Source organism: Callospermophilus lateralis, chromosome 18, assembly GCF_048772815.1.
Source record: "Callospermophilus lateralis isolate mCalLat2 chromosome 18, mCalLat2.hap1, whole genome shotgun sequence".
In the NCBI taxonomy this organism is placed as follows: Eukaryota; Metazoa; Chordata; class Mammalia; order Rodentia; family Sciuridae; genus Callospermophilus; species Callospermophilus lateralis.
Window position 1 is genome coordinate 38765697 of NC_135322.1, and position 71641 is coordinate 38837337.

Genomic DNA, 71641 nt, shown 5'->3' on the forward strand with positions numbered 1-71641 from the left:
TGTTTTGACTTAAAGCAACGCATCTTTGTATTTTAAGGTAACAGGATTTGAAAAGTGCTTCTTTTCTAACCGAAAGGCTTTTCATGAAAATTAAAAGACTGAATATAGTTTATTTTTCAAACTAAGAAACAGTCTAGCAAACATTGGCTAAACGTCTGTCTCCGTAAGAGTCCCTCATACTGGGACGTTGACATTGCATGGGGCTTTGGAAAGCTTCCCTCTTTCTGGTGGTTATCACAGCCCATGTCGTAAGTTCAGGTCAGGATCAGACTCCACAGTCACAGAGACACCCAAGGGTCACAACAGAGAGGCAGAGGGTGTATTCAGACACGAGCAGCGGGGGTGAGGAAAGAGTCATCACACGGACATCTTCATGAGTAAAGCTGGCTGGGTCAGAGCTGTCTTACAAATCCCACCTCCAGGGCCAATTCCAACCAGGTGCCTTAGAATCTTGTGCTGAGAAAGGTCCCAGGCCTCGTCGGGCTCAGCAAAGGCCCCCACGATGGAGCAGGGAGGGCAGCTGGATCATGGGAGGAGGAGGACAGTACTGTCGGGCCCAGCCACGGTTCTGGGTTTTAGCGATTGCTCATCCTTTAATTCCAGTCCAGTGGTTCAGACTGTGGTGCACGTTGGATGTTAGCAACTCTGACTTCACCTCGGAGCCAATGCTGTCGTTTAGATCTGTGCGTCTTGTGAGAAGAAGAAGCCTCATCATGACAGCCTCTGAGCTGCCAGCACACGGTAGATCCGGGGCTCAGACACTCGCCTGGGTGGTTCTGCAGCCTGTAGGTAGGTGCTCTTTAAAGCTCACCAAATGCATAATCGTGGAGTAGACCAGAATAACCCCTGGGGATGTACTGGCCCCAGAAACCCAAACTCAGTTTCCTTCTACACGGAGAATCGGGGCTCCTGCTAGAGTCCCGGCAGGTACTGATGGGACAGCCAGCTGGCCACACTGCCCTCTGCAACCCACGGCAGGAAGCCGTTCCAAATGACCAAGGAGGAGCATCCGCTTCCTAAGGGCCACGGTCGGTCGGTTCTCTGTGGAAAGGGGCTAAGGAGTCTGAGGATCTGGGGGGAAGCCCCCAGATGGGCCAAAGGGCTTCACTGCAGAAGCGGCCAGCTCAGCTGTCACCACAGCCAACCCCACGGGTTACAAGGACAGAGAAACCAGAGCTAGACTCCAACCAGCCCCAGAACCGGCTCAGAACACAGAGGGTGGAGGCCGCCAGGCAGGTCCCAGTCTGTCGTCACCAAGATCATCACCCACGAGTCCTGCTCAAGAAAGACCCGACTGGATCCCTGCAGAGCGGGCTCCTCGGTCTCCCCAACGTGGCGCCTGGAGTGTGGGGCACAGATAGCTGCGCACACAGTGAGGTCCAGGAAATAGCTGATGACAGACTACGCTGAACAATTAAAATTGGCCTACTATCCGCTTCCCCTGACGAATTATGAGCACAGCTCCATAAAGTTGGTTGGAGTAAATGGACTTGATCAGTAGCTTCTGGTACTGGGCTAAAAAAATTCTGCCAAAAATTGGCAAATTAAAAATAGATCTAACTGGGTATGGTGGTGCACACCTGTAATCCCAGCGGCTCGGGAGGCTAAGGCAGGAGAATCCCAAGTTCAAAGCCAGCCTCAGCCAAAGTGAGGTGCTAAGCAACTCAGTGAGACCCTGTCTCTAAATAAAATGAAAAATAGGGCTGAGGATGGGGCTCAGTGGGCGAGTGCCCCTGAGTTCAATCCCTGTACCAAAAAAAAAAAAAAATCTATTATATTATTCCTTTAAATTTTCATTCAACATGTAAAAGTAGAAGAAAATAGGGATTATTTAAGAAATATGTTGGTTCGTTTTTAATACAGATGACTATCTAAAAGAATTGAAAGGCCCTTTTTCAGTTCTGAACATTCTCTTAGGAAAATTTTTAATAAAGGAAGAAACTTGCAGTCCACGGCTTCCACGGTCCAGACTCCCCAGAGCCGGGCTCCCTGGCTGCCTCCTGTTCATCCCAGCCTGTCTGCGGTGTCCAGCTCTGCACAGGGAGCCTTTGTGAATGGGGTATTTCTGATGCCATTCTGCAAGCGGCGCCCTCGCAGGCCAGCCTTGCCTGCCACCAGACCTGTCACATCATGGAAGAGACTCCAGGCGATGACTTCTTCCTGCCAGACCCCAGTCGAGATGCGGCTTGGACAGACAGCAGGACCGCCCTTCCTCTGCAGCGCGCGGGCCTGCCCGACTGGACTCAGATCCCGTTATGCATTTTAAAGCGTGGCTTCAGGAGAATGCAGCCTCTTGTTTGAACATCAGGGTTTCTAGTGCTTTTCTGGAGAAACCCCTCAAGTTCCTCTGCGGATCCGAGCGCTCCTGGATGGCGCTAATCACCAGAAAGTGCAGAGATGGGGAGTAAATGCAGGCAGGGCCTCTCTTTCCCCCTGGTTTCTCTCCTCTGCAGCTCTAGGAGAGCTTTTTGAAGTCTGGAGGTGCTCCCTAGGAGGCGAGGGCTGGCCTTGGCCGACAGCAAGCAGAAATGTTCAGCTACTTAACACCCGGCCGCAGGCGGCAGCTACAACAATATCACTGGACGTGAGATGCACAGCGCCCGTGCCCTTGCCTCTGCACTCCAATCTTTTCAAACCTGGACCTAGGGGAGGGGGTGGGGTGGGCTTTCTGTGATTTGAGTTGAAAATGTCTATTATAGGGTCGTTCTTGGAACCTCCTCCTGCCGTCTTTATTCCACGCGGCTCTAGGAGTCTGCCAACCCGGGCAGTGAGTGACATATATTTTATATCAAGCCCAGGGACACGCAGGGGGTTTGGAAAGCTGACCACTGAAACAGCAGGTGCGTCCATTAACTTTCAGTCAGTTGTCTTTCTCAGGCTGACCACTGCATTTGTCTGAGTGACTCCCGAGTAGAGGAGCTTATTTTATCCTTGGGGACAAATGGCCGTGCGCATTTGCTAAAAATATTTGGAGGCCAGCTTTCGCGTTCCTCTTTGCCTGGATAAGTGCAGACTCCGGTCCTACCGTTTCACACGAAGAATCCACAGCAGCATGAGGGTATCCAGGCCGCAAAGGCTTAATGTCTGGGAAAATGCCAGGTCCTCAGTGTCAACAGGAACCGAGCCACACAGACCATCTCTGGGGGCTGGTCTTCCTCTGAGATGCCAGGTCCCTGACTCTGTGGTGCTAAAAGGTAGAGAGAGGGAGAAAAGGATGGAAACAGAGGGTCCCACAGAAGCCTCGGCTTCAGACAGGCTTGGGTCCAATCCTAGTTCTCGTCGGTGAGTCCCATAAGCTCAAGTTCCAAATCATCTTCTCTGATCCTCAGTTTCCTCCCCTGTAAAAATAGGAATAAAAGCAACAATCTACTCTCTTTTGGAAAGTTAGTAAGATACTGCGCATTACCCGTGCAGCACGGAGTCTGGCAGATAGTACATGCTCAGTAAACACGAGCGGTCAGTATCCACAGATAGCCCGGACATGGCCCCTCTCCTTGGAATTCAAGCTAGTAGTAGGTGCTGAAGTTTGAAGTTGTATCCTGATGGGAGGGAGGCAATTAAGAAATACAGTCTCATTAGTTCCTTTTACTTTACAAAACCAACCAAACAAAATACCACTGAAAGACATCATTACCAGGCGACTGCTTATCCTCCTTCCTGGGCCAGCCAGCACGGGGCTGAGTCTGTCATTTGGCCCTGTCGTATCTTCTCCACGAATGTGCATTTATTGAGTACCACTGGCTACATATCTAGCATCCTGAGAACAGTGCTTGTTAAAAGGGTAGAACCTGCTCCTGAGGCTCTTACAAACCAGCAGAAGAGACAGGACAGAGTCATTTAAGCCACTAGCAACAGCCAAGAGGCCACCTATGAGCTAGAGGTACCACGATCCCCTGAAGGTTCTAAAAAGAACTTCTCTGTCTGCAGCTGTGCCTCCCTCTCTGTGGCCTTCTGCCCTCTGTCTCCCTCTCTCTTTCCCTCCAGGATGCGGACCCTGGAGAGCCCAAGTCTAGTGGAGGGTGTTAGAGGGAAGAGTCTGCCTCGCACCTGTCCCACACCTCCCTGGAGGCCGTGCTCCCTACACACCGAGGAGACACAGGTCACAACAGCCCTGTGTGGCCTCAACACTGTCAAGCCCTCGAGAAAGAAGGCCCCTTCTCCGAGCCCCCGGCCGCTGTTGCTTCCTGAGCTCCACTGTCCCCCTGAAGGCCAAGGGTCCCCCCAAGAGTGGTCACCATGGTGCATTCCAATTGGAGGAGCGACTTTCAAACAGTCCCCTCTCCCCCCGCTCCTCATGCACCCGACACCACCTTCTCTCAGGTTGTTAGAATCTCATAGGCCTGGAGCGGATCTCCTCATTTTCTTCGTTTTCATTTTTTTTTCTAGAAACTTCCTCCATCAGCAACCCTTAGACCGACTGTGGTCTACCAAGCACTCCTGAAGCAGATTCCTTTGCCTGTTTACCTATCGGCCTTTTCTCTTCTCGCTCAGGCGCTAGTCTGCTTTACTTGCGTCCCTGAGAACCTGCCAAGTCCCCACTTCCTAGGTTGTGGGGACCTCCCTACACAGGTCCCTTCTGCTTGCTGGACTCAGCTTTTTAGCCCTAGTGCTACCGACATTCCTAAGCAATTATTTTTTAAGCCTTGTCACTTATTTTATTGATAGAAAGAAATGATTATAATCCACTTTTGCCATCTAAAGTTCATGAGTACTTTGCACAAATTAGGGAAATACCCCCTTTTCTCAAGATGCTTTGTTTCAATTTACTGAAAACCATCAAGATAAATGTACAAAATCTACCATGCTCACAATGTGAATAAGGTTCTTGTGCAGTGCACAGTCCGCAGAACTGTACCTGGTAGTACTCTCAGAGAATGAGGTTTCTTACTAAAGATAACAGGAAAGAGTCTCCTTAAGGTGTTAGGGTTAGACATCTGTTAGGTGTGAGGGTCCTATCTGTCTGATTCATCACTATTTTCCCAGGAAGACTGAACTCTAATGTGCATTATAATCATCTTAATGACCACCAATACCACATTTAAAAATGGCCTGGTTCTATTGAGAATAAGAAGTATTAAATCAGTTTACAGGGATTGGAATAGAGCTCAGTGGCAGACCACTTGGCAAGTGGATGTAAGGTCCTGAGTTTTATCCCAGCAGCACACACACACACACACACACACACACACACACACACACACACCACACTGCCATGGATATTTATACAAACTCAAAAATGTCTCTACAGATTTCTTATTCTACAAAGGGAAAACCTTACACTGAAGAAACCTGACGGACCTCACCTTAATGGAATGGTCAAAGCTTCTGAAACCACTACTGAAGCCCAGCAATGCCATGTGCCTTCTGATGTGACCGACGGAGAACTCGGCATCACTCCGGGGGTTCCCCTGGATCTCATCAGGAGGAAATATCGGGGATTTTCCCAAACGGAAAGTCATTCTGCAAGACAACGGGCCTGGTCCCAGCACGAATGTCAATGTCACAGAGGAAAAAAGTAAAAGACTGTTCCAGGTTAAAGACGAGCAAAGACACACAGCACAAATAGAGTGAGGCACTGACCCCATGAAAGCCTTCACTGTGATCATCAGTAAAATCTGAATATAAATCGGTGAGGTTTGGATCAATGTCAGATTTCTCATATTTGACGGGATTTGTGGGTAGAATGTCCTGAGATCTATGAGAGAGAGAGAGAGTGGCAGAAAGCCAATGGAGTAAAATGTGAACAACCGCGGGATCAAGGTGAAGAATATACAAGAACTCACTGCGCTGCTCTTGAAAATTTCTAAAAGCTTAGAACTTTTCAAAAAGAAATCCAAAATAATGCATCTCTTTAGGAGTTAGATGTGGATGTACCATGGCTATGAATATCAATAGGAAGTCTGTAGGTTTCACACCTCTGTAAAATATGAAGAAAAGTGCTCTTAGCACTCTGTGTACAACTGCTGTTAACGTATGAGTGCAGTCGATCTGAATGTGGAGCCAAGGCAGGCACGGGGATAGGGTCTCATCTCTTATATGAAGTTTATACAAAGTAGTGCAGGCGGCTATTGTAAGACCCAAAGGTGAAGAACAAAAAGACTGAGATGAGGAAATTCAGCCTGAGTTTGTGCTGTCGACCAGAGGACGCAGTTAGTAAAAGGATCCGTGACAATGAGGCGGCAGAGGCTTTTTGGAATGGCATGAGCTGGCGCAAGTTGAAGGAACAGTGTTGGAAGACATGGCCTGCCACGGTTTGGGTGCAACCGCACAGGCTAAGGAACCGGGTGACGGTGAGGATTTATAGGCTTTAAAATGGAGGCTAGCGCATTTGGAAGGCAGGAGCCAATACCGAAGAAATGAGGGTTAGAACTTGGGGTAAGGGTGGGAAGATTTCTCTTAAAGATCTTAAAAACAGAGAAAGGGATGAAAAAAGAGTCTCTTACACATCCTGAGCTGGGGACCAGGGTGTGCATGATGTGAGAGGCATCATAACACAGTGAGTAAGACCAGTGCACAGAGTATTTAGATTTGGATTGGACCCGTGGCTCTGCAACCTTGGACGAATTACTTGAATCAAGTCTTTTTTTTTGGGGGGGGTGGGGGTTAAGGACCTAGGATAGTGCTTGGTGGATAAGAAACAATAAACACTGGTTATTAGCCAGAAAGAAGAATTTAGTTAAAACTGGAAACTTGTCTTAATGCATTGTTCGATTCTCATTTTGAAGTTTATAAACTAGATAACAATGTGTGGAAAGCCTAATTATTTTTAGTCTGACAGTAGAAAATTGAAATCCCCAAGTGAAAAAAAGTGCTAAAAATGTTCAAGTAGTCTCAGTAAAGTGAGTTTTATCTTGTGCATATGGAACAGTCATTTAAAATCTGATTCTGTGGAACTGGTGTCCCTGTTGCAGTGAGTCCACATTCTTTGATGCTGTAGCTTACTCCAAACCCTTAGCTTGTATCTTGTATATTTAGACCAGATGGACCTGAGTTACTAACCTTTTGGAGAGTAGCCATGATTATCTCCCTGTTTCTGGGGTATGAGAGTGGAAACTTGATTTACTATGTAGATCCAAAGTGTGGGCACCACATTAAGGACCTTCAGAAGCCAATTTGTTTATATGGTGTGATTTCTTCTCTTACAAGGGCTCTCCTGTTAATTCATGTTATTTTCTCACTAGTTTTAAAATAAAGTGGTACAGCTGGTTTGCCCAATTCTATTGTCTATTGGTTCCATCATGAAATTTTTCCTTTAAAGATTTCAGTTTTTTCGGGGCTGGGGCTGGGGCTCAGGGGTGGAGCACTTGCCTAGCAAGCGTGAGACACTGGGTTGGATCCTTCGCACCACAAAAAAATAATCTAAAAATAGATATTGTGTCCATCTACAAAATATTTTTAAAAGATTTCCATTTTCTACCAAAAGTATAAAGTTCAAGAATATGCAGTGAGTTTGTTATTGGCCATAATACTAAGAATCAAGGCTTAGTCCTTGTTTTCCTTTGACTTTGCTAAGAAGGTATGGTTTTAAGCAATAACTGAGCTACTTACTCAGAAATAGAAGTGGTTACCATTACAGCGTCTCTCTCAGTGCCTTGGTGTCTAACCTAACCACCACAATTGCTTATAGGTTCTTAGAGTTGAAATTTTTCCTTTAGAACATGTGAGTTTCAGTACACGACATTGCCCATGTCTTTAAAGCCTTTTCAGTGTCTAAAACTGGAACTGTTATGCCCATGCTCATTGACTCAGGTAATGTTTCAGGGATAAGTTGTGTGTGTGTGCATGCATGTGCATGTGAGGGGCAAGCATGAGTGGGCGGGAGAAAAAGCTATTAAACTGTTGTCACGTTTAAAAAATAATAATAAATTACAATAAAGACTTTTTTAAAAAAGGCCACATATTAAGAAAAATAATAAATAATAAAATCATACTCTTAATAAATTCAGAGACATAAAAGAATATACTATATCAAAGAAACAAGAACAGGCTGTTATAGAACAGGAACAAGTCAAAGCTCTTAGAAAAGTATGCTATTTACTGTAAAGACATTTTCAGAGAAAACAATTTATTTCCATGCATTCTACCTTTATAAATCATGAAAGAATGTACTTTATGAAAGTGAAAAATAAAAAAGAGGAATACATAAAACCAAGAAAACACAAAAGATAAGTTGCATGATGACACCCAGGTGGCAAAATAAGAAAGCAATCAACCCAAACTGAAGATGAAGAAAAAAAAACATGTTCCTGTAGAGAGCTCTCTGGGAAAAAAAGAACAAAATACCCCCCCCCCAAAAAAGAATTTATAAAAGACCATATAATATATATAACTGATAAAAAAAATATTGACAGTAAATGATAGAGTACATGGAATATTCAAATATGGAAACAGGCCATTATTAGAGTTAAGAAAAATATTTTTCCCAACAGTAAATTTTATTCACAAGCTTAATAATAAATCAATAATAAAAAATTATTCACAAGCTTAACACTTGACCCTCATTTAACCAAAGTTTATATTGGAAGAATAAACTGGGAGCAATAGTGGCAGTAAAGTAATAAAGCCATTGTACTCATATGTCATGACTGGAATTCAATAAAATATAACTATAACTTCTAAATTATATTATTACTAAAGAAAATGAAGTAATAATATAATTTAGTGTTAAGGTCTGTAAACAAGTCAGATTGGCACCTGTTATTTTGCCAGGGAAATGTTAGAGTCTGTAAACAAGTCTGGATGGCGCCTGGCCAAATGCCAGAGGGAGTGGTTTGTGAGGTAACAAAAGCGAGCCATTAAGTGTGGAGATTCCTTATTGGTTGACTGCTGTATCTATTTTATGCTAATTAGATAAGCTGTGTAAAATGTATAAATATCGCTCAGATCCTACAATAAATGGCTTCCATTCCTGCTGCATCAACGTACACAAGTTATTCGTCACCCCCCCGGATATTCTGCCCAGCCAGCCGGGCTGCGGCAATGTAGAAAGATGAAAACAAATGACAGAAGAAACGGCTAAAAATTTATTGCACGTTGCCTGTAAGGAGCTGAGAAGGGATGAAGAGGAATGAGGCAAAGACCTTCTATTATTTGATAAGCCTTTTCGTGGCTTTATCATGATGGTGATGATGTTTTCTCACAGTGGGAGCTGAGCCCAGGGCCCATGCACGCGAGGCCAGCGCCCTGCCACTGGGCTGTTAGCCCCGCCCACCAATGGTATTTTTATAGTCAACTAGTTCATCACTGTTTCCTTGAGGGAAGTAAAAATGCAGGAAAATATTGATTGAAATAGCAGAGTAAACCCCAACCCAAGCAGGTGAAGGAACAGCGAGAATGGAAGTGAAGATCATCCCTCTTAATGGAGTAGAGAAAGAATGACCTTGGAAATGACCAACATGAACACAGCAGAGAGGAAGTGGGGAGGTCCAGATCCCCGAAAGACTCAGTGAACAACAGAGGGCTCTGTTAGCAAGAAAGGGACTGGGCCGGTGCACAGTCCAGGGAGACTTTGGCTCCCAAAGACCTCTGGATGTCACTAGCTTGGGAGCAAGCACTTCGCTCTTGCACCCGGTGGGGCTCCATTGGCTTGTCCTGGGGCCAGCCCGGGAGAGGCCGCCCTCCCTCCCAGGCACAGTGGGTTGCAGCTGCAGTGTCTGAGCTGAGTGTTGTTCAACAAGCAGGAGGAGAACTGAACTGGGGAGGGCTCATTGCTTGAGCACTGGAGCAGAGGGAGAAGCAAGAAAATCGCCTTGTGATCCCACACTTCAACAAATGGGAAGGAAAAGAAAATCACAAGGCGATTCTAGCTGCGAGGCTTACCCAGGAAGGAGTGCCACACTGGGGCAAAGGCTTCCTTCTGTAAGCAAAGGGAACAAAGAGGGCCATTGTACATCAGTCAAAGGAACGATTCACCAAGAAGATAAGGCAGAAGCAAACCTTTCCTTCATGAAAAAACAGATCACCATACTATATAAACAAAGGTTTGAAAATACATCAGAACTTTTGAAAACCACAGACTCTCAGAGACTGACAAGTGAAGTACACGGAAAGAAAGCAAAGGGTTTGAAAAACACAATCAACAAACTTAATGCAATTAGCAGACTGAAGATATGTTTCCTAAACAGAGAACACACATTCTTTTTAAACATGCATGGAATGTCTACAAAAGTTAACATGTTCAACTACAGAGGAAATCTCAGTGTATTATCCAAAGTGAAAATTCACAGAGGCTCTTTTCTCTAGGGATGCTGGGGGAGAGAGCTAGGAATGAAAAATAAATGACAGCATTCTACTCCCACTCTACCTTCTCCCCCCACCCCAACCCCTTCAACCACTTCAGTGCTTTTTGAAATGCTCTTTTCAAGATACCTCTTTGGATAGGAAAGCATAAAGGTGTAAAATTATGAACTATTTAGTCATGAAAGACAATGAAATTCATAACACACAAAACGGGGCACAGCCAAAACTGAACTTAGAGGATCATTTATAGCCTAAGAAAAAATATGTTTAAAAGACCAAAAGAAATGAAGAAAAAAAAAATGGCATTCAGCCAAAAGACCCAGAGAAGGAGGATGACACAAACCAAAATGGGGTGAGAAGAAGAATGAGGAGGTGGTGGGGTTCAGGCCACACTACCCTGAAATGCCACACCTTGGAAGCTGGGCACACAGCAGGAGAGGGAGGGCCTCTATCACCTCCCTCTCCATCCTGCCTGAGCAAACTATAAAATCCAGGAATGTCACTTTCTGACAGATGTCCTGTCCTATTCCCAGAGGGAGGGGTGTCCCACAGGATGCCAAGAAGAATCTGAATACATGGGCCTAAGCTTCCCCCGGCCTCTGGCCAGCTGGACCTCTGTAGCTGTGTCCACTCTTCATCAGACCTGAGCGTGAAACAGATTTCCCTGCTTTACTGAGTCTTCATTTCTGGAGTGTCTGGTTTCATGTGAAACTACAATTGAATAAATGAGTATGCTTTTCTCCTGATCTTTTTCTTGTAAAGTCTCAGTCACAGGGCTGGGTTCGTGGCTCAGCGGTAGAGCACACACCTAGCACATGTGAGGTCCTGGGTTCCATCCTCAGCACCACATAAATAAATAATAAAATAAATAGATATAAATAAAAATAAATAAAAAATAAAAACAAATAAATAATAAAAAATAGGTATTGTGTCCAACTACAATAAAAAATAGAATACTTAAAAAAAAAAAAAAAAGGCTCATCGCAGACCTTGCAATGGGTGAGGAAAAGATAGTACTTTTTTTCAAAAGGAAGATCAAAGAATTGGAAAAAGAAGATATCGATAAAATCCAAACTTTTCTTTCTTTCTTTCTTTCTTTCTTTCTTTCTTTCTTTCTTTTTTGGTAAAAAATGAAAAGACCAAGAACGTAAAACTCTGCCAAGTGTGATCCAGAAAAGAAGTGGGGAAACCAGATTAAACCCATTTGCATTAAAAACAAAAACAAATACAATTATAGAGAAGATTTTTAAATGAAAATATTATGTAGAAATTTCACAAGCATGGATTGAAAATCTAAGTGGATCATTAAAAAAATACAGAGTATTTAGATAATAATTGAGCATTTATGCTCTCGTCTCTGCAAAAACAAAAACAAAACTCATATTTACTCATTCAAGAAATATATATTAGCCATTATTATGGGGTGTCCGAAGGAGTCAGGATTAGGGAAAATATCGTCCCCCAAATTAATCTATAAATCCAATCTATTCCCCATCAAAATCCTAAAGGGATTTTAAAATAAAATTTAAAAAGCAATTCAAACATTCACCTGAAAAAAATGAACATTTTACAAGTCAACATTTCTTTTGGAAAAAAAAATAGGACTTGCCTTAATAAATAACCATAACATACTACAAAACTTTCTGTAGCCAGTAATAGTACCCGGCAAATGGTTCAGTTGTTTACCCTGAGGAATTAGCCTAAAGCCGGGCAGGAGAGGATAAAAAGGGACTAGAAAATGGGGGGGAGGAGTTTTCTGTTTTCGCCTCTGTATGAGTTTTCTCTTGCTGCTGTAACAAATCACCACAAGATTGACACTTGAAGCCCCATTTATCATCTTCCTGTTCTGGAGGTAGGTACTCTGAATTGGGTCTCTCTGGGCCAGAACCAAGGTGTCAGCAGAGCTTTGTCCTCTTCACAAGTTCCTGGAGGAGAGTCCATTTCCTTTTCCTCTCCAGGGCCATGGCTGTCCACGTTCTCGGGCTCTCAGCTCCACTGACCCCAGCAACACTCTGTTCTGTCCCTCTCACGTGGCGTCCACTCACATGGACTCTTCAGCTGCGTTCTTCCACATTGAAGGACCTTCATGATAACACTGGTCCACCTGGACAATCCAAGGTGACCTCACCTCAAGGAAGTCCGCCAATGAGTGACCTCAGTTCCATCTGTAACCTTAATTGCCATTTGCCGTGTGACATAACGTATTCACAGGTTCTAGGAATGGGATGTGGACATCTCTGGAAGATCATTATCTGGTCTACCATTATTTAAACCTGCCTAAACAATGTGCATTTGTGAATTTAGAAGTAGGTATTACTTTGGTAATTACAGGTACCTGACAAACAGCATTTTAAAAAGTTAAAAAGACTTAAACTTACCTACAACGACAAAAGAAGGTGTGACTATGCAGAATTAGACATGAATGTCGCCTAAGTAGCATATTCCAAAAGGACTGGCCACCCAGAGACATATGTAGTGGAAGATGGCCTTAGACAAAGGGCGTATTTCACACTATGGAGGAAAAAGACCTGGGCATTTGCAACAGGAAACTGCAGATGTTACTGGGAGTAAAAGATCTGGTCTTTCCTCCCACGCACAAAGAAATCCCACGTGGGCTAACAATAAAAACTCGGAAAAAAATTAAAAGCAGGAGGAAAAAGGCACGGGCAAACAATCTTGTCATATTGGCATCTTGGAAGGTTTCCTTCTACCCCAATCCATGGAGCAAAACTTCATAATATTAAAATAAAGTGGAAATACCGGTTGTCGGCTGAGAAGAACATATTTGGTGATGTACAGTGGAGGCGCACCATGATCCATAAAGATCTTTGGTGATCTGACCAGGAGACACCAGCACAGGAAGACGAAGAGCGGACAAGCCTGGCCCATCCTCTGAAGAAACATAATGACAACCAATATGCAAAGCCACCTTCAAAGCCACTGCAAAGGAAAGGTGAAGCGTAAGGAAAACTCTGCGGTGTTTCTGTCCGCACAAGATACTGGTCAGGAGCTCAGACTCTGCTGTACCGAACCTCGTGGGTTTGAAGGTTCTGCTGATTCACCATGTGGCTTTGGGGACATTGACCTCTTGGTGCCTCAGTTTCCCTTTATGAAGAATAGGGATGGTAACAATATCCCTCAGCTCTTATTTATTTTAAAGATGGAATGAGTTCTATATGTAAAGGCCTTCAAACGAAATAATCAAGTAATCAATAAATGGTACATCGGTGGTTTATTATGATAAATGCACAGAGCTATACAGCCACGGGTGCTACCAAATCGCACGTAGGTGGAGGTTCACTGCCTAACTGGTGGCTGAAGCAAAACCTGGGTGACTTGGATGATATCAACAGGCAATAGGTACATAAAATTACCTCCAGGACGTGGAATAACAGTTAGCTATTCAAAACCACGAGGATGACCTGGGGCAGCGATATGGAAAGATGTTTGTGATAAATGGGGAAATAAAAAAACAGGTTGCAGAGTTCTATGGAATTGTCTGAATTCTGTTCATTAAATACGCTAGATGTAACACACACACACACATATGAACATATACCTATATGGGCACATGTGCAATGGCCCAAAAAATGTTGTAAAAGGACTCCTTCAAGCAGTCAGCAAAAAGCCGGGCGTGGTGGCACACACCTGTAATTCCAGAGGCTTGGGAGGCTGAGGCAGGAGGATCATGAGTTCAAAACCACCCTCAGCACTTATTGAGGCACTAAGCAACTCAGTGAGGCCCTGTCTCTAAATAAAATACAAAATAGGGTTTGGGGATATGCCTCAGTGGTTGAGTGCCCCTGAGTTCAATCTCTGGTTCCCCCCCAAAAAAAATAAAAATAAAGAAAACCAGACAGCAAAGGTGAACACCAGGCAAGAAAGCAGAATTGGGGGAGAGTTTATTTTTTTAAACTAAGCATGTGGCCCAGCACGGTGGTGCATATCTGTAATCCCAGCAGCTCAGGAGCCTGAGGCAGGAGGATCATGAATTCATAGCCAGCCTCAGCAATTTAGCCAGGCCCTAAGCAACTCAGTGAGACCCTGTCTCTAAATAAAATACAAAAGAGGGTTGGAGAAGTGGCTCAGTCATTAAGTGCCCCTGGGTTTGATTCCAAGTACCAAAAAAAAAAAAAAATCAAAAAAAGTAAGCATATATTGTTTAAAAAAAATTTTTAAGAATAGATAAGAGATCATGATCAATTAAAATAAATTACCAAAAATCAGACACAGCGACAATAGACAAAGAAAATTGTGAAATTAATTTTTCTTACAACGAGTTTTTCAAGAACAGACAGAAAGATGGGCCAAGGAATTAGTTTAGCCACGCTTCACAGAATGGCAGGGTGGCCAGGAGGTTCCCAAGACTTCGAACGTAAGCTGAGAACGCCAAAGTCGTACATCTTTCAAGAACAAACATTCTGTAATAAATAGTCTCCACTCATTGTTTCCATTGTACATATTATATTGTAAGTTTTACGTCTCCGGGAAAGTAATGTTTGCAAATTCCAAGCGTGGGCCTCCCGTATTACTTAGATGACATAAACAAATTAAAAGAAGGCCAACCTAAGCCAGTTGTGTTTATCAACCTGATCCCCTCTGAAAACCAGAAACGAAGTCAAATACCCTTTAATACTATTTATTAGTGAAGTAATATAATACATTTTGACAAGTTGAACAGTTGTAACAGGCGGCTGTTTAAGTCTCTACAGGGCCTGTTTAGAATGAAAACAGCGGTGAGAGACAGCTCTATAACTGGGTTTTAAGAACAGCTCAGCCATCAACCATATCCTAACCAAGTACTTTTATCCAGTTAATTTACGGAGTGAATCCCTCAGGGTCTCCAGCCGTCTACCGTACAGCTCATTAGAGCTCCACATCCAAGTTCTCTCACTGTAGCACTGAAAACATGTATGCCCAAAATGTAATTAAACTTAAAACAAACAAGATCTTCATTCTCGGGCAGTCCCGCTATTTTTAAATTGACAAAGGCATGAACTTATATAGGATTATTCAGAAAGCGGTCTGCATTTCCAGCCCCTTACAGCAAGACATTTGCCCGGCTGTTCATCCCGGATGCAATTAGAAATCTAAATACTTGGGTAACGGGTTTCTGTTGGGAATTAAACTTGCAGGTCTCTTACAAACGGGTAATGTGGTAAGACTTGCTGTCCAATGAGGTGTCTTATTGAAATATCCCAGGCCGCTCGGCTTGTCATATCTGTCCTTTCTGCTGCTTGCACTCGCAGTGTATGGCTTTCATTACGAAAATAGAAATTTGTGTCCTAAGTGCTGTTACATTACTAATGCTAAATATCTAATTCCCTGGGGTTCCAATTATGGTCGAGCACTGGCAACACTGATTCTACTTTTTAATAACAACTGTAAAAGCAATTTGAGCATTTTTCAATTAATTAAATACATAGCGAATGAGTAACCTCTTGTCATTCTGCCCTCCAGGACCTGAGCTAATTGGTGTAGAATAAAATGTTTTGAAAATTAACTGATATTCGGGTCTGCACACTGTTCTACCATTAAATCACAGTTTGCAAAATGAAGTTCGTCTTCTGATAGTTACCCAACATAGTGTGTGGACAGGAGAAAGTACCTGCGATGAACGGACTTAAGGGTGCTCCCCATTAGAGCCAAGTTCAAAGTCTCTCCAAGCACCAGTCAGTATCAATGATACTTGGCATTGTTCACAGATAAATGCAACCAATCTCAACACAGGAAAATCGGCCAGAGTTCATGAAATGTTTTCACCATCTCCCTCCAATGTTGTACAAGTTTGCTCCAAAGAATTCCTACTATTAATTATATTCACACAGAAAAGTTGAAAAATACATTTTTTAGATTTTTTTTTTTTTTTTTTTTTAACCAGGGAAAGTTGCAAATCAAGTCTGGGAAAGTCCTTCCTTCCCTTTTAGACACTTTGTCGCAGTTTCTCCTTTCACTGTTGAATAACGTCAGAAATAAATTCCAAATTGGTGTTTCAGCAGAGGAGGTTGAATCCTAGAAGCAGGTGCCACATTTTCAAGTGAACCTTTCTCTGAACTGCAGTGAAATGCGATGAAAGAGACCATCTCCTGGTAGAAAGGCCGTCCCTGACAGGTGCTCTTCCAGCTCGGCCTCTTGATTGGCCATCCTTTAAAACCCATGCTTGGGAAGGGAACGTCCTGGCGGCAGCTGTGTGTCTAACCAAGATGATCCCGGAAACAGGTTTCCCCGAGTCAGGAGCCTCCACAGAGCCTTCTGGCTCAAGGATTGAGACACAGAAAGTGAAATTAATCACTCTGGGAGAGAGGGGAGAAATAATTGAGAAAATTTAATCATTTCCACAGCAATCTTTAGGGTTTAAATCTTTAATATTTCTAAGATTATAGTAACATCTTTGAGAAATGAATTTTAATTACAGGATTAACTTGGTAGCACCCGTCGGTTCATATAAATAGATCAGCCTAAATTTCTGATTTTTTTTTTTTTTCAAACTAAACTGGTTAATGACATTTTAGATTTCTGGGCTTTAGCTGATGTCTTGGGAAGCGATCTCCTGTCTGACCCTACAAACCCACAAAGAAATGGGAAAAAAAAAAAAAAAAAAAAAACAAGTAAATTTCTTAAAGGTTTATTTAAATGTGAATCTGTATGAAATATGACATCTGTCAGTAAACCATCAAAAACATCGGGTTAATTCATCTAATCATCAATTTTTTTTTTTTTTTTTTTTTGGTGCTAGGGATCCTCAGTAATTCTTAAACAATAAGCCATTGACTTTGTAGATGACACTGAAGATGAGCTATATTTTAAAATCCAAAAATTAAGAGGGCTTGTATTTTCCATGCAATCTGTAGAGATATTGTTTGTATTAGGAATGGATCAGCTGGGTATGGTAAGTGCAGAACTGTAATCTCAGCAATTTGGGAGGCTGAGGCAGGAGGATTGCAAGTTTTAGGCCAACCTTAGCAACTTAGCAAGGTGCTGTCTCAATATGAAAATTAAAAAGGGCTGTGGATGTAGTTCAGTGGTAGAGCACCCCTGGATTCAACCCCTAATACTGAAACAGAAGAAGGAGGAAGAAGAGGAGGAGGAGGATGAAGATGAGGAGGAAGAAGAGGAGGAGAAGAGGTAGAAGAACAAAGAGGAGGAGGAAGAGAAATGGATCAGAATTCATTCCCACTTATGTTCCTAATTTTAAAATATAGTAATTTTATTAACTAATTAACTATTAACTAATATATGGCCAAAACACAACTAAACAAAATAATACCTAGTTCTCTAAAAACACTGGACTACTATCTAGAGTAATAATTAAAGCCATTATATTCAGTACCAGATTCCCAAATTATTGCCCACAGCTGGCCAGTTGAAGCTGATTGTCAAATCCAAATAGACGGTCTCCCAAATAGAGGGTCTCCGGCCCTCTCTGGCAACAGCAGGATGACAAGAAGTCTCCCCTTCAGGATCACATGCCTGTGACCAAGCTCCTCCTCTGTGTGTGTGACCTGGCACTCCATGTGCTCAGCGGGTTGGCAGCCCTGACCTACGCAGTCAGGACGGGTGCCCCCTCTTCCTCCCCAGTGTGCACACGCAGGAATGGTGGGAAACCCGGCTGGGTCTGAGGCCAAACTTAACAATGCTAAGCCCTGGGCCAGCCACTCCAGCCCTCTGCACCTTGCCTTCCTGGGCTCTGACAGAGGAACCACATCATCCTACACTGCTCTGACGACCCAGCGAGGAAAGATAGTGCAGATCCCCAAGAAGCCGAGAAGCTGCACATGAGTGAACCTAGGGCCCTGGAGGCTCCCAGTCGGAGGGCCCCCTGCCAGCCCTTTCAACAGTTTCCATTGTCACTGTGCTCGGCACCCAACACGTGTACCTCTAATAATGTGCAAAACCAAAAGGAAACATGGGAATCCTTATGGACTCTTCAGTTTTGACTAGATAGACTTTTTTAGAATTAAGGCTTTAGGTTTAGCTTCAAATAAGTACACAAGCCAAAAGCCCATACGTTAAGTGTTTATGCAAAAGGGAAGAGAACAGAATGAAGAGGAGAAGGTCAAGCTGGGGCGGGGTGGAGAAGGCGGGGTGCTGGTGTTAGTTATATGCCTGGCCTCACTTGCCTGGGGCCCTGGGTTCAAATCCCACCTGTGGGAAAGAAAAAAAGGAAAAGAAAGAAATAAGCAGGGAGTCAGCAGATTAGCAGGGCAGTATCACAAAATACGTATTGTTTAATAAACTATGATTTAAAACGGAGCTTATTTTAAACTTGATTTTTTTGGAGGGGTACTGAGAATTGAACTCAGGGTCACTCAACCACTGAGCCACATCCCCAGCCCTATTCTGTATTTTATTTAGAGACAGGGTCTCACTGAGTTGCTAAGCACCTTGATGTTGCTGAGGCTGGCTTTAAACTCCCGATCCTCCTGCCTCAGCCTCCCAAGCCGCTGGGATTACAGGCGTGTGCTTCCTCGCCTGTTTCAACTTGATTTTGAATTGTAAGGTGTTTAACTAGCTCCCTTAGGCAGGGTGCTCCCTTGCCCTGCCTGGAATGAGCCCTGCAGAGCTCCGGGAAGAGAAGAAGGGAAGGGGCGTGTCAGGGCGGGTCTGCCCACGTCCCCACCAGGAGGCTGGAACAGAAGCTGCGTGCATGCGCTGGAAAGGGCACTCCGGGCGGGGCAGGCTTGTCAGCAACTGCAGGCAGGACTGCACAGTCCTAGGTGCCCGTGGCCTCTGGGAGACCCTTCTCACTCAGGCCGGCTGTCCTCTAACGAGGCCGGTCGCCTGGCCTCCACGTCTGCAGAAGCGTAAAAGCAACCATTTGAAGGACCAAGGAGAACTGCAGGTCAGGCAGTGGGAAGACTGCTTTGTGAAATGCCAGTGAGAACCAAAACAGCCACCGGAAATAACTAAAAGGAACAAAACAGGCCAACAGAGCGACCTCAACACAAAACAAAAACGAGTCCCTAGTCCAGTGCTCACAATGACTGTGAGTTATTATCAAAGTTAAAGGAGACTCTGTGTGTCGTTTTCAAGATGAGAGGCAAAGGTCTGATCCATTCGACAAAGATTTCCAACACAAATAGTTAATGTTAAATTCTTAGAACTTGGCTATCTTCAATAACCCACTCCCGAGGGTTCCAGATTACGGTGGTTTTACTGTAGTTAGATCGTTTTATGGTTAATGTACTGTGGTATAAATAAATACAGCTTAGCCTAAGTGTCTCCACTGAAAATATGTATGCCATAAAATGACAAATAAAATCGGTCCATAACTAAACCCGTAGTGAAAAACTCAAGCATAAAAGTACATAATATTAAAATGAACTGAGATCAACTAGTCCTCTCCAAAATCGACAATAAATCCATTCGAAATGGACTCTAGAAAGGAAAACTAAATGTCCCAAGATAAATGTAAGAAGAAGGTATGAAATTGTGAACTTACACACCCTGCGCTCATGTGAGAGGCGGATGCAGGGAAGGGGACTTGGTTTCCGGTCCCTGCGGTCGACGATCAGCTAATACTCCACACCTTGCTGATTCCATCGCATTCGTTAAGGACTCGGGTGCTCCATGAGCGGGTGATGAGCTGAAATGGAATGTACAAGTTGTTTGGATGTCAGATAAGAAATGAGGGACATCAGGACTGTCAGCTTTTGGGGAAGGGGTGTCTAGAGATCTAAAACGTAAGAGAAGATTCAGAAATTTCAAAGTCTACAGTGTACCTGGGTGACCTTGTGAGCCAAGTCTCCTTCCAGTCGGCTTTCAGAATAGGAGTCCAGAAGACTCTCTCTCTGGATAGAACCACCAAACAACAAGAGCCAAATCAGAGCCCAGCTTTGCAGCTCCCCTGGCCCCGGCCTCACTCCTGGGTGGTTCCATTCATGAAGCTGACAAAGGGCGCACTGACGGGTGGCTGTGCAGAGGGAGGGTGGCAGGGTGACCTCCATGGAGCCCCTGAGAACGGTCTCTGGTGTTGTGAGCCAGCCTCTGTCACCTCCTTCCCTGGCGTGGGCTAGGTCAGAGTTTCAAGGACACCATTGTTTTGGGTTCTAATTTGCATGGTGTTTACCCTGACTCTAGAATGTTCCCCCAAAGCCCATGTGTTAAAGGCTTTCTCCCCAGAGTGGCGGTGCTGAGTAGGGATGGAAACTTCAGAGACGGGGCCTGGTGGGAGGCTGAGGTTCCTGCGGGTGTGACCTTGAGGCAGGACCCTGTCCCTTCTTCCTTCCTTCCTCTCTTTTAAAGCCTTTTTCTGTTCTCCCCTTTCATGAAGCGACGGCTTGATTTCACCAGGTCTTCCCACCGTGACGTAATGCCCTGCTGCAGGCCCCAAAGCAACTGAGCCCACAGATCGTGGACCCAACCTCCAACACCACGAGCCAAAAGAAGTCTTTTGTTTTTATTAGTTAATTATCTTGGGTATTTGCTACAGTAATGGAATGCCAACACACACAGCTATTCAATTTGGCCATTTTATAGAGTATGTCAACCTAAGGGCTGGGATGCTTGTCTTTAATGTCTACTGGCTAAATTTATGGAATGCTCTCTGTCTGCCACTCTATAACCTCAAAGATATTAGCCATCTTTGCATTTGTCCCCGTGGGGTATGAATAATGGATATGGGGATGGGATCCCCCTGACTCCCAGCCTCACCCCAGTTTATGATCAGTCAAATTCTATTCTCAGGTCCCAAACTCACATGGCCACCATCACACAGGCAGGATCTCCTGACATTACAAAATTATACTATGGCATGGTTTTAGTCCCCAAATGTTTTCATGATAAGAATTTCCTGCATCTGCCTTTTTAAAACCTGGGTTAAAGATTTTCGAGTCACAGGATGCTTAGGGTGCGCCATTCACTTCTTACTTCACCAATGAAGGACATTTCAGACCTCTTCAACTGATTGGTGAGAAGAGGCAGATTAAGACAGAGAAGAGACCTGGGGAGCCAGGAACTCTGAATTTTCAACCCCAGGAGGCCTGGGACAGCTGGTAAGAGGGCGCTGCATAAGAGGGACGTTTTCTCTCTTCAGAATCTAGTCTGCAGCCTGTTTTTGTAAATGGAACACTGTTATAAGAAAGTGTCCCTGGAATACAGCCACACCCCCATGTCTACGGCTTCTGCAATGAGAAAGTAGTTGCAAGAGAGATTGCCTGGCCCAGAAAACCCAAAATATTCACTGTCTGGAAAAAAGTTGACCAATCCCTGCCCTGGAGTGTCTCCTCTGAGAAGTATGGGGACCCAGCAAAGCTGTCTCCATGCTGGGAAGCTGCTCCCTGCCACCCAGTGTTAATAACCTCTTCCCTGCCCGCCCCACCTCACCCCAGAGCTCAGCTACTGAGACGCTGGCTCTAGTGTTTCTTGGCGATGACTTCTGTCTAAAGGTCTAAGACACATCCCTCTTTCCAGTGTGGAGATACCAGCTGTGAAACTACCCAAGGCATGGCTCAACTGGTAAGCTCCCTCTCTGGCTCCAGGTTCGCTCAGGACTGACTGAGCCCCTGGGCCTGGTCTCTGCATTTGGCCTCAAGTGTGTGAAAGTCTCAAAAAGGCAGATGTTGGTTGGGAGAAGAACTCAGTGGCGAAGTGCATGTTTAGCACGTGCAAGGAGCTGAGTTCGATCCTCTGCACGTGCACACAAAATGATAAAAATAAATAAAGAAGACAGATGTTAAAGGAAGTGTGGACTGTTGCCTGGAAAGGCCAAGAGGAGGAAGAACCTTCTAGACCAAAGAAGGAGCTCAGGCCTGGAGGTGGCAGGGCACCCTGTCTGCTCTAGGAAAACTGAGAAGGGCGGATGGGCTGGAGGGTGGGAAGCAGCTGTTGAGTGTGTGGTGAGTCAGGTGGTGACACCTCGGGAATGACATTGAGGAGTGCTAGGCAGAAGGGCATCTCTGAAGAATTTACCTGAGGGTATGACATGATCGCATCTCATTTTAGGAAAGTTCCTCTAATAGCAAGAGGGAGGTCATGGGGAGTGGTGAGGGTCTGCTCTGTCCACCACATCCACCCCGCACACTCAAATTTATCCTTCTTAAGCAGGCCAGACTGCTTGGCCTTCCTGGGCTCTCAGGAAACTCCTAGACAACTGGAAGGACAGGATACAATCCCCAGTTGTCACCCTCTCCCTTTCTTGGTCCCGTCTTCCTGTCTGTGCAGTGAAGGACTAATTGTTGTTGCTTTCTTTTCTTTCCAGTTTCTAATCTGCCATTTGTGTTAGCCAGTTTTCTGTTGCTACAACAAAATACCCAAGATCATAAACTTATAAGGAGAAAAGGTTTATAGTTTTGGAGATTCAGGTTCATGATCAGTTGGCCCCATTGGTTTGGGCTTGTGGCGAGGCAGCACAGCATGGAGGGAGCATTTGGCAGAGTGTTAGAGTCAAGATGGCACCTGGCATTTTGCAGAGGGAGTGGTTTGTGAAGTAACGCCAGCGAGCCATTAAGTGTGGAGATTCCTTATTGGTTGACTGCTGTATCTAGTTTATGTTAATTAAGATAAGCTGTGTGGAATGTATATATACCCCTCCTGTCCTACAATAAACGGCTCCCACTTCTGCTGTATCAATGTACACAAGTTGTTCGTCACCCCCCCACCCCCCCACCCCCGGTTATTTTGCTGCAGCCGGACTGCGGCAGCAGAGCAAAACCATTGACTTCACAAGCCCAGGAGCAAAGGAAACTGGGAAAGATCAGGGTCCCACAGTCACCTTTGAAGCCACAACCCCCAATGAGTAGGCCTCACCTCCTGAAGATTCCATCGCCTCCCAATAGCACCCCCCTGAAGACCAGCCTTCAACACAACAGCCTTTTGGGGGCATTCAAGATCCAAACTATGGCCGCCGTAGAGAGATTTTATTTAGTATAAAATCACACACTTGGTTCTTGTGCAATGTCCAGTTGCTGGGAACGTCTCTCAATGCTTTCTTTCATTTTCTGTTTCTCTTTCTTTCTTTTTCTGTCATAGGCTGATAAAAACAAAAACAAAAATAAAACAACAAAGAAATGTGTTTGCAGACTTCCAGTTCCCAGTTTGGCAAGTAAAGACCTTAAAAGCCACACCCCCATTCTAAGAAGTAAAAAGTTGGACCAATTGAAAAATCATCAACTTGTCTTACATCTGCCTGAGTGAGGTCACAGGGAAGTTGCTGTCCCCAAAACTGGAGAGATGGAACGGTAGTTACAGAGACCGACATACCAGAGCAGGTAGCTCGGTGGGAACAGGAGCAGGTGGGAAACCTGATCTTTAATCGACCAGCCACCAGGGACTTAGTGTGCACAAACCTGACAGCTAGAAACTTGGATCTACATAAAAGGAAATAATAATAATAATAAAAAGATGAAGAAGAAGAAAGAAAAGGGAAAGGAAGACCACTAGAGAGGGAATAAGTGAAGGTAAAATAAAAAATTTATTTTTTTAGATTTTTCATTGACCTAACAGGTAAGTCTATTCAAAATCATAGCGGTAACAGAATAGTAGTATCTGATTATGCGCGTGCGTGCACACACACACACACACACACACACACATTTATGTTTAAGTTAAATCAATGGCAAGGAGATGAAAGGGAGAAAGTAGGAGCATTTTATTATTGTAAACTATTTGCACTGCCTGTGAAGCAGTGTACTACTACCTGAAAGAAGACCTGGAGTGGTTGTGAGGGTAGATGACAAACTACCCTCACAACTCCTTAAAGTTTCAAAACTAGTGTAATTGCTATGCGAAGAAAGGAGAGAAAATGCTAAATTAAAAACCACAATGGAGCTAGAGCTGGGTGCAGTGGCGCAGGCTGTAATCCCAGCAGCTCAGGAGGCTGAAAGTGGAGGATGGCGAGTTCAAAGCCAGCCTCAGTAACGTCGAGTCACTAAGCGACTCAGTGGGGCTGGGGAGGTGGCCCAGTGGTCAGGTGTCCCTGAGTTCAATCCCCAGAACCCAAAACAACATTAACAAAAACAAAAACCCCACCAAGGGTAGAAAATCAGTGGAAGAAAAATTTTAAAAAGGACCAAACAACAAGGGCAACAAATAGAAAACAGTAACAAATATGGTACATAATGATTCAAATATACCATTAATCACTCTTAATGTCAATGATCTAAGTGCACCAATTAAACGACAGAGCATGACAGTGAGTCAAAAAATAAGGACCAACTGGTTATTGTCTACAAGAAGCCCATTTAAAATAAAATACACATGCAGATTTAAAGTAAGTGGAGGAGAAATATAGACCATTTATATTATCAATTAAAAGAAAGTGAAAGTAACTGTAATAGTTTCAGAGTACATTTTAGAGCAAGGAAAGTTATTAAGGATAAATATGGGCATTACATCATGAAAAAGAGTCAGGAAGACATAACAATCCTTAATGTTTCCATGCCAACAACAGGTTATCAAAACTACAGGAGGCATAAATGGAAGGAGAAGCGGGTGGATCTGCTGTGAGAGTTGGAGAGACCAGCAGGCAGAAAGTCAGCTCCTCTGTCCTGTACTTTTCTACAATTGTTATTGTATTTATTATTTTTATTCATTCTTGTCTTCTTCTTGCTTGGATTTAACTTGTTCTTCATTTTCTACTTTCCTAAGGTTGATATTTTGATCCTTTATAGATCTTTTTTCTTTCCCAATAGATTTATTCAATACTATAAATTCAACTCTACATCAGCAACCAACTGGATATTAACTGACATCTATAGGCAACTTCAACCAACTAGAGCAGAACACACAGTTTTCTCAAGCTCACGCGGAACATTCATCAAGACAGAACATGTGCTGGGCACTAAAACACACATTAACAGATTTAAAAGAATAAAAATCATATAATATTTGCTCTCAGAACACAAAGGAAATAAACAAGAAACCATTAACAGAAAAATAGGTGAGAAAAAAAACCCCATAAGCTTGAATATTTAACAACATACTTGTACTAATACTTAGGCCAAAGAAGAAATATAGAAAGAAAATTTAAAACATTTAACTAAGTAAAATGAAAACATAACAAAAAAATTATGAAATTCAGAGGAAGTATTGCTTAAAGGGAAATTTGTAGCATTGAATAAATATAATAGGAAAGAAGAAAGATCTATCAAGAACCAAAATTTAAACCTTAGGAAAGTATAAAAAGAAAAGCAAGTTAAATCCAAAGTAAGAAGATAGCAATGAATAAAAATAAACAAAGTAAATAAGTAAAAATAAATAAATAACACAAAATAAGTAACAGGAAGCAAAAATCAATTGCTGTCCTATATACTAGCAATGAACAAGAACTTGAAATTAAAAACATGATATATTCTCACTAGCTACTCCCCAGAAGAAGTTCTTAGGTATAAATGTGTACATACCTTAAAAAAACTACAAAAATCTGATGAAAAAAAATTAAAACCCTAAATAAGTAGAAAGGCATTCCATGTTCATGGATAGACTCAGTGTTGTCAAGAAGTCAGCTCTTCCAACTTGATCTAGAAAGTCAATGAGATCCCAGGAAGTTATTTTGTGATATTGACAAACTGATTCTAAAGTTGATGCAGAGATGCAAGTGACTTAAAATAACTAACACAATATTAAAGTGGAAGAAAAAGTGATAGTACTGAGAGTATCGATTTCATGAGTTCCTGTAAAGATACAGTCATAAAAGCACTGCTATTGGTGAAGAATAAGTAAATAGGTCAGTGGGACAGAAAGGAACCTATAAATATATCCATAAGTAAAGTTGACTTAACTTGGACAAATAAAGAAAGGTGATACAATAAAGACAGTATTTTCAACAAATGGTACTGAAATAATCGAACAACCACATGCAAAAAATAAATAAATAAATAATAAGTATCCAGGCAGATCTTAACACCCTTCACAAAAAAAATGACCCAAATTGGATCATAAACCTAACATAGCTGGGGATACAGTTCAGTTGGTAGAGTGCTTGCTTTGCATGCACAAAGCCCTGGGCTCAATCCCCAGCACCACAAACAAACAAACAAACAACAACAACAACAACAACAAAAACCTTAAATATAAAATACAAAGCCATAAAACACTAGAAGATAATGTAAGAGAAAAATATAGATGACCCTGGGGTTGGTGTTGGATTTCTATATAAAACACTGAAGACATGTTCCATGAAGGAGAGAATTGACAAGCTGGACTTAAATAAAACTAAAAACTTATGCTCTGTGAGAGACATTGTCTAGAGAATTAAAAGACAAACTATAGACTGGGAGAAAATATCTGGGAAGGACACATCTGATAAGGAAATACCGTTAGGCTTTAAATGTGAGGTGTCCCCCAAAAGCTCACGTGTGAGACAGTGCAAGAAGGCTCAGAGGTGAGAAGAATTCTAACCTGATCAGCCCATTAATCCCCTAATAGGGAATAATTGGATGGCAACTGGGGACAGGCAGGGTGTGGCTGGAGGAGGTGAGTCACTGTGGGGTGGGGGGACGTGCCTTTTGGGTATATACTTTGTTCCTGGTGAGCAGAGCTCTCTCTGTTTCCTGGTTCCACGTCCTGAGTGGCTTTCCTCCTCCACACCTTCCCACCATGATGTTCTGCATCCTTCAGGCCCAAAGCAACAGAGTGGGCCATCTTTTCCTCCTATAATTGTTGTTTCCAGATCTTTTGATCACATCACTGAAACACCGGTATCCAAAGACCTCTTAAAACTCAGCCATTAAAAAATAAAATAAATAAAAGCAATCTGTTTTTTTAAAAACAGCAAAGACTTTGACACCTCACCCAAGAAGACAGACAGATGGAAAATCATCCCATGTATATAGGGTTGACTGATCTTCAAAAAGGATGCCAAGAACATGGAGGGGGGAAAAGACAGTCTCCTCAACAAATGGTGCTGGGAAAACTGAATAACAACCTAGGAAAGGATGAAACTGAGCTTTATCTTAGACGCAGCAAAAAATTAAGTCACATGGATTAAAGTCCTAACTATAGTACCTGAAATCGCAAAACTCCTAGATGAAATCAGAGAAGAACGTTTTTATGACATGGATCTTAGCGATGATTTCATGGCTAAGACACCAAGAGCACAGGGAATCAAGAGCATAAATAGACAATCGGGACTGCTTCAAACTAAAAAGCTTCTGCACATCAAAGGAAATCATCAAAAGAGTGAGGAGACATCCTAAGGAAGGGGAGAAAATATTTGCAAGCCATAAGCCAGATAAGAGGTTAATTTCTGAAATATACAAGTGACTCCCGCAATTCAATAGCAAAAATAACAAAACAAACAACAACAACAACAACAACAAAAACCCTGATGACCCAGTTTTTAAAAGGGCTAAAGACTTGACTAGACATTTCCCCAAAGAAGATATCAAAGCAAGCGATGTGGATATGGAAAGGTGCTCAACATCACTAATCAGCAAAGAAATGCAAATCAAAGCCACATTGAGATGTCTGTCGCCTTAAACCTGCTAGGGTGGTTATCAGAGAAAAACCCCCAAACCAAGTGTTGACAGGGACGTGGAGAGACTGGGAACCTTCTGCAATGTTTAGGAATGCAAAACTGGCAGTCTCTGTGGAAAACAGTATGGAGATTCCTCAAAACATGAAAAATAGAATTACTAAATGATATAGCCATCCTGATTCTGGGTATATATCTAAAATAAAAAAGTGAATTCAGGTCTTGAAGACACACTGCACACCAGTATTTACTGCAGTACTATTCACAATAGTCAATATGTGGAAATAACCTATGTTTCTATTACCAGATGAACAGATTTTTTAAATGAGGTATATACACATGATTGAATAATATTTAGCCTTAAAAAAGGAAAATCTGAGAAATGCTATAACATCCATGAACCATGAGAACATAATGCTAACTCAAATAAGCCTGTCCCAGAAGGATAAATACTGTATAATTTCATTTATATGAGTTATTTAAAATAGTCAAACTTACAGAATTAAAGACTAAAACTGTGGTTGTCAGGGATTAGGGGTTAAGAATGTGGAGAGTTGCTAATCATTAGATATACTGTCTCAATCATGCAGGATGAATAAATTCAACACTGTATAATTCACAGTACTGTATTGTGCACCTAAAATTTTGTTATGATTTCATGCTATGTGTTCTTATCACAACAAAATTAAAAAATGTAAGAGAAGAAATACAAATAGCAAACAGACCTATCTTACTAGGAAATGCAGATTAAAACAAGATACTACTACACACCTACTAAAAGAGCCCAAAGCCAGAATACAGACAACACCAAATACTGACGAGGGTGTGAAGTGACATGTGCTCTCATTCATTGCTGGTGAAAGTGCAAAATGGCACAGCCACTTTGGAAGACAGTTTATCAGTTCCTTATAAAATTACATATCCTGTTTCCATTTGAGTTAGTATTCAGGCTCTTTGGTATTTACCCAGGGAGGTTGAAACACAAAAGCACACAGATGTTTGTAGCAGCTTTATTCATAATTGCCAAAATGTGGAAGCAACCAAAATGTTGATGAATGGATAAAAAAATTTAAAAAAACCGTATAGTCATAAAAAGACATGGAGGAAATATGTGTATTCCTTTTTTTTTTTTTTTTCTTTTTGGTTCTGAAGATTGAATCCAGGAGCACTTAACACTGAGCCACATCCCCAGCCCTTTAATATTTTATTTAGAGACAGGGTCTCATTGAGTTGCGTAGGGCCTTGCTAAGAGGCTGAGGCTGGCTTTGAATTTGTGATCCTCCTGCCTCAGCCTCCTGAGCTGCTGGATGACAGGCTGCGCCGTGATGCCCACGTGAAACGTGCATTACTAAGTAAAACAAATCGGTCATAGAAGGCTCCATGATGCAGGACTCCAGCTCGGTGACATTCTGCAAAGGTGAAGTTATGGAGGCAACGAAGATATCAGAGGTAGCCAGGGGCTGGGGAGAAGGAAGGGTGGACACAAGGAATGGGATTCTCTGGACAGTGATGTGACTGCAGGAGACTGCACGCGTGGACACTCGTCATCACGCTCCTCCAAACCCGCAGAGGTGTCACGACGGCGGTGCAGAGGGGACACGTGGACCGTGGGCCTCTGTAGGTAGAGACGTGACCTCCTCCCCTGTGCGCCCGGCCCCTGGCCCAGGTTCTGTGACTCTGGAGCAGGCTGCGCTGTGGGCGGGGGAAAGCCGCAGAAGCAGAGTGGACCTGACCTGACTGAGACGGGGGTCCCCACGGGGTGTGGGGGGCAGGAGGGGTGTCAGGAGTCGGGCGAGATGTGGAAGGGGGCAGAGAAAGAGGCTGGGCGTAGGGCAGGGGGCGGAGGAGGGCGGCTGGAGAGGTCCACCAGGCGAGGCCCAGGAGAGCAGAGGTGGAGGGCAGCCTGGTGGGGGCAGCCGCCCCGGGAGGAGGAAGGCCACCTGAGGGTGTTCCTGTGACCGCCCTCCTACAGCCTCAGCAGCCAGGGGGCCGATATCCCCAGTGGATCCTGGATCCAGAGGGAATATTCCAGAATGGAACACTTGAGGAAAATAAATCCATGGACAGGGAGAATCTCAGGACAAATAAGAGAAGTAAAATATTAAAAGAAGATAGGAAAGGAGAATCCAGAGAGAAGGAGGTAAAGGTGGGCACAGGAAAGATGGAGAAATAGTACTTTGGGATTTGCTCCAGAAAAAAAAAAAAGAAAAAAATATATATATAATAAAAAATATAGAAATATATATAAAAAATTATATATGTATATATATATATAATTTTTTAGTTGTAGTTGGACACAATACCTTTATTTTTATTGGTTTATTTTTATGGGGTGCTGAGGATCAAACCCAGGGCCTCCCACCTCCTAGGTGAGTGCCCTTCCACAGAGCCACTCCCCAGCCCTTTTCCTGGGTTTAAAGTCCGCGTGGGTTTGGCTTCTTAGTGGCTCTCAAGGTTTCCAATGTGAACATTTCAAGGCTCCAGCTTTCCAGCACCGGTGTGTTTAACCTCTGTGTTCCTGTGTCTTCCCCTCTTTAAGTAAACAAGTCATAACTGCTTATCTCTCAGCCACTCAAGAATAATGAGCAGCTACTGTCCTTATCTGGTCCTGCTCCCTGCTCAGAGGAGTCATCCCCAGCCCCACGTCCAAGGGCAGCACCTGCTCCTTGCCTTGATTTCCCACCTTTGAACACGCAGTCCCTCTAGAGGTGCGCTGTTTATTGTTACAGGACGTCAGAGTCATAAATCATGCTGATGACATATGCTAATTGTGGTAAGCAGATACAGACAGAACAGCATAGAAAGCTACCTCCAGAGTTACAACACACCGGCTAGAATACAAACACACTGTCCCAGCACCCAGAACTAAGTAGGTACTGAGCTGAGTATCTGTGGCACAACTATTCGAGGCATAAGATCCAGATAACATTCTATCAAAAACATGAAGATGTACTGATCATTTAAGTATATGTCATAATCCAAACTGATCAAGTTTCTAAAAATATTCCAAAGTCCTTTTTTCTTTGAATTGTCTCACCCTTCTGTCTCTGTAAACCTCTGTGCACAACTGAAATTCCTACTTAGTTCTCTGAAATGTTTAGAGGACAACAGAGATAGAAATGCTCTGCTCTTTCCCTCTTTTGCATTTTTGTTGTTGTTGTTGTTGTTTATTTGTTTTGGGTGGTACCAGGAATTGAACTCAGAGGCACTTGACCACTGAGCCACATCCCCAGCCCTATTTGTATTTTATTTAAAGACAGGGCATCACTGAGTTACTTAGCACCTCGAAGTTGCAGAGGCTGCCTTTGAACTCGTGATCCTCCTGTCTCAGCCTCCAGAGCTGCTGGAATTACAGGCATGCGCCCCCAGCCCAGCCCTTTGCATATGTTGAACCACTTTTAAAGCAAACAACACCTGATAATATCGAACAGTTTGTCTAAAGACTTGCTTCGCACAGGATCATTACAGCTGTGTTACCAAAAATCAATAAAAATAATGAAAGAAAGCACATTTCTTAAAAATTTTGCCCTGGCCAGGTGTGGTAGTGCACACCTGTAATCCCAGTGGCTTCGGAAGCTAAGGCAGGAGGATTGCAATTTGAAGAAGCCAGCCTCAGCAACTTAGTGAGGCCCTAAGCAAACTAGCTACTTAGCAAGAACCTGTCTAAATAAAAAATAAAAAAAAAACAAGCTGGGGATGTGGCTCAGTGGTTAAGTGCCCCTGGGTTCAATCCCTGGTACAAGGGGAAAAAAATAAAGAAAAGAAATTTGCCCTTCAAGAGGAAGAAGAAGTGCCCCAATATGAAAGAATAGGTGAGTTTCAACCCTCCTGGGTACTTCACCAGCTCCTCCAAACCAAAGTCTGGGCCCACATTGGACACCTACCCTATTCCCTCTAGGTCTGTCCTTCTGGGTTCCATTTCAAAACATCTTGTGACCTTGTGCTCGGCCTTCTGCAGGGCCTTGTGGACATGCTTTTCCTCTGCCCGTGAATGCCACCAGTCCCCAGGTCCTTCCTTCCTGTCATCTCCATCCCCATCTGCTTCTCAACCCCCTCTTGCCCTGGACACACTGGTGGCTCCGACCAAGGTCTCTCTCACCTGGATGACCACTCGCACAGCAGGACTGGTTTCCCCACATCCAACCATGCTACCCCCAGTGAGCACACTCCCACGCCAACGCCAACATGGTACCTGCAAAATGCAGACCCGCTCAGGTGAATGCTCCAAGCCTTAACGGGCCTCCTGTTTCCAGGTGAAGTCCAAGCTCAGCAGCCAGACACTTAAATGCCCTTCCAGCCTGGCCCTGCCTGCTGGCCCTCCACACCCATCCCTGGTGCAACTCTCCCACCGAACTCCTGTAAGGCTCCCAAATGTACCATGCTCTTCCTGGTCCTTGCTGTCCCTCCTGTCCCTTAGGGTTCAACCCACTGAGCCCTCTCCTCCAGGAAGGCTTCCTTGACCTCTCACCCTCTTGGCCTGGCCAAAGGCTGCACCTGCCCTGTGCTTCTGGGCACCTGGCCTTGCTCTCATGTCAAGCTGAGCTGAAATGGATGTTTCCAGCTGTGTCCACGGGACACACCAAGCTCCCAGCCCACTGCTCATCTCCTGGCCTGAGCCCAATGCCCACCTTGTTGAAAGATGCCGTCTTCCTACTTGATTCCCCAGATCTAGTGCCATGTAAAAACAGTATGAACAACAGTGACTAACTAGAACATTCATTGGCTAAAATCCAGTTCTGAGATGAACACACTGACGTGTGCCACCTATACCCATATTTGGTGCCAACCCTAACCCTACCCTAACCCACTTGTAGAACTTGTATGAGGGGCAAGTAGATATTTATTTCTGACATTCACAGAGTAAAACATTACTATGGCTAGGTCTGCGGCACAAACATCTGGGAACTTCTAGATGTCAGGCCAAGCGTCTTCCATTTGGCAGCACTTGATTAGACATCAAAAGGTGAGTTTAAGTCCTCATTAACACTTCGTAGTCTGTCACTGGTCCTTCCTGGGACCCAGTTTCTCATTGAAAAACAAGTCTTCCCCAGTTGTCCGGAAGTTGAGACTGTCTGCCATTTTTCATGCACTAAATTTGGAAGAAGTTTGAATCAAAAGATTTCTGGGGGAAAAAATAGGCTCCTAGTGTGTCTCACATCTGACACTGAGTTATATTTACATGTAAAATGTAAAGATGGCAAGTGGTTTAAAATAATTTAGCCATAAGTTGTTCTAAATACATTCTGTGGAGAAAGTACATCTAAACAATTATGGACCAAATTATAAAGTGCCTGGTGTTTTAAAAGAAAACACAGATAATGCAGCGATCATTGCAGAGTCAGGAAGTCTAGTGGTAAACAACCTATGATTTACAGTATTTGTAAAATTTTTTCAAAAACTGCCTAAAATTGCACCATTTTCCTTTTCTTTCATTTTTTAACTGCTACATAAACAGTATGACAAGACGATTCCACGGTGCTTTGTCATTATACATACTCAGAATGCTTAAGCTGCTGGCTTAATGTAGCCCTTTTGCAGAACACAATTTCCTAGAACGATTTATTTTGGCCTCCCCGATGGCAATGCCATGTAGCTGAGGATACTGGAATCGATATTGCTACATTTAAATCATGAGTATCTTAATTTGAATGCGCTTTATAACCACTTTGATCAAATCTATGGTTTACATAAATTTAAAGAAACTCTGATGGAAACCTTTGTCTTCCATTTTCCAAGTTTCTAGTGTGACCAGAGTGTCCTAGTGTCTGAAAATTGGATATATATTCAGCAAAAGCTCTTAGCATTTAGTACATTGTACACTTAACACATATACATATGCATTCCACGGGTTCCCTCCATCTCAGGTCTGCCCATGTCCCTCTCCTCCCGCATTGTGGGGTTCCAATGATGCAAAATTAGTAGATTTCTAATTGCTTTTGATATTTTTCCTGTCCTCATCGCCCAATCTAGGAGCTGTGGGAACTATGCTGAGAACAGGGGCGGCTGCACCGTCTCCTTTACTGTTAGGTTTCCAGGGGCTTGAAGCACTCGTGGCTTTTCTAGCACATTCTAGTGTGTATTCTAGTATATATATTTGCACATGTATATATGTATACACACACACACACACCCACACACACACACACACACACATATACATGTAGGGCTGGGCATGTAGCTCAGTGGTAAAGCCCTTGTGTGGCACATATGAGGCTCCAGGTTTGATCCTAGCACTGAAAAATAATAAGTAAATAAATGAATGCACACTCTTACTTGAATTTTCTTAGATTGCTCCAAATAATTTCTTAGTAAAATCGTCGTCACTTCTGTGTATAATCTTATGAATATAGTCTTTATAGAACTCTTTATCTACTTGTGATCTTGCAGTTTTAATTTTGAAGCTTTTCCAAAAGAGCATTAGGTTCTTGCATTATTTTTAAACCTAACAGAGCATACAATTTTTAAAATGATTACAGTTTTATAGATTAGGCATTTAACTCACCAGAAAAATATAAAATATCTTATTCTTTCTTATCAGATCGAACCTCATAACCTAAAGGAATCTTTCAAGCCCTAGTTTTCTGAAGATAACCCATTTGCTTTTCACACTCTCGGTCTATTTATTTATTCATTTGTGGATTATTTGCAGAGCTGGGGACTGGACCCAGAGCCCTGCATGAACTCGACAGGCAGCAAGTGTCGTGCCACTGAGCTACAGCCCCAGCCCCAAACCCACATATTTAAATTACAATATTACTCTTAAACATGTCTCATTTCTGGTAAGTTCCTAAGCCATAGCAAGCTGTTAAATATACTTTGGGGCAAAAACATACTCCCAGAAATTCTAGCCTGACCAGATTCCGCCTGGTGGACAGCAGCTGCAGCCTGTCACTGACCCTTCCTTTCTGCTGTCCTCCTGGCGGGACTTCGCCCCTTCCACAGGCCAGCCTGTCCTTCCTGTGCTGCGGGTTCCCTCCGTCTCAGCTCTGCCCGTGTCCCTCTCCTCCCGCATTGTGAGCTTCCAATAATGTAAAATCATGTAGATTCTATTCCTAGTTGCTTTTGATTTTTTTCCTGTCCTCATTGCCCAATCTAGGAGCTGTGGGAACTATGCTGGAACAGGGGCGGCTGCACCGGCTCCTTTACTGTTAGGTTTCCAGGGGCTTGAAGCACTCGCGGCTCTTCTAGCACATTCTAGTGAGTTTCCACGGGATGCTCCACTCCCTGCGACATGAGTGAACGACTGCATCAGCATTGAAAGATTCCCGGTGTGTACTCGTATCTTTTATCCAGGCATTTTGAAGAGCAAGGGCTACTTTATTATCTCCTGGCCCCTGTGTCCCTATGGTCATGACCACTGTGGGCTAAAGATGAAACCATACTTAGAAGCATTGAAGATCAGGTTCTCCTGGGTCTCGTATCTCACTCTAAAAACTAAAGATAATAACATGGACAGTTGTTGGAGGGATCACTGGGGCCAGTTAATCACATCCAAAGTTTTTATTATTATTATTAAAAACAAACAAACCGAAAGTATGAAGTCACATTGTCACACCTGTAGTAAGAGTTCTGATGTCAATATACGTGATGGAAAATCAGAGTAAAAACTTTCCCTGAAAGTTCTTTCTATGCATTGCCCCCCAAATATCGCATACATGGTTTTGTACACACCTCATCATGATTTAGTAAATATAACAGCACAATTTCCACCAGGGTTTGGCAGAAACAGAGCTGTTTCTTCCCTCAGGCATTTTGTAAAGTAGTTGCACTTTTAGAGATCATGGACCAGGAAAAGCTCCTTCTTGTTTTTGAGTCCTTCCATTTTCCTAGTAAGTGCAAACAGTTCAAAATGAGCATTTTCTGGAACACTGCTGACTAGATTGTGCCGATGAGCTCCTTCGGCAGAGAAGAACCGCAGGCAAGATGATGGTGACAAAGGCCTGGCTCACCATCGGCCCTTGAATGTCAAGTCTTGATGTAATGCATTAATTTTCTAGTGTATGTGTTAGCCTTGTCCCTTACATAGGAATTGTTTTACCGAGAAGTGATTTTTTGCAGAAGTATTTCTATAAAATGAGAATGAAATCTATATTCTGGAAACATAGTTTCCTTATATCTAGCTACAAGTTATTTAAGGTAGTCTGTGTTTTAAAATCATAAAAAATTCACTTGATTTAGTGAATGTGAAAACACTACAAAAATGTAGGTGCCCTTCTTGCCACTTCTGTTCCACGAAATCAATTCTAGTCTTAAAAAGAAACAGTCTGTGCAATTAACATGTGACCCACAGTTTCACTCCTGGGCATTTGGCCCAGGAAAACGAAAACTTATATTCACACAAAAACTGCTGCATTGATGTTTATAGCAGTTTTATTTGTAACAAATACTGGAAAGTATCCTGAAGTCCCAATAGCAGGGGACTGGTTAAAGGAACTGTTACACCCGTCCTGTGGAATATTACTCAACAAAAAGGGAACAGACTATGGACACACACAAGTGGAATGTCCAGAGAACAATGCCAACTAAAAAAGCCAGTCCCAAAGGGTCACCTGCCATCATCCCGTTTATACAACATTCTTAAAAGGGCAAAATTATAGAAGTGAGGACAGTCAGGCGGTTGATAGGTTTATCAGCTTTTCATCACTGTAACCAAAACACCTGACAAGAACAACTCAAAGTAAGAAAAGTTCATTTGGGGCTCATAGTTCCAGAGGCTCAGTCCGTGGTCCACCCACTCAGCAGCTCTGGGCCTGAGTCGGGCAGAACATCACGGCGGAAGGGAGCAGCAGAGGAAGCTGCTCAGCTCAGGGGAGTCAGGAGCAGAGAGGGCGAGGAAGAAGGGGTAGGACACCATCCCCAAGGGCACACTCCCAGGGACCCCCTCCCTCCAGCCAAGCCCCACTTGCCTACAGTTACTACCCAGGAGTCCATTCACATTATTAATCCATCAAATGGATTAATCCACCCAAGTGGCTGCAGCTCTCATAATCGTTTCCCCTCTGGACACTCCTGCACTGTCTAACACAAGCTTTGCAGGGGACACCTCACATCCACACCACAACACAAGGGTTAAAGAGCAGGTGGGATGGGAGAGGAGCAGGTGTGGCCGTGGTGGAGAGAGCAGTTCCTGTCCTGCCTGTAAGGACATCAACATCAATGCTGTGATATTCCACCATATGTTGCAAGATGCTACTATGGGGGAACCTGGGTAGGGGCTCAAGGAGTCCTCTGCACTTCACTGTACAGCTGCATGCGAATCTAGAATCCTCTCAAAATATACAAATTCAATAAAAAAGAAAAAGGAAACATTCTAGCCTACTAAATGTACTTGGCCTCACTGAGATCAGGGTTAAGAATTCATTATGGCCCCTGGAGTCTGCGAAAACTGTGGAATCAGATGGTTCCAAACCCAGCAGTTTCTGTGAGGGTCCTGGGACTCTCCCAGGTTCCCTGTAGGGACTCCCTCTGGCCACAGGGCAGGAGGCCTCCTTTGGAGAGCTACCCCTCCATTTTTGCCATAGGTGCTACAGAGGTCATGACAAGGAATTCGCCAATGGCAGAGTAACCCCAAATGTGTCCACTCCAGGGAGACCCGGATGCCAATCTTTTTTACGTTTTAAATCAAACGTTCCAACACATGGCCAATGCTCCACCTCTGTGGCAATTGTTCCTTTTATCTGAATGGCACTAATAGAGATGTTCAGGAAGGAAATGCTCCATCCCACAGGGGCTAATATAGAGAATTAAAATACACATACGATACCTTTCAAGGCTTTTATGTCCAATAACTATAATAGAGTCATATTAGAAAGTGATCTTAAACCACCTCTAATGCTATCTGACAGAATTACTGAGATAAAGGGATTTTTTTGGACCCTCTTTTTCAAGTCTAAATATTCATTCAATCCAATAAAGACATTTTAGAAAAACAGTCACCATATAAAATTTATTTCATTTTTTCCTTCACTTTGTTTCAAACAGAAATTATTTCAGCAACATTTTTATATCATAAGCATTTTCAATACAATTGATGATGAAGAAGAGTTTACCCTTCCGCTACATGGACCCCAAGGAGCTCAACCGGAAAAATACTGTCGTCTATAAACAGAAACATTCAAAACATTATTTAAATCCCCTGAGCGCTTGATTTTTCCAATTCTTTTCCATCTAGACTGAAACGGATGTCAGGAAATTTCAAAGACCGATGGCTGAATCTAAAAGGAAAAAAAACAAACCATTTAGTTGCCACGATCACTGCCGGGTCAGTCCCCAGTACCTTATACTTCCTGATCACTCTGAGCTTCCCAGGCTGCTTCTGCCTGGGAGAAGACAAGTCACCAATCAATTATGCACACTAATTAAAAATGCTACCTTAGGAGGTGTTTTAATAACTTAGTAATGGGGTGAAGTGTTTCTTCTAATTGCTTACTTTAAAACAATTTTGGTAACAAAAACACTAGCCAGGCCGCACCAGACACTTACAAACATTTCATGCTACAGTCTACATGGACCATCCGGGGGCCCCCGACGGTGGTGGTACAATTCTGCAACTGGTTGAGGTCACATGGAAAATAGAATTATATGCTAATTTGTCCCTATATTAAGTTATCATAAAGGTTAGACGAAACACAGTAAAGTGAATTCTGGAAAAATAATTAACTAAATAGGTTGGTATGTACCGTATCAAAGTAAACTGTTTATCTTGATAGATACAAATACAAGAAAGATTTTTAAAGGCAGGGATATTTTGTCATTTTCAAAAACAAGTGTTTTAACTAACCCCAGGCAATGACTTGCATAATTTAAAATTTTTTATATAAATAGTTGTTCTCTAAAGAAGCACAGAGGCAGGGTGATTTTTTTCCAAGGGGGAAAAAAAAGAAAAAGAGAGAAGGGCATAGTATCCAGAAGAGAATAATTTTCCCAGAAAAAAAAAACTTCACTTTACCTACACATTTCTTAACTCACATAAACAGTTCTCTGTGTGCCATAAAATGAGCACACACGTTCAAACTAAATGGTGGGGTAAGAAAGTATTGATTTTAATGCATTTTTAATTTTACTCCAAACTGAACAACAACATAGGTGTTTTTCTTGGCATAGATCTGCCTGAAGAAAATATGCTTTATTCAAAAATCTATCGAGAAAGAAAAATCTAAATTATTTTTTCTGGAAGACATAACTGATTCTATGGATACTGCGTTGATTTAAAAAAACCATAAGACCAAATCAATCTTTGAAGAATTGGGCCTACTAGTTTCATATACGATGACGGCACATTCCTCATATTTCTGGATTTTAAAACTACTTTTGTAGAAAAAGAGAAAGAACATGGGAGGCAGGTAACGATGGACACATGAAATCTTGCAGCATGTGGAATCACAAGTGCAGGATTTCCTGAAGCACCCAGTTCATTTAAGAACACAACAAAGACAGTGGCAGAGATCATCTGTGTCATACCCTTAGGCAAATTCCTGGGGGAAAAACCACAATTATTTTATACTCTCAAGTCTATCCTTTCTGCCATCAAAAGATGTATTTATAATTTCCATATAAGAAATATGCCATGCCGTAGGAGAGCTTGCATCCATACAGCCATCTGGAGTGCCTTTAAATCATAACTCATTTTTAATTTCTGAAGGGATTTTGCCTATTGATCTTAATGATTTTATGACTACTAGTTACCATAGAATGAGTTAGGTGCTCATGAAATATCAGTTTGACATCTTGTTCAAATACTTACTTTTCTCCCTGCATTCCCAGCCCTGTCTGCCCTATTTTTCCACCTACCAAGTTAGATATGGAGATATTCGGATATAAAATCTTCAAACACCTGGACACATAAACATGCAGGTATATACCTCTTACTATTATTTTGTTGGAAGGATTTTATGTATTGAGATCTTAATACACTCCTCCCCCTCCCCCCAAAAAGAGCAGAAGTCTAACAAAAATGAAAACCTGCACTGATGCCTAAAAAAATCAGTACTTAAGTAGATTAATCGTCATTCCCAGGGAACGCAATCTGATGTCCAGAGACTGAAAGTCAGTCTACCATAAAATATGGCACATTAAATACTACAATGACCCACTTGAAATGTCTTCATGCAATTATGATGTCCTCTACAAACAACTGTGGATACAGTTAAATTTTAATATTCAGTACCAGAGGTTTCCATGCAAAATATATTGAAATTGTAAAGATACTGAAGTCGGTTTAAGATTGCATCAAACAGATCAGTAGCTATTCCATGGCAAAAATGAAGGTTGAAAATCAGACTTGAAAAGAATTATTAAAATGAGGAAGAAATATTGAGTTATCACAAGCAACACTACCATTCCTGCTTATAAGATTCAGGATTTCAACCAGCTACTGGGAAGAATGAAAAGGTTCTTCTAACCAGCTAAAAAAGAAAGTCTTTACCAAGCCCCTTGAAAAAGCTCATTTTCACATTACTCAGGCTTCATTATGCTAAATCAATATTCGTTTAGTCACTGGGGTTATTGACATATTTTAAAATAAAAGTATACCCTTCAGCTACTGCACTCATTACAGGTAATTTGTCTTGTCAGAGAGCAGGGAATATTATCCTAGTCTTTCAGGGGCTGACAGCCATGGAAATACCTCCCCATGGTTACAACTGTAAATAATTTTAAGGTAAAATATTGAAAAATCAATGACTGTTTCCTGCAATCTGTCACAAACAAATCAATCATAATCTGCACTGCCAGAGAGTATGATTTGAAGGAGATGGGAGCAGATGTAATTCTTGGCTGGAATCTCTCATTTCAAAATCACTTCACATAATGGTGTCATCATTTAAACACTTAACAGTCGGTGCGACTGCCACTGGAACATCCAGTCGGACAAAACCACGAGGAGGAGGAGGAGAACATGCCATCACTATTATGTTAACAAACATTTAATTTAAAGGGTTGCTGCATTAGTAAATTTCCGCTGAAAATGGTTTTACCTGCCTCTTTTGCAGTTTGAAATCAATCAAGGCTGCTTTTCTGTGTTCTGATGCCTAGAAAATTAGCCCAGGACTCAAAGTATACTCACAGGCCTTTAATTTTAAAAGTCCATTATAGAGAATAAAATTTGGAATGAAAAATAAGACATTTCCATTTCAGAATATCCATAATTCTATGTTCAAAACAATGATTAAAAACAGTGTCATTGATGTCAAGATGATACTCTGATGACTTAAGAGCAGCTGTAAAGGAATACAGTGAGACCTGTTCAATCCAGATACAGCCCTGTGCTCCATATACAAGCTACACCACAGAGGGATATACAAAAAACCAGTGTGATAACCCAGCATCCAAGAGCAAAAGTTGCTCAAGGTCATAATATTGAAGAGTTTTAAAAATGTAAACTGCTTTTCGAATAATTGCTTTGATATTCCCATTTTTTTCTTACACTATATTTTATGGTCTCCTCAGCTGCTTATTACCCTCTGTATAGGCGTGAATAAAAGAATCTGAAAATTGGTATATTTTGCCTTTCTGTTGGGTTAACCCCAAACACTATTTGACATGAAGATTAGTCTCTTTTCTGAAAGTTTGTGTTTTTAAATGTACGCTAGTTCCTTTAGTGGATGAAACCAATTTTAGTTATCACATTTCTTACCAATTGCCTAATTACACAATTAGACACCATGAAGTCCTTTATTGTTTTATTAATATTCCTCCCTAGATAGAGTTCAGGGGGCAGACATCTTTGATGACTAGAAAAGTAGTTTTTCTTAACAAGGAAAACAAATAGATACAAATACCATTCCACAACAGAAGCCTGTAGAAAGATCTGAGACGAAGTAATTGGTCTTTTACAAACACCAATTTCTAATTTAACCTGCATCATCAATGTGCAGATTGGCATCAGGAAGTAGAGTCTTTTCTGATAGATCCAAATCGAACCCAATTTTTGTTCTTCAAGAATCTTAGGTGTATTTCTCCAAGGCCAACTCCAGGTTTTTGAAAACAAAAAAAGCACGTGGGTAAAGCACCAAAGGCATCCCCCAGAACCAAGCAAGAGTCCTCCTTCCATGGGAATCCCCGCAACAGCTGCAGGCTCAGTAGCCAGGCAATCTCGCAAGTGGAAAAGGAAAGCTTTACCAGGGCCTAGGATTTCAGGAAGAGCGCAGAGAGACCCACAGCCCGGAACCAGGACAGGCAGCCATGTGCTGAGCTGCTGGTGCACGCACTGGAACGCCCCAGGCGGGCCCAACTCACTTCTCGCCAGGGCTCTGGAACCAGCTGCCAACCACCAAGTCCTCCCCTCTGAGCCTGGCTATGGCTGGCAGCAAATCACCCTGCAGAGAACACATCCCCCAGTGAACCAACAAAGGACCGCGAGGTAATCGGGGGACAGTGGGACAAGGCTGCAGGCGTGCGTGTCAACCACAAACTGAAATGTTAGTCACCTACTAGCACCGACCAGGACACCATCACAGAGCTCAGTCTCAGAAAGAAGCTATTTTAAGGGTGCTGAGTCTGCCAAAAGGATATTTCTCAGTGTTCCCAACGCAGCCCTGACATACCCTAAGAGAAGCAGGCTCAAAAACTTAGCAGAGGAAAATAAGTCTGCTTGCATATCCCAAATTCAAAGAAAAGGCTGTCTAGTGGACAAGATTCTTATATATATAATGATGGTTCAGGATTACAAAGAAAAGTCTTATTTTAAAAGAGAGAATATTACCTCCCTGTCTGCAGAATCTCTTCTTCCAACAGCCAGGACACTAGATCCATTAGGAGCTGTGGACTCCTGGAAAGAAGAACAGAATGGTCAGCCCCCTCTCTCCGTCCTCTTCCTTCCTTTGTGGGATCACAATTTAATTACCAATACTTCAATTGATTTTATTCCTGAATGATACATTTCTCAAAAAGCATACTCGTTAGCGATTTCCACCAGAGAACATTTAGTATGACCTTATCCATTAATCAACCCTAGCCCAAGACTGGAGGCCGCTTCCCTCTGGTTTCTACAGTGGCAGACCTTGCCCACGTCTATTTTATTATAAAAGGAATAGAGTTTAAGTACATTTGAATTACACCTTCAGTGCATGTGAAATATGAGTTTTCATAATAAATTTGGCAGATGACAGATGTGAAATTCAACAAATCTGCATATATGTTTAGATTTTTTTCCCCATATTTATCCTTAGAAGGAAAAAGAAACAACCATCTAGATCCTTTCATCTCTTAAATTCAACAACTCTGTACATGGTTTAAAACAAAACAAAAAAGAAGCTTAAAGGTAAACAAAGAGGAATCAGACTGCCCTCCCCGTCCCTGCTGAGCATTTTCTTGATATTTGTGTCATGTTTTCTCACTTGCTGGAATGCCTCAGCTCTCGGCCATACACGAAACCCCCTTCCATAAGTCCCAATCAGTTAAAGGGGGAAGGCAAGTCTATTATTTATAATCAATTATTATTTCACATTACAGTAAAAATCACTTTAATGCCTTAAAAAGTATCACAGAGAAGAATTTTTTTTTCTATCGAAATATATGCTAACTATACTGCCTTCTGTAGAACTAGATTTTTATTTTTGTCATATACTAATTTTTTTACTCAACAAAATATTCTGATACTAAGTCCTATTCCTTGCTCTGCCCACTAGACAACACAAATATTCTGCAAAATAATTCTTTCTCATGCACCTATATTCAGCAGCCAAATTTTAATGAGAAATGGCAAGTTCTGTCTACACCTGTATACTCTTCACCACTAAGAGTTTGGTACTCATGACTGGATGACAAAATTTACCATTAAAAGAACTAGGTAATTAAAATAATCCCAAAATGCGATTTGGTACAAGTAGAGTCTTTTTTAAAAATAATAATTGTATTTCTATAAAATATCTTAGTCTTCATATTTATGAAAGGTACTGAGTTACTTTATAAATTTTGCTATCCAGTAGTATCATTCAAATGAATTATTCAATGTAATTCCAGGAAACATGACAAATAAAAATAAATAAATTATCCAGTGTCATTCTACGAATCCAAAAATTTTCTATTTACAACACTCTGGGTGAATGCAATAATGGAATTTTAATATTGAAAGGCCTCAAGTGGCATTCTCTACCTTCTGTACTTAGCCTCTGTCACCAGTGTCAATTCTTTGGTAAAGCCAACCCTCATGCTATTTTGAGTCACTCCACACACAAGCATCCCCACGGTGTGTGTGTGTGTGCAGACACTCACCTGCAGATGAGCCTTGGGACATGCAAGAATAAATTTCAGCCAACATTTGGAGGAACCCCACAGATTGAAAGTGAACTTAGCTGAAAACATCCAAACGTATTATGGAAGCATCATACTTATCACCTGTATAGAAAATGGAAATGATTCTGTTTAAGGAAACACAGAAGACTAGCAATACTTCTGGGATATTAGATATGAATATCTAATCTAATTTTCTCCAAGGTATCACTCCATATTATGGTGAATAAACAAATAAAAGCTGTATCAAGGTGTGGAATATCATTAGCTTGAGAAAAGGCTAGAAAAATGGATTACATAAATCACAACTGCAGGAGAAAATTATATTCCCTTCTCCTGAACAAATGTCAAGTTCATCCTCACTAATAAAGACTTAAACTCAAACTACATTAGAATATACTGGTTTTCAATTTTGAAGCATTTAAGTTAATTTGCCAAGCTAAATTGGTGCTTAGGTATAATACAGCTATAAAAACATTGCAGATTTATGCAGAAATAAGTTATCAGTATCACACTTCAGAGTAGTGCCGAGAAAGCAATCCAAACTCATTATTGAAAAGGAAAATAGAATTTCTAGATTTTTACACATTCTTAAAGCTGTGCCAGCTGTTATCCTATTTAGAAAAATTATTCTCCACCAAACAGCTACCAAATATGCCAAAAAGATGTTAAAAATACAGACATCAACACATAACCTAGAAAATGAGAAGGAAAAAAAAAAAAAAAAAAAAAGAAAGATACTGAGATATTACCACTCAAAAACAGGCTGGGCTAGTTTAGAATAAAAACATGGTTTCAAAGTATAATATTTATAATCTATTTAAAAGAACATATTTAATCCATTCAGGATTATAGGATTTCATTTATTTCCATGATATCAACTAAAGAACATTTTTAATTTTTCCTAAGATTTCTAGAATATATAAATATATTAATAATTACTTGATGCTATCAATCAAAACTGATGATATGCAATTAGTTCATGTTCCTATTTCATCTCTTCCAACACAATAAATTTTTAAATAACACATGGATAATAGCATGAGGATGGAGATGCAGCTGCCAAAGAAAAAAAATTTTGATGGGGGGCTGAGGGATAAATAAAGCAATTATCTCTAAATTAACGCTCTTGTTTTAGTTTGAGCAAACAAATCTAAATAAGTCTCCCTTTGATTTTAGTTTACCATGTAATTCTAACCAGCTAATTATCCTTGGAGTCAAGAATGAGCTGTGACTCTACACCTGGCTTTTCCGATCATGATCATATGCCTGTGGTCTCCTCTACTTTCATTTCCTCTTTCTACAATGAGTTTTAATATTAAAGGGAAAACACACACACCTCTCTCACACACGCTGATGGACAGCCAGCTTCCAGGAAAGAGTGCGCTACAAAGAGAGGGGGAAATCTTAATGTAATCCTTATGTTAAGGGGTATTAGGTGCTGGGTAAGCCAAAGGTAATATAATCAGCAGCATCCGCCTTGCCATTGTTTTTGCAGTCAGAGATTTAGAGTGAAGGACAGTAATGTTATTTTAGTGGACACCCAGGTTATGATTCAGATCCTTAAACTAATGCATCTTCTCCACTTGCTCATCAATTCAAATTTACAGAACAATATTTTGGAAAACATAAGTTCTCCTCTATTTCTAGAACTAAAAACAAGGCATTCCACAAATGTTGTAGCTAGGCACTTGATAATATGGAAAAGAAACTGTTTCCCACCATTGAGACATCATGGGAGACTCTTTCCTCTCCAAAAAATTCCAGTGGCATACATTTCGCATGTATGCACCTTTTTGTCATATTCCTGTTTCTGAACATTAAGCATGGCTTCCTCAAAAGGTGTTTTCTAAACACCAATGTTTGCTTAATCATATACTGCAGTCTTATGTTTTTATTTTTTTTTTCAAAATTAGAAACCATTTATTCTACAAAGGTAGAGTACAAAGAAAGCAAGCTGAGAAAATGTTTTGCCAAAAAGCCACAAGTAGTATTACTACATGCCAGAACACTTAACATTAAACTACCATTTCTCTCTAAAACTTCTGTTGCCAAGCTGCTCACAAAATCTGCAAGCAGAAAGAGAGGTTTCAAGTGCAATTAAATTCTCCAAAAGCAAAACTGTACAAAAAAAAAAAAAATATGCTGCCCTTCTTATGTCTCCATTTATAGACAACATTTTCTCAGGATCTTAATTAAGATAACGATGCACACCTGTGTCAACATTCTCTGGCAAGACAGCCTTATCAATCATAATCCTTTAAGTACACTCTAAAACAGCCAAGCGATATGACAGAAGCAATCTGTTGCCTTTCCTGGAGTTGGTGTTGTGTCTCTCCCACAAGAATGATGAGATCTTTTAAAATACAGCAGCCCTACTTTTATGAGTCTTTAAAGTTTTAACAGTAAACAGCTATTACACTAAGTAAACAGGAGTAACCTCTTTTGCACTTGATTGAAACAATGACAACTATACAGTAAAAAACTCGAAGAGCAAGCTTCATGGCCATGTCCTGACAATACAATTATGGATCATGTTTGAAAGCTTTACCTTTTAAGAGTTATGCATAACTGGATCCAAGCAGACAAGACAAACCAATAAACCCTTAGTAAGTTTAAATATGAAGTTTAAGAGCCCCATGTTAAAAACAATCAGAGCAAACCTATCCCTAGTGTAAGTTAACATACTCAGAAAGATACAAATGCAGTGGTAAGTAAAAAGAAAAGCCAAGAAAAAAAATTTGTGGGTAATCTGAGATGAGAGTTGGGTTGGTTGATTTCACCTCTGCTGGTGGAGAAAAGAGATTCTGTGACAAGAGACCTGTGAAACTACTGCTAACAAGTAAACTGATTCTCAAATGGAAAAGCTGATGAATAGAAAGGGAAAGAATGGGGAACAGAGCCTCACCACCAAGATACAAAGTTAAAACTCCTTGTTCACCAGAGAAAACGTGAAAGCGATCATCTAAAAAAAGGGAGAACATCAGCCTGATGCAGTCTGAATTCCGCCTGCCTACTAATCATCAGTCCTTCCCTTTCACATATTAGCACAATTCTGTCTCAGAAGCCGGGCGGCCGTGGCCAGCCGAGCAGCAGAGCCATCAATGTGCAAATAAAGCAGAAAATAGAGACATCCTTAAGAAATGAGTCTTAAATTTGACGTAGAGCGGAGGTGACAACCACGGCAACAGAACCATAAATTCGAAATGCTTCAATATCTTGCAGGATTCTTTCCAGTCCTCCCGGACACAAAAAAGAAGAGACCAAAAGCGGGGTGGGGGGATCAGGGAGGTGGTCGGGGGGAGAGAAACAGCCGTGGGTCCAGAGTGGTAGGATTGTGTAATGAGGATGTCTGCGTGACAGACTCGGATTCTCGGTGGCACAAACCCCCACGGCTCCATTTCAGAAACCCAACGTACTGGACCAGAGCCGAGAGAGTGATGGAGGGGACACGCGTGGACGCAGGGGACACGCTCACGCGCGTCCTCCCGCGAACGGTGACACCGGGAGAGGCGCATCGGAGGTTCTCGCGGCCCACGCGCGGGGCCCCGCCGCCGCCTCCTGGTCCACCAGGGGACGTGGCTGTCCTCGGCGGCGGAAGCCGGCGGCGCGGCACTGGGACCCGGCTCGGAGGGGGCTCACCTCTGCTCCGCGGAGCGGGCTCGCGGGACGCGGACGCTCCCTCGTGGCAGGCGCGAGTCCCCGGCGGGCGGCGCACGCGGGCTGCCACCGACCGTTAGCACGAAGGGCTGCAGCGGCGGCGGCGGGCGGAGCCGGGGGCGGGCGCGGAGGAGCCGCGCGGCCGCGGGAGGCGGGAGCCCAGGCAGCGGGGCGGGGACGCTCCGGCTGCTCCCGGCCGCCACCAAGACCGCCCCGAGCCCGGGAGGGTGAGCCGAGAGGCCGCCACTGGCCTGCTCCGCGCTTCCCGAGTTCGGGCTGTGCTGGCTGCTGCGCCTCGCTCCAATGTCGGCGGGCTCGCAACCCCCTCGGCCCCGAATCCTGTCCCGGCTGCACGCTGCCGTCGGCTTCTCGTCTCCATGACAATAGTGCAAGCGAAGCCCCGCCCGGCCCCGCCCCTTCGGTGCCGGGACTCCGAGGGAAGCGAGTCTACGTCATTAGGGGCGGGGCCAATGGAAGACGGCGTCCAATCAGAGGCGAAGGCCGTGTAACGGGAGGGGCGGGGCTGACCGAGAGGCTCTCGGATACTGTAGTCCGGAGCGCTCTGTCGGCCTGGGGGGCGGAACCTCGATGGGGAGCCGACGGAGGGGAGGAGTCAGCGCGCGTGCGTGAAGGCGCGCCGCCGCGCGGGTGCCAGTGTGAGGAGTTGGGGTTAGTGTTTGCTCTGGCTGAAGCTCAGGATATAAAGTGTGTCAAAGTCATTGTAAGAAACTTTGTATATGTGGTGCTTCGGTAGCGCGTGGCTCCATTATAAAAGCTCACGAAGTCTCTGATGCACAGAACTCGCCCGCAGTGCCCGACACTGGGCAGGCCCCTGTCTGGTTCACCAGCGCCCCTGTCTGTCCCGGAGTTCGAGTGCGTCGGTGACTGGAGGCGGCGGGAGGCGGAGAGATTGGGAGAGGATCTGTTTTGTATTCTAACTGAGTGGCCGTGGTGGGCAAGGGCTCTGCCTGTGACTCAGTTGTGTTTGTCTTGCCAGCGCCTCGCTGAACAAACAGTGGTTGGGTTGGGCACTGCTCTGCCTAGTGTTTGCAGTGGAGCTTGGGCGGGTGCGAGAGTGCATGTGAAAGGCAAGGCAACTTAGTTGAACAAAAGGGAAGGGGACCCGCACCCTCGCCACTACCGACCTAGCAGGGCGAGTTGCCCACGGAAAACCGACCGAAGGACGCTGCGCCACAGCGGGGTGGAAGGAGAGGTAGAGAGGGGGCGAGGAGGTCTGGGGACCTACTCCAGTGTAGCACCTTCTCCGTTTGATAGTTCTTGTCCACTACCTCTCCTCTAGAAAAAGGCTACCTCGGCAGTCCCAGGACCCCAGTGTCGCCTCCCTCGCAGTCCCGCCGGGTGGTCAGTGGAAAGAAGGCCGAGCCGAGGCCTGGCTTTCGCCCACCTGCTGCTGCTGCCGCTGCTGCTTCTGCTGCTGCCAGCGCAGAGGGGCAGTCATCCCGGACTCCCTGTGCCCAGGGCGCCGGCATCCATTGGCTGTCTCGGGGACCTTAATCCCGGATCTCCAACTCGCTCCAGGGACCCCTGGCTTGAGGGAGAAGCCAGTGGGGAGTGGGTGGCGAACCACCTCGTAGCCCAGCCTCCCAGAGAACAAGAAATCCGCTCACAGAGAGGAGAGGGGAGCACCGAGCGTTCGCCCGAGCAGCCTGCGGCTTCGCTCCCTTTGTGCTTTCAAGCGGCCGGACCCGCTATCGGGGCCCGCCGAGCGTCGAGACTGCCGCTCCGCCCCGAGTTAGCCAGGGAGGAAAGTTGGAGGAGATCGGCGCGCTCGGGATGTGATTGTCATCCTGGGGCCGGCGCTCGAGAGTCTGGGAGAAAGAGCGAGAGGGAGAGACCGGGGAGGGGAGAAGGGGGAGGCAAGAGAAAGGGGGGAGAGGGGGTTGGCGGAGGAGAGGCGGGCGCTAGGGAGGGGCGAGGGGAACGCCAGCGAGCGGGAGAGGGAGCCGGGGAGGAAGAGGGAGAGGGCGAGGCGCGCCTGGCGGCCGGGTTGGCTGTGGCCGCCCAGAGGCTGCTGCCAGTCCTCCCACCGACTACACCCCAGGAAGGAGGAGCTTCGGGCGCGCACAAGGCGTCAGAATCCTCAATTTCCAACTTAGCATCTTGGCAGGACCTTTGCGAAGCCAAAAGCAGAGCCCCCCGGTGCAAAGAGCGAGGGGGGAAAACGAGAAAGCAGCAAGGGCGGGGAGGGGGAAAAAGCCCAGCCGGGGCGAGCGAGGCGCGCAGAGGAGCGGGCGCGGCGGTCGCAGCCGGAGGCGCGCGGGAAGCCAACCAGGAGGCGCCGCGGGCCGGAGCCCCGGAGCCCGGGCTCGAGGAGCAGCGGCCCAGGGCAGCCAGAGGCCAGGTGCCCGCCCGCTCGCCCTCGCAGGGCGCCGCCCGGCTCGTTGGCGGCCGCGGCGCGGCGCGCCCCATGCCCGTGTGTGGCCATGTCCTACCCGCAGGGCTACTTGTACCAGCCGTCCGCCTCGCTGGCGCTCTACTCGTGCCCCGCATACAGCACCAGCGTCATTTCGGGGCCCCGTACGGATGAGCTCGGCCGCTCGTCTTCGGGTTCTGCGTTCTCTCCCTACGCTGGCTCCACTGCCTTCACGGCGCCCTCGCCGGGCTACAACTCGCACCTCCAATACGGCGCCGATCCCGCGGCTGCCGCCGCCGCCGCCTTCTCCTCGTACGTGGTGAGTGAGTGGGATCCGCCGCGGGCGAGGGCAGCGGGGCCAGGCTAACGGGCGAGGGCGGCTGGGGACACGGGCCTAGGCACCGCTGCCGACCTCCCCCGCCAGGCTTCGCGGTCCCTACAAACTTGGGCGATTGTCTCGCTGGGCTTCGCCCGGGCCTTGGGCGCAGGAGTTGTTCGGAGAAAAGCCGCGTCCAGCTAGGATCCTTGAGGTGGAGGGAAGGGTTTTGAGGGGAAGGGTCGTTGCAATCAAAGCCGGATTTGGTTCAAACGGAAACTCCCGGCCGCCCTGCAAATTTTATTTTTTTGGTTTTGCCATTTTGGAAAAGTTCAAAAGAATTAGATCCGAAATCAGAACAGAAACGTGCTAAATCTATGCAAATGTGTTTGGCCTCGCCTTTAATTAATCCTCCAAAATGTTGCAAATCCGTAATCCTATCTTCACAATCCGATTTGGAGGTATTAAATTTCTGGAAAGTCGACCGAGCTGCGGTGCATCCGGGATTTTTCGGCCGGGTGCACTTTCTGGAAAAGCGCAGTGGCTTCGATTCGGGTTAGCATTTCTGGAGGGTGGGAGTGCTAGGCAAGGCTCAGCCTTTCCTTTGCGTTTCTTTGTGGATTAAAAGAGAAAGAAAGTAAGCCTTGGCTTCTCTTGTTCTACCCCCGTGCGCCCAACGTGAGGTCGCCCCAGAGCGGAGCAGGGAGTCCCGGCTCCTGCCCAGGCCTCTATCTGGATGGTGGGCCGGGCGCGGAGGCCAGGTCTGCGCACAGGGCACGGTCGTTCCCCGGCAGACCAGGGTGGCACCGAGGTCGGGACAGCTTCAGGGGTCCCCGCAGGACCAGATTCAGGAATCCGGGCCTCTGCTGTCTTCGGAGGAGGGGGGCGGTGTGCTTCTCAGTCTGAGTCAACCAGCCCTCCCCCAGGGGAAGCTGGAGTGAGGGCCTGGCTCGCCCGCAAACCCCGGGACATAGGCAAAGTGTGCTACGGTCGTTCAACTGGCAGTGGAGACCGAGGCCCACACTCACCTCCTCTCTGCCTGTCCCCCGCAGGGCTCTCCCTACGACCACACACCCGGCATGGCGGGCTCCTTGGGGTACCACCCGTACGCTGCACCCCTGGGCTCCTACCCGTACGGGGACCCTGCATACCGGAAGAACGCCACCAGGGACGCCACGGCCACTCTCAAGGCCTGGCTCAACGAGCACCGCAAGAACCCCTACCCCACCAAGGGCGAGAAGATCATGCTGGCCATCATCACCAAGATGACCCTCACCCAGGTGTCCACCTGGTTCGCCAACGCGCGCCGTCGCCTCAAGAAGGAGAACAAGATGACGTGGACTCCGCGAAACCGCAGCGAGGACGAAGAGGAGGAGGAGAACATTGACCTGGAGAAGAATGACGAGGACGAGCCCCAGAAGCCCGAGGACAAGGGCGACCCCGAAGGCCCTGAAGCAGGTTGGTGGCTGAGGGAAAGGATTTGTGGAGCTGGAGTTCAGTGAATAGGGGGCCTGGAGGGGGCGCGCACGGGGCCTGGAGGTTTGGGGCCCGGGTCTCTGCCTTTGCAGGCGGGAACCCGGGCCCGCCGCGTGGCCTCTGCGTTTCTGACAGCCTGGGTCTCGCCCACAGGAGCCGAGCAGAAGGCGACTTCGGGCTGCGAACGGCTTCAGGGGCCGCCCACCCCCGCCGGCAAGGAGACCGAAGGCAGTCTCAGCGACTCGGATTTTAAGGAGCCGCCCTCCGAGGGCCGCCACGACACGCTGCCCGGGCCCCCCCGCGCCGGCGGGCCCTCCCCAGCGGGGCCAGCGGCGGCGCGGCTAGCGGAGGACCCGGCTGCTCACTACCCCGCGGGCGCGCCGCCGCCCGGCTCGCACCCATCCGCGGGAGAGCTGCCCCCCGGTCCCGGCGGGCCCTCGGTGATCCACTCGCCACCACCGCCGCCGCCGCCAGCGGTGCTCGCCAAACCCAAATTGTGGTCTTTGGCAGAGATCGCCACATCCTCGGACAAGGTCAAGGACGGGGGCGGCGGGAGCGACGGCTCTCCGTGCCCACCGTGCCCCGGGCCTGTAGCCGGGCAAACCCTGGGAGGCAGCCGCGCGTCGCCGGCCCCGGCGCCGTCGCGCTCGCCCTCCGCGCAGTGTCCTTTTCCGGGCGGGACGGTGCTGTCCCGGCCTCTCTACTACACCGCGCCCTTCTATCCCGGCTACACGAACTATGGCTCCTTCGGACACCTTCACGGCCACCCGGGGCCCGGGCCAGGGCCCACAACCGGTCCGGGCTCTCATTTCAATGGATTAAACCAGACGGTGTTGAACCGTGCGGACGCTTTGGCTAAGGACCCGAAAATGTTGCGGAGCCAGTCTCAGCTAGACCTGTGCAAAGACTCTCCCTATGAATTGAAGAAAGGTATGTCCGACATTTAACGCGGGCTGCGTCGGTCCCGGACTTGCATAATTTATTAAAACCATGGCCTTGGCAGTTATTTTTCCATCACCAAGAGAAAGAGAGAGAGAGAGACAGAGAAATAAACTACCCTTCTATTCAAAAGTTTATAGTTTATGGAGATGGATGACATAAAGATGTAAACATCTCCACATACAAAAAAAAATGTCTTAACCAACCGAAAAGAAAGAAATTAAAAAAGGATTTGTATTAAATCTTATTCTGTATATTTAATGTAGCATTTTTGTATTTAAATTGATAATTCAATATCTTTGAAGTAAATTATGAAATCAAGACACCTGTACAGGCATTTAATGTTTTTTGTAATATAAATATATACATTTGTGTTTTCCCCAAAACTGTTTCATAGTTTAAAAATACCAAGTTTAATTTAATTTTTTACACCTATTGATTTTTCTGGGTATGAGCTAAAGTATTATTATGGAAAGGAAACAGGTTATACTCTTAGATTTAAAAAGTAAAAGAAACTGCAGCCGCCTTTGTAAAATGCAAAATATTTAATTAAAAGAGATTTTAACAGAATCAGAGCCACTCATTACTCTTTAGAAGCCTCAATAAACTGTCCATTGCCTTGGTCCAAAAGGTGCAAATGCAACTTTTTTTCCAAGTGGGAAATGAAAGGTTCCACAGCCCCTCAGAGCCCCATGGGGAAAGCCATAATTAGGCTCCCAGCCTGGGGGAACCCGGCCCTGCCCGGGCAATGCGGATTTGGATCACTGATGCGGGCTGCTCCGGGAAGATTGGACCCTGGAGGAAGGAGAAGAGACCCAAGTGTATGCCCAGAAGGGAGAAAAGATGGCAAAGCGAGCTAGAGACACGCAGCACCCCAGCGCCAGCGCTTAACCTAATTACTTCCAATCAGTGTCGTGTTTTATGCAAAGCAATCAGCTGGTGAACTTTGCTAATGAGTTCGATTTTATGCCGGATTTAGCCCTTATTACTATTTCAAAGGTGCTGCTGGCTAATGCGGGAGGGGAGCGTCAGGGGATGCCAAGGGGAGGCTTTCCCAAGTCACTGTCTCCTCTACTCCTTCAACATGGGCCATTGATCTCTTCTTTGGATTTGATTAAATTAGTGAACGTTCCATCCGCGACCATTCGGGTGGCGGGGGGGCCCTGTGGATGCCCAAGCAGCCTTGGGGCTGGGGTCTTGGGACCGGCCAGGGGACCGTTCCCCCCTTTCACAGGTAGGTGTCACACTTGTCCTGAATTTCAAGCCTGCGCTTTGCAGAGTAGGAGATCCGGTAGTGGGAGGAAGGGGGTGGGGTGGTAGGGAAGGCCACAGTCATTTGGGGGGAAGCTAGGGGAGCCCCCGAAGGAATCCAGAGATCCTCCCCCAAGGGCCTCTTTTTGGACAAGTGGCTTTAGAAGCTGGAGGTCATATGCCTAGATAAGGAGGCCATTGTGGACTCGATGAGGCTTGTCGTCGCTTTAGCACTTTTTTCCCAGTTCAGATTCAAGAGTTTTGGCCCAGTAGCTACAGAAGTATTTTTGAGGTTTTATTTTTTTTTTCGTCTTAATATCGCATATTTCATCTCAAAATGCAAACTCAGGATGCATCTCAAATCTAAATGAGGAAGAGACACCACCCAGCGTCGGAGGCCAGCCAACCCTCACTGTTCCGGCTTGGCTGGGGTGCCGAGTCTCCATTTTGCGCCTGACATGGAGCCGCCAACGTGTTTCACTTCGTGGGAAATTTTTGGTGGTGGGGGGAGACGGGGTGTGTTACAGCAAAAACATACCCCGACGAGGGGAATTAATTTGCTCTATTAAACCCAAGTCTCAGTGTAGAGAGAGAATGTGTTTGCACATAACATCGGTTTAATTAGGCTAAATCAAAATGCACATATTTGCATTTCTACTCAGGATTGCTTTAACCCTACTCGGCTTTTTAAACACATGCCAAAGTTGCATCGAAGTTGTTGCTCTTTTTTCCCCCGTTTTTTCACCTGCAACGGGGCTTCTTTAGTTTATTCGAATTTAAACAAGTTTTGAAAGTAGCGTTTGTACAGATGTTTTAGCGAAGAGTGGTCGAACTTGAAGGCTTAAATTAGTGAGAAAATTCACGCCGGGAAAATAATTTTAAAGCTGGAAGTGTGAATGATCAAATATGCATGAGACGATCGTATTTTATTTTGTCCCTTTAATTATAAATGATTTTTTAAACAATTGAATTCCAGAGACGATTAGCTCCTTCCCGACCACCGCCTCCAGCGCCTCATCCCTCCCTCCACGCCTCTCCCCCCACCCCCTCCAGCCTGGCTCACAATCAGTATTTCACCCCCTGTTGAATATGCAGCCCCAGGAGTCACCTTGTCTACTAAAAAGTGGGAAGAATGGGCCAGTCTCCTTCTCTTAAGGGGGGAGTTTAAGGACGACTTCAACTCCGCGGGGTTTTGGAAGCTACGGCCCTAAACCCTGACCAACGACTTTAAAAAGAAAATTACAGGCCTCCTTGTGCTCCTGGGTGTATGCAAATGATGCGGCCTCCAAAGTCAGACTGCGAGGGCTCAGACTGCAAGCCGAACGCCCGCCGCCGGGCTGCCTGGGAACCGGCACCGTGCCCCTGGAGGGAGCGAGCGGCCTTTCTCCCCACCGAGGGGCTGCACTTGGAGCAGTGCAGCCGGCCGGGCAGCAAAACTCCCCAGGGCTCGGCTGCTGGTACCCAAGTCGCTGTCCTCTGCCCACTTCCCTACCTCCTTTGACCTCTGCAGGGTCTATAGTTTTTCTTCGCCTGGTTGTCTGGAGTAAAAGCCCTCACTTAAGTTTTCTTTTCAGGGCAGAGTTTCGATGGCCAGAGGCTTTTCTGATGACTGTCTAGTGACTTTCCAGTTCGGAGATGGCCTGCCAGGTAGATGTAGGTTGCGGACGTTTAGAAAATCATGGCTATGTTTAATCCCAGAAGTAGTTGTCTGTCTGTAGGGTCCCAAGTCCTTCCCAGAATCTCTGTTTTGTCACCTCACCGGTCGTCTAGGGAGGCAGGGGCTGGGGATTGGGGACCTTCTTGCATGTGCGGGGATCAGTGTTTGTTGGCAGGTTTGGATTGGGATGCTCAAGCTGTGACAAGCAGTGTAGTGCCCAAGACACTTCGGTGCTGGGTTGCAGGGGCTGTAGCCACCTGCGCCTGGCTGGGCCGATTCCTGGTCCCAAGGAGAGCTTCATTCGGTAGAAGGCACTGAATCAATCCCAAGCCACAAGGGTCCTGGGATCACTGAAAGGGGTCTGTGCAGACAGTCCCCCGAGGCAGCGCCAAACCAGGAACGGGCTGGGTCCCTTCCCCTACCCCTGTGTACAGGGCCGATCATGGGATTCGGGAGTGAGGGGACAGTAACTACAACTAATTCCCGAGGGGGCATACGCGGACCTTGGGAGGTTGCGAGATGGGACCTTTCTCCTTCCTGCTCCCGAGTTTTGGGTACCTGGCCCCTAAATGTCCTTCCACTAGCTTAGGTGCGAGGCCTGCTGCGAGGCCTCCTAGTTTGTAAAGCTGTCGGGGCCAGTCATTCCCCGAGACGTGCGCAGCTCTTGGGATCTGGAAGGTTGAGGCGAGAGAGGGTCGTGAATGCGGTTCCCTCGCAAGACTTGTCTTTCAGCCCACCTGTCCGGGGCAAGTGGCTGCCAGATCCGGTGGAGGCACGCAACAGCGCATTGCAAAATGCCCAAAGTGAAAGGAATGTGATTGCACTCCTAAGGAGCCCGAAGCAGATGCAGTTTAGGAAGGGCGCCGCCTACTGGTCCCCCAGAGCCACCGGGCTCTCCGAGAGGGGGAGTTAAGAGAAACCCTGCTAAGCCCCCACCCACAGCAGGGCTTAAGCTCTGAACTCTGAGCTGGTCAAATTTAAACTGTTCACCACCCCAGGTTGCCTCGGCCCTGGACCCCAGGACCCAGTTAGCATTGGGGATTTGTGGAACAGGGCCCATGACTAAAACAGCTTTAACCCTATGGATTCTCGCCATGGCTTCGCACTGTTTCAAAAACCTGGCATCAGACAACTGAGAAATACGTGAGCTACCAGATAGCCCGCGGGTGGGGCCGCAGCTGCGCCGCCCAGGCCATGCGCGACGTTCCCGCTCTGCGCCAGGTGCGCACGCGGGCACCTCTGTAGGCCTGTCCACGCGGGCGCTCAGGACGCAGCGCAGTCGGATTCCAGCTGCAGTTTGGAAAGCTCTCGGGTGCGGGTACCGCGCAACCGTTTTGGTCTTAAGAGCTTTTGCCCCCCGTGGGGTGGACGTTATAGAAAAAGGGAAAGCAAAGAAAACAAAAGCTACCCCGCCATCGCTTAGAACCCTATTTCGAAAGCACCTTCAATGGCAAAGGTGCGACGCTTACCCCTGCGTCCGCCCACCCGGCCGGAAGTGCTAACGGGTGGTGTCCACTGGTCTCCCTCGGCTGCGGGGACGTGTGGGTAAGCAGAGCGCACCGTCGGGGTGTCGCTTCGCATCCCTTGGGGCTGCACCATCTGACAGCAATCGGGCCCAACTGAGACCTGGCCGTCTGTCTTTCCCTCAAACTAACCAAAGCTTTGGTGAGACTATCCCTGGACTCACCCTGCAGGTCTCCCTTTGTGACCAGGCCAGCCCCGGTCTCCTTTTCGTTTATGGCGATAAATGTGACTTGGGTCCCGGGTACTAGGCGGGTCCAGATGGCCTAACAGGAGAAGGCCTCGGGGAGAGGGCAGCCGCTCTTGGCTGGACCCCCTAAGCTAGCCTGCCCCTCGGGGCCCCTGGGGGTCTCCCGCCTCCTGTCGGCTGAAGCTCCCAGCCCTTCGTCCCCCAAGGCCGCCCGCAGGGCAGCGCTCGTTTCCGGCGCCCGAACGAGCCCCGCGCGCCCAGACGCCACTTCCCAGTGAAATCTGCTTTTATTTGCTCCGAGCAAACCCCAGGCTCTCAGCGCTCCCGCCTGATGGATGCAAATGTAAATGTGCACTTATTTAATTGGATCAGGCCCCAAGATAAAAGAGATAAACGGCTCCCCGTTTGCTAACTTATTTTCCGAGGCATGCAGCGCCGCGTGGAGGGGAAGCTAATGAAGGGGCCGCGCGTCGCTCAGCGCTCCGGCTCTCCGCGGCGGTGGCGGGCTGGCCGGCGGACTCCGCGTGGGCTGCGACTCCTCCTGGACATCCTTGGCTCTGGCCCTGCACGCCGGGTGGGCTTCCCGCGGGACCTTGGCGCGGCCAGGCTGGGAAAAGGAGAAGGCACAGACCCGTCCTCGCCACAGACGTCTCCACTGAGGCTCGGACCCCTGTCCTTCGTACCCAGCTCCCCAGGCTTGGGTCACACCGGAAAGCCCACCTCCCTGCCCGCAGGCGTCGTCCTTACACCCCAGGAAGCGTTTTCAGTAAGAAAGACCAGAGGGCCAGGAGGGAAACCTTGCGCACCTCTCTGGACACCATGGTCAGGTGGACCTGCCCTCCACACGGGCAGACCCCCTTCTCTCTGAACGGGTGGCCTTCTCTGGGGAGTCTGGGGTTTGTTTCCGAGTTGGCCGAACTCCATGGATTAACCCCCCTCCCCCCGATAATGTATGTACTTAACACACGACAATTTAATAATCGCCAGGGGTCTCGGAACCCGGACGGCTAGGTGCTAGGAGGAGACAGGGCTGCCCGACTTTTTTCCCCCTCGGGGACAGAGTTCCGAGCTCGCGCGTCCTCCTGCCCCTCCAGTTCATTCCCCAATTTGGGGTTTCGATTTTTCCGGGAAAAGTTAATCTGTCTTGAAGGGGCTGGAGAGGGGGTCAGGGCGCGCCAGGCGGAGGAGGTGTGCGAAAGAGGAAAGAGGCGCGCTCTGGGCGGAGACCCTCCCTGACTTGCCTCTGGAGGCTGAGCTAGGAGAGCTTCGAAACCTGACGAGGCTGGAGAGATCCGAGCGGGGAGAGGCCGGGCTGGGCAGGACGTTCCGGCCGCGCCCTGTCGGACGCGCTGATGGATTGGCTTGTCAGGAGAGCTCCGTGCGCGGAGCCCATCAGAAAGCACTTACCTCGCTAAACTGAAATTACTGTCTTTTCAGGGGCTAATTTGTGTAACTCCCATGGAGGGGCATGCAGGGGGTTTGATGAGGCATAAAATGATGATTAATGAATTTATTGGCCGATGCTCATCAAACAGCGGCTCAGAGCTCGCGTCCGCCCCGGCGGCCTGGCGGCGGCGCTCAACGCAGCTGGGGTTCAACCTTCGGGCCCCAGAGTCTGCGAGGGTTTCCGCAAGTGGCTGGCTCTGGGCGCTTTCCCTGGCTCGGACCCTGTGACTGCTTGCTGCTGGCGGGCCCAGTCCCCAGATTTAGGAGTGCGAATGGAGTCCGGAAGGGGTGGGGGCGCAGGTTCCAGCGCCGCGCCATCGCCCCCTGCGGGCAGGTTGACGGAGCCTGGAGGCAGCCTGGGGTTGCTGCAGGCCCACAGGTAAGCCAAGGCCTCTCAGATGGCCTCTCGGATGGCAGCGCGACCTTCACGTGGAGCCCCGGGGAGCATAAAGCCACGAGCGTGGGCTGTCGTGTAGAGCCGATATGGCTTCCTGGGAGGGTGCTTGGGCCTTGGTGGCTCAGCCCAGACCTTGCAACTCACTTTGCTCTGTGTCCTTGGACAGGTCCAATACCCGTCTAAGCCTCCTGTCTTCACCTGGGGCTGGACCCCCTGGGCTTAATGTGGGTTGTAGTGCACGGCTGGTGGACATTCTTCAACGCAGCTATTAAAGCCACACTATCTTAAAGACAGAAGCCCACTGGGGTCACCCATCCAGACTTGGGGAAGAGGAGGAGGTGGGAGACAGAGCCTTTGGGTTCTGATTTGAGGGGGAGAATCCTGCTCCAATAGCCTGTCCCTTAGCACTCCCACTTCCTAGCTAGCACTGCTCCCAGGGACTTAAAGGAGGGGGGGGGGGCGCCAGAGAAGGCAGAACCTGCTCAAGGCTGAACTTTGGGTGCTGACTGGAGTTCCCCTGGAGTCCCCTTAGGTAGCAGAACCCAGTTTCAGGCGAGTTGTAGGACAGGTCAGGGCTCCTCCCACCAGCCCTTTGTCTGCAGGCTCATGTTATTTAGAATGTGTACACAGGGACCTTTGGACTGGTCTCTAGGGACTCTAAAGGTGAGCTTGGGTTCTTTTCTCTGTATTCAACACCTTCCCTTCTGACCTTGCACCCTCTCAAACTGTCCCTAGATTTCTCAACGACCAACTCTACTTTTGCCTCCAGGAGGCATCCTGACTTGCTGCAACAGAAGACGGGAGAGACCTTGGCATCGGCCTCTCCAGGGGAATGCTTTCCACTGGTCTCCTTGTGAGTGCAACTCCAGTTAAATGGTTTCCTTCTTTTCCTCCAACTGATGTTAATTGAGCACCTACATTATGCCAGATGCACGGTTCCAGGTGCTGATGATGCAACATGGATAAAATCAAATCCCTGCCCTCCTGGAGCTTACACTTCTGAGGGAAAGACAGAAACTAAACAAATGAGTGTGACAATGACATCACCATGTCCTGGTGGCAAGGGTTTTTAAGAAATTTTAAGTTGGGTAAGGAGTACACTCTTTCAGTGACATTGTCTGGGAAGGCTCCCTCAGGAAGTGGTACTTAAGCAGAGATCGGAAAGAATTTAGGGATGTAGATATTTGGGGGAAGAGAGTTTTAGGCAGAAGGCATAGCAAATGCAAAGGTCCTGAGGTAGGAGCAGGTTGAGAAACAGCAAGGAGACCCTTGTAGGAGGGGAGGAGGTCAAGGCAAAGCCTGGTAGGTCCTCATGAGATGTTTGGAATTGATGGCGAGACAGCTTGCACTTCAGAGGGGACCTTTTGGCTAATTTCACTTGGAGTAGAAAGTGCAAGGTCTCGATGGGAGTGACAAGTGACATCCCTAGGTGTGAGGAGCTGAAATTCTGGAAGGGCCAGAGTGGAATCAGGGAGCAGTTGGGAGGCCGATGGAGGATCCTGTGGGGGGTGATACTGCCTTGGGCCACCAGTAGCCAGAGAGGTGGGGAAGAAGTGGCCAGGTTTGGGCCACCCTTTGGAGGATGAGAGAAGGAAGAGATTTCTGGGTACTTCCAAGGATCGGGCCCTGAGCACCCACAGGAGTAGGAGGGCCATTTGCTGAGATGTCAAACATGAAGGGAGGAGCAGGGAAATCAGATACTCTGATGGACCCCAAGCCCTTCAGCTCCTAGTCGCTGTTCTCATGGACACGTTGGGTGGACAGTGACCAGGTGCCCAACCATCCAGAATGAGATGCATGTAGGGAAAATCCCAGAGCCAACAGAATCCCTGTCCTCTGCCCCTGTGTCTCTCCCAGGGGACACACTGAGGCTCAGGAAGCAAACAGGACTGGTCCACGCAGATACAGTGAGTGCACGGGCAGAGCCAGGTCCCAAGGCCAGGTCCGAGTCCCCCGCTCCTCGTCCAAGCTAAGTTCTCCAGGATGTCTGTATTTCCACAGAGAAGTCCCCAAAACAAAATGACTTAACAGAGAGGGATGAATTTATAATGGCAGCCTCTCAGACGCGGTGACAGGCTGTCAAGGGAGATATTTTTAGGTTGGGCCGGGAAACATCTTAGGCCTCCTCGGGACTGCGTGTGAAGTACAGATGAGGCCCGACAACGAGGGACCCTTTCCCTGCCAGGAAGCGTCTTCTTCCCTACATAATTGCGCTCAGAAAGGATCTGCTCATTCCTCCACTGGAAGCCACTGGTGCCTGCCCACAATTATCTCTCAAAGTGTAAGCAAAAAATTAATGTCCTCCGCCCGTCCTTCTTCGGAGCACCTTCTATCAAACAGATCTGAGTGGGACCACGCCTCTGAGCCCTGACTCTTTCATGCATTTATTTTGCATTTTTTTTTTTTTTTTGACATTTCAGCCTGCTTCCTCTCAATCCCTGTCTTGACTTTTTGTACTGAATCGTATGTACAGTCGTCAGCTGGGGAATTTTTTTCTCTCTCTCCTGTAAACTATCAGTGACTTTGTCCCCAAGGGAACCCACAGGCCCTTAGCAGCTCGACATCTTTCAAGCCGAGTGAGACATCTGTTAGCCCCACATTCCGAATACCCTCATGGTTTCCAGAATGTTCCAGACACCTTCCCGGCTAACTCGGTCTGACATCAGACTCACTCCATAGTTGTTTCTGAGCCTTTTTTTTTTTTTTTTAAGATTCAAACCACAAGGGTTTTTGTTGTTGTTGTTGTTGTTATTGTTTGTCTTTTTTTTACCTTCTATTTGTATCCGGTACCTAAATGCAGACCCTGTGTAATCGGCGACTCTTTCTCCAAATACCCAGATGTACAAAGACGTTCCCGGTGAGCTGAGGACCAATTTTCCTGAATCACATAAAAGAGCAGATGAGTGGCAAGTTGGAGAAAAGGGCTCATTTGGAATAAACGCCACTCTCTGCTCTCACAAGGAGTGTGGCGGAGAAACACTGCCCTGGTTTGTTTGGGTTGGTGGAGTTGTTTTTCTCTGCAGATTTTTGTTTTCTTCCTTTGCATTTCCCTTTCAATCTGCTCAGGCTCCTGCCAGCCCCAGCGCATCTGGGGCGGGGGGGATGTCTGAGAAGGCCCCCAGGACTCCAGGCGGCAGGCTCCGGCCCCACCCTGCCTTTCCTTGTCAGGATCTTTGACTCTTAGAACTAATATTTTTTTTTTCCTTAAAATTTTGTCACCATTTTAGGGGTATGGATAGAGCTACTGTGACTGTAGCAGGAGACAATTAGAACAAACATTGAATTCAGTGGACGTGCTGCCCCGGGACTTGAAGGCCTTGGGTGGCTCTTCTGGCCCTTCCTCTGCCCTACCCTGTCTGCTTTGCAGGCGGCCCCCAGAACGACGTGGTGCCCCATGAGTGTCTCTTCACCCCCAGAAATCACCTCATGTGCCCCCCTCCCCCAGTCACGTTTGGGATTCAGGTTTTCTTTTTCTGCAGTGCTGAGGACCAAACGCCAGAGCCCAGGGTCTCGTGTGCGCTAGGCAAGCGGTCGACCACTGGGCTGCACCCCCAGTTTCGTTTCCTTTTGAGACAGGGTCTTGCAGGGTCTCACCCAGGCTCAGGGCATATTCCTGGTCTCTTGACTCCTCCTGCTTCAACCTCCCCAGGGGCATGAGACTCGCCCTAGACTTTGGGAAATCACGTTGGCTCCTTCTGTAGGCTTGGAAGCTAAGGACCTCAGGAGTCCAGCAACTTGTTGGTGACAGAGTCAGGGACATGCTGTCCTTCCCTAACCTGACCCCCCCACGCCCCCACCAATAAAGCCCATCTCAGGCTGAGCTTCTGGGGAGGCAGGACTCAAAAGGAGGATCCCCACAAGCCTGCCCAGCTTTGTCCCTCCTGTCCCACTGGGGCTGCCATGCCTGGCCCATGCCTTGCGGCCTGTGGTCACTCTTTGGGGATACAAGGCCAAAGCCAACAACCGACTACGCTTCTTCGCAACAGAGAGGGTCTCGATCCTGTGTCCTACTGGGGAAGAGGGGCCGAGCCCCCAGATCTGAGCAAAGCTTGGAGGTGGTGGCACTAGGGACAGCCGAAAGGGCTTTAGGGGGTGGCTGCCAGCTCCCTTTGAGAGTTCTTTCCCCCCGGGGCTCCCCCATGTGCCTCTTCTCCTGCTGCTGCTGTGGGAGCGCGCATCCTGCTGGCCTCCCCTGTTTCTGCAGACTGTTAATGAGTGGGGGCCAGGCGGATGGGTTCCCAGGTTAGGGCTGCTCAAGGTCATGCCTCGCCCCTTCTCCCTTCCCTGTGGGGATTCAGGTGGGCCCTCCCCTGCGTGCCCTGGCAGGTCGGCCACGCCCGGTGGCCTGCTGTAGCTGGGCTGGGCTCAGCATCCAGACCCTCCTCTGCCCTGGCTCCGAGCAACATGTCAGCGACCACCCAAATATATATCCCTAGCTGGAAGGACTCTGCAACCCGGATCCCAGATGCACCCAACTGAAGCCACCCTCCCCATTGCCACTCAAATCAGCCTCTCCTCCTGGCCTCCACTGGTGGAGGGACTTTGGAAACCTCCTTACGTCTTTCTCCTTTCACATTTCCCTCGCGCTCGCTCCCACGTCCCCTGGATCCTTCCGAGGGGTCTCCTTCAAGTCTTCCTCTCCACGACTCTGGCCCCCGTCTTTGTCGTCTGGGGCATGTGTGGTCCCTTGCTGGGATCTTCTCTGTAGCACCAACACAGTGCCCAAAGCCCGCTGTGTCCTGGGTATTTGATAGAAAATTTTTAAAATCCATGGATCCTAATCCAACATATTTGTTGGTATTTTCCCATGGAATTCGTGAAAAAGCTCAGGAGTCAGGCAGATATGGGTTCAAATGCTGACTGCTGCCCTCTGTTACTTGGGGTGAATTAGGGACCCAGGTTACTCCGAACACAGGGCCCAGGACCGGAGTTGGTGACCAAGGTGGGCTGCAGAGCCTGCCTGCCCGGATCCCTGCCCCGTCTGTGCTCCCAGCCAGCTCTGGAGCCCTGAGCAAGTTCCTCACCTCTCTGAACCTCAGTATCCTCCTCTGTAAGGCAGGGATGATAACAGTTATCAATCTCAGAGGGTAAATTAGAGCGTGTGCACAAAACCCTCCAAAGCACACAGCCGACTCTGAACAAAGGTACGTCCCAACCGGTATGACTTCATAAATACTGTTTCATAGGATGGAAAATGACTTCACCTGAGAATTTCTAAAATTGTGTGTAGTGTATTTTCCCAATTTGTAACGACTTCACATCTTTTTGCTGACCTGTCAATGTTTAAGATGTCTAGAGTTTAAAAAAAAAAGAAAGAAAGAAAGAAAGAAAGAAAAAAAAGCTTATTTTAGGAATCACTCCTTGGAACATTATTTCATTACTTAAACTCATTGCTGACTCATCTGTCCCTTGGTAACTGAGTCTTTCTTTACCAATAACTTTAATTACATCAATCACTCATTCCAAAAACAGCTGAATAATGAAAACTCCTGGAGGTGACACTCTAGACTTCTGTCACACAAGAAGGGACCTGTGGCAGAAGAACCGGTTTTTCTTTCCTTTTTCTTTTTAATAGCATTTAGAACCTCAAACATAAAGAATATGTTTATATTATATTATTTTTATTGTCTGTTCATCTAGCTGTGTATCTATAACCAGCAACCCTCTGTGCAGGAGGAAATGACAATTGATAACTTCTTGAATTTCTTTTTTTTTTTTTTTTTTGATATTTCTAATACATAAGGCCCAGGTTTCTTCCTCAAGGGTCAAAGAAATGATACTTGAGAATTGCAACACCAATTCCTTTGCTAAGAGTGGCTAATAATAACAGTGCAAGGGATAACCTGTTACTGAAATGATTATTTTGTCGTCGGTATTAATAGCTGCCTTATTAAGCTTTAATGCCACATTGTTTTGGGTCTTGTTTTGATTTTGTTTTTTGGTGTTTTTTTGTTTGTTTGTTTGTACCAGGAATTGAACCCAGGGGCACTTAACCACTGAGCCACCTCCCCAGACCGATTTACATTTTATTTAGAGACAGGGTCCCTCTGAGTTGCTAAGTGCCTCACTAAGTTGCTGAGGCTGGCTTTGAACTCACGATCCTCCTGCCTCAGCCTCCCCAGTCTCTGGGATCACAGGTGTGTGCCACCGTGCCCGACCGTGCCCGTTATTGCACTACAGTTTTCACACCCATCTTTTCCGGAGAGCCTCGTCAATCGCTGGGGAGCAGGCTCTGTGTTTTTAACCTTTTATCAGACGAGGAAACTAAGGCACTGAAAGATCCGCTTGGCTAAGTGGGTGTCAAAGTGAGATAAGAGCCCAGAATGTCCGACTGTCGTTTTCTGTGCTTAGACAGAACCAAGCGGGAGAGGCTGCTGCTCTCGCTGCTTTAGGCATTGGCTGGTTTTCTAGCTATTTATGGCTCCCACCGACCGTGCAGGGAGCGAGGTGGCTGCTGGTTGCTAGCCTGACCTGTCATCTGACTCTGCGGGAAGAGGCAGTCCCGGATTTGGTGAGAGGCCTAAGGGAAGGCGGGCGTCACACAAAACCTCCCTCAGAGTGACAGGGCTCCTCCTGCCCTCCAGGCTCTGCTCTGCCAGCCCTGGACTGGGACATTGGCCTCCTCATAGGTTCTGCCTCCCAGCCGTCCCCCCATCGTCCCATCTACCACTTTTACCTTGTTGGCTAAGAGGCAATGGAGCCGTGGACGGTGGCAGAGCATGAGAGTGACAAAATGAAAGCGGCACTTCAAAACCTGAAGTCCCACCGGGTGTGGTGGCGCACGCCTGGAATCCCAGCGGGCTCAGGAGGCTGAGACAGGAGGATCGGGAGTTCAAAGCCAGCCTCAGCAATGGTGAGGCATTAAGTGACCCAGTGACCCCTGTCTCTAAATAAAATACAACATGGGGCTGGGATGGGGCTCAGTGGTCGAGGTCCCCTGAGTTCAATCCCTGGTACCCCCCCCAAAAAACCCACCTGGGGTTCATCGGAATCTACCTGGGGACTCCTGAGGATCTACCTGTGGGGTAACCCCGAGGGCCCAGGTGACTGCCCTGGGTCAGGCTCTGAGGCAGGAGAGGGAGGAGCTCACGCCCTGCTCCTGGGGGGCAGCAACAGCCCCCTGGCACCTCTGGGCAGCGGTGGAGCTGCTGTGTGGTGACTTCCTGCCCCCGTCACACAACAGGGAGGTTTCCCTCCCTCCACGGGGTTCCCTTAACTACCTCTGGTCCCAGCCCTTTCCTACTGAACCACAAGCGTGGGGACCATGAACGTCTCCACGCCATCTTCCCGGCGTGGCCCGGAGTCAGCCTGGGTCCCATGACGCCCTCCCGCGTGGCCACCGACCTCAGCAGGTGGCAGCACCTCCGAGCAATGGGAGGACCCGCCAGCCTCCCCCTGTTCTCCACAGTGTCACATCCACTTCCAAATCTGCTGGTTCAACATTTTTTCTTTGAACCTCCTCTCCATCCCCAGGGCCATCTCGGCCACTGTCACCTCTTCACTGTCACCTCTCACCTCCTGGGTGGCCTCTCAGCTCTAGTCTGTTCCCAGCAGTTGATTTTCCCCCCTGAGGGTAGACTGCATACATGAGGACGCAGATTCCTGACTTAAACCATTTCATGTTGTTCTCATACCACGCCCCGAGAATCCTAAGTACCATGCTCCTTCAAAGCGGACACTCTAAAGCTGTAAAATTATTTGCTGTGTCTGCGCACATTTCACCGCTGGGCCTTTGCACATGCTGTTTCCTCTGCCTCTTACACCCTCTCACCTCCCTGGCTTCCCACCTTCCTATAGACCACAGAAAGGTCTATGCTTTAAGTCCCTGCCTCAGTACCCTGCCCCTCTCCGTGCTGAAGGTATAAACCAAGGGACGAACATGAGTTCAACTCCACTTCTACCCTTTGTTCTATTGTGGACTTGGATATTTAGTTCAGCTCTGGATTCAGTTTCTCCATCTGTAAAATGGACACAGGTATAGGTAAGAGTCCATTCTAGGGGGACACGTGAAGAGTCACGTGTGATTCACTGTCTCATAGGATTATTGTGAGGGTTGAGAAGGTTACTGTAGGCCGACTCTACGGGAGGAATCAGCAGAGGCCTATGGCCCAGTCTTAGCCTCAAGGAATTTTTTTTTGGGGGGTACTAGGGGATTGAACCCAGGGGCACTTAACCACTGAGTCACATCCCCAGCCCTTTTTAATTTATTTTATTTTATTTTTTATTTTGATACAGAGTCTTGCTAAGTTGCTGAGGCTGGCCTTGAATTTGTGACCCTCCTGACTCAGCCTCCCAAGCCGCTGGGATTACAGGCTTACACCAACGTGCCCAGCTCTCTGTGCTTTTGAGGAAGTTAATTCAATTCTGGGTCCAGGGATGGGCATGTGATTTAGGTGTGGCCGAGATTCCATCCCCTTGAATATTGGGATTGGTTCAGGAACCGGTACAAGACCTAATTGGACCCAGTGACTTGAGACCTAGGATTTTTATTAAAATTGAAGGGAAGGGGAAGCTCTCTTTTCCCATTGGACTTGAACCCTGGGACTATGAATCATGCGGGGAAACAACACAGTGAATCCCCCCCACCACATCCATAAGAACGGGAGCCTAATCAGAATAAGAGGTATCCCATGCTTGGATAGTTACATCAAAATGGATTCTGCTGTCATGTGTGACTATAGAAAACCAATAAATAATTTTAAAAAGGAAGAAACCTGGGATGAAGTTCAGCAGAGCTGGAAGATGACAAGAGACCAGACCTTAGACACTTGGAGCCCTGGCATTACACTTTGCCTGAAGACAGTTGGAACCACTGGACTTGGGTTTTGTGAGTCAACTTCCCTTTTGTTGAAGGAGTTTGAGTTTCACCTTCTGTTATTTGCAACCAAAGAGTCCCAACCGGGACAGATTCCTTCCAGCCCCAGAGACCCTCAGAGAAATAGATGTTAAAGCCGTTCACAAACATTCCAGCTTCTCTTCCCTAGGCAGGCGGTGAAATGGCGCTTCGTCACTCATTCTGAGTGAGGCCTGGCATGTGGCATTCATTGTCAACAAAACGTAAGTAGAAGTGATGGCTCTCACATCTCGGTAGGCTGTTTTAAGATTAAGTGTACAATTCACCTTCTCTCTTTCCTTCCCATAATGATGTTGCAGATGGTGGAGGCTCCATCAGCCTGGGTCCCAGCTTGAGGACAACGTGAAGCACAGACCAAGCATAGATGTTTGGCGGATATGTACCGTGAGTCAGAAATAAACCTTTGTTGCTTTAAACTGTTAAGTTACTGAGTCATTTGTTATAGCATCAAACCTTAACCTATACTTACTGATATGCTCAGAATTCTTATTTCTGTCTCCTGCTCTCTCTCCTCCACCTTCTTCTCTTTTCCTTCTTCTTTTCGTTCTTCCTCATCCTTTCCCTCTTTACCTTCCCTTTTCTTTTTCTTCTCCCTTCCTTCTTCCTCCCGTCTCTCCTTGTTGACTTGCTCTGTCTTATAATTCCATTTCCTAACTTATCTCTGTCAACAGATCATTAAAAATCTTCCACGATTGCTCATCTCCTGCTTTCTCAGCAATATCCAAGTGGACATTGGCAGGAGATAACCAGCCTGCCCCGACAAAGCCGTGCCCCTGGCATCCACACCAGTGCCAATCAATTATAGCTGTCAGTCATTCATCCCCCCCAGCACGGGCCTCAGCAGGCCAACGTCCTAATCATCTTATTGGATTCACAGGGCTCTGAGTTCTGGAATAAAACCTTTCCAGAAATTCTCCTTCATTATCTTAGGGAAACGAACAGTATCCTGAAGTTTGTGGCAAAGTATTTATAATGTGATGCTCTGCCAAGGTAAAACGTTGACAAGCAGTAATATCATGTACATCAATTTTAGTCCTTAATAAGCAATTTCTACAGTTAATGAAGCCCATGCACAAGATTCTGCTGGGGAGGGGGTTTGAAAATGACTGAGCTTTCTCAAAGGCAGAAAAGTAGAGTAAATCATTCTCGAAGCTGGAACGGGGACATGATTATCAGTCTATGCCACACTTGGAAGCCCAGGGGTCTCAGGTTCACCTGCCAGGGAGGGCCAGGCCGGCCACGTCCATGGGCAAAGCTGGCCAAATGGGAGTGGTGGGGGCTACGGGGGATTTCATAGTGATCCTTCCACGTTCACCTCTGGCTGATTGTCCCCAGGATGGAAGGCACACTGGAGGTGGCCAGTTCTTCCACTATATTTGTTTATGTATTTATTTTTTGCAGTACTGGGAAGTGAGCTCTCGGGCACTCGGCCCCTGAGCCACATGCCCAGCCCTATTTTGTATTTTATTCAGAGGCAGGGTCTCACTGAGTGGCCTTGGCTTTGAACTTGTGATCTTCCTGCTCATTTTTTTTTTCTCTAAGGGAAACTTGAAATTCATATAAATTGCCAACTACGTCCTATATTTTCCTATTAAATACTGCAAGGTTCACACTTAGTTGGCGATCATGGGATGTGTGAGAGCACATGATACACACTGCCTCCTGTCATCTGTTCTCATCCTCCGTTATCTCTGTTTTCAGATTAGGAGACCAAGGCTCAGGAAGGTCAAGTGCATCACTTAAAGGGGCACAGCCAGAGTCTGAACCCGGGGTCTGCACCATCAGACTCAACTGCTTTCTGGTCCTCCTGTGATCCCCAGTTTCCTTTTGGTGCCGTGTGACACTTAGGCTCTCTGCACTCCAAGGACTCCTGCTCCCCTTTCCATGGGGAGGGTTGGGGATGGGAAGTAGCCACGAGCCAGAGAGCCCACTCCCCGCAGGCTCCTTCTGGATGAAGTCCTATGCTTAATTGGCAAGAGCCAAGGGAATATGACGGGAATGACTTTGGTTAGTTCCAGCCAATGGCAGGTACAAGATGGGCGTTCCTTCTCCTCCTCCAGCTTGCTGAAGAGGAACACAGGCCCCGGGAAGCGTGTATTGCAGATGAAATGAACCCCAAATTGCAAGATGGAATCAATCTGCCTTCCCAAATCGTCATTTGGAGAAAAATCACCTCCAGTCCAGGGGATCTGTTTTGGATTTCTGTTATATTTGAGTCACGAATGTTTGGGGCATTGTTTGTTATAGCAGCTAGCAGGACCTAAACGGATACACGTAGGAATGAATTGAACAACAACAAAAGTCTGTTCCTTTTCCCTTGCAATATTGGTAGGGAGAGTTTGTCATAAAGGATCGTCCGGGTGAATGGATGGGTCTAGAATGAGGAAATGATTCTAATGCGGTTTGGTTTTTGGTGATGGGGGTGTAGTGGCCCCAGTGTCACCGTGTCCCTGGCCCACTCCCCACGCCTGGCTTTAAAGAGGGCCTCATTGTTTCCTGTTTCAGCTGGAGGGGAGCATACCATCCCTGAGCTCCAGGAGGAGGGAGACAACAGTCAAAACAAGCCCTGGGCCTGTCTAGGCCTCACCCCTCCACCTCGATGGGCGTCAACATGTTGGAAACATCAAAGGCAGTGAGATATCTTAAGCATAAGGAGATTAACATTTACAGAGGTTTGCCTACTCCCAGGGATCCAGCAGACAGGGCCAGAAGGGACGATGGACACCCCCATCCTCACTGGGGTCTTCAGGCATCTTGTATTAGAAGATTTCTTTTTTCTTTTGAGCTTTTGGCTCAATTTGGGATGCAGGAGGCAAAAAGCTTGTTCTCAGATTTGAGCAAAGCACAGGAGAGATGTCGAACCTACTGGGCACGATGGTATGGTATAAAGTCCTGGGGGGACATGGGCCCTCCTGAGGACAGTGCACTGACTCAGAGAGAGAGAGAGAGAGAGAGAGAGAGAGAGAGAGAGAGAGAGAGAGAGAGAGAGAGAGACTTTACCCATCATCTTCCTAGAGCCAGAGAGGGCCCTTCCAAGCCAACCAGCCAGCCCAAAAGAAGGGCCGAGACAGGGGGGAGACGGGGGAGGGCTGGGCACTGGCTTCTCTCTTTGAAGCAAGAGGCCAAGAATACCTTACCACACTCCAAGGACCAGCAACAGTAGGCGATGGATGGGGACCAAAATCCCTTACAGCTGTTGGAAACCCTGCCCTATTCAGAGATAATTGGCAATTAGTTAAACAACTCCTGTTTAGAGCAGCCTCCGCCCCACCCTCCAGGACAGCTGTGTTTGAAAAGGGGCGGTGCCACCGGCTCAGGAAGTGTGGAAACCTGATCTTCAAGTCAATAAAACATAACAGAGCTGCAGGAGCCAAGGAGTTAGAGAATTTAAAAATATGTCCAGGCAACGGCATCCCTCTCTAGAATGCTCTGCTCCATGGGCTCCTTCTGCAGAACAGAGTAGTACTCGGGGACAGAGAGGCCTAGGTCTGAGCACCTGCTTGGCCACTCACCAGCTGTCCTGTGAGGCCAGGCAAGCGGCTTTGCCTCTCTAAGCCTCCGTTTTCTTATCTGTCAAATGGGGATGATGGTAATCGTATGGTGAAGGTTTAATGATGTGGCGCCCCCAGGGCCTGGCACAGGGGGAATGTCGACTCTTAGGCATCCATGTTTATTCAG

The 71641-nt window shown here is 46.4% G+C and overlaps 1 protein-coding gene and 1 long non-coding RNA gene across 2 annotated transcripts; one reads left to right on the forward strand and one right to left on the reverse strand.

Annotated features, from left to right (window-relative positions):
* Positions 1–37596: 37596 nt before the first annotated feature.
* Positions 37597–47629, reverse strand: LOC143384421 (uncharacterized). Its single transcript, XR_013089315.2, has 4 exons — positions 47525–47629; positions 43865–43987; positions 42354–42419; positions 37597–37866 (listed from the first exon to the last, which is right to left on the reverse strand). It is a non-coding gene; the product is annotated as an uncharacterized LOC143384421 (long non-coding RNA).
* A 2211-nt stretch (positions 47630–49840) lies between these two features.
* On the forward strand, positions 49841–53161 carry Irx5 (iroquois homeobox 5). The gene is made up of 3 exons (XM_076838895.2): positions 49841–50235; positions 51285–51690; positions 51862–53161. Exons 1-3 carry the CDS (start codon positions 49987–49989, stop codon positions 52653–52655), a joined length of 1449 nt encoding a protein of 482 aa, XP_076695010.1. The 5' UTR covers positions 49841–49986; the 3' UTR covers positions 52656–53161.
* Positions 53162–71641: the final 18480 nt, after the last annotated feature.

Bases quoted from the DNA above. Each gene is read 5' to 3' on its own strand.
- Irx5 (XM_076838895.2), top strand. From the start codon at position 49,987: ATGTCCTACCCGCAGGGCTACTTGTACCAGCCGTCCGCCTCGCTGGCG. The intron at 50,236-51,284 runs GTGAGTGAGTGG...TGTCCCCCGCAG, and splicing joins CCGCCTTCTCCTCGTACGTG to GGCTCTCCCTACGACCACAC. The intron at 51,691-51,861 runs GTTGGTGGCTGA...TCTCGCCCACAG, and splicing joins CCCCGAAGGCCCTGAAGCAG to GAGCCGAGCAGAAGGCGACT.